This window comes from Seriola aureovittata, chromosome 13, assembly GCF_021018895.1.
Source record: "Seriola aureovittata isolate HTS-2021-v1 ecotype China chromosome 13, ASM2101889v1, whole genome shotgun sequence".
NCBI classification, from domain to species: Eukaryota; Metazoa; Chordata; class Actinopteri; order Carangiformes; family Carangidae; genus Seriola; species Seriola aureovittata.
The window spans coordinates 8,979,333-9,051,421 of NC_079376.1; the positions used below are offsets into that span (position 1 = coordinate 8,979,333).

General features: G+C 42.0%; 3 protein-coding genes across 6 annotated transcripts in view; 2 read left to right on the plus strand and 1 right to left on the minus strand.

Annotated features, from left to right (window-relative positions):
* Nucleotides 1-14,906: 14,906 nt before the first annotated feature.
* On the minus strand, nt 14,907-31,373 carry LOC130180691 (SLIT and NTRK-like protein 3). 2 transcript variants are annotated; one of them, XM_056394367.1, is made up of 7 exons: nt 31,011-31,373; nt 27,689-27,969; nt 27,247-27,498; nt 26,880-26,995; nt 25,676-26,605; nt 24,069-24,288; nt 14,907-17,577 (listed from the first exon to the last, which is right to left on the minus strand). In XM_056394367.1, the coding sequence occupies exons 2-7, from the start codon at nt 27,902-27,904 to the stop codon at nt 16,441-16,443; spliced, it is 2,871 nt and encodes a 956-aa protein (XP_056250342.1). In that variant the 5' UTR covers nt 27,905-27,969; nt 31,011-31,373; the 3' UTR covers nt 14,907-16,440. The 2 variants fall into 2 exon arrangements, with proteins under 2 accessions (XP_056250342.1, XP_056250343.1); XM_056394368.1 differs by having other exon boundaries at nt 30,881-31,020.
* A 5,031-nt stretch (nt 31,374-36,404) lies between these two features.
* Nucleotides 36,405-58,583, plus strand: LOC130180484 (nardilysin-like). Its single transcript, XM_056394032.1, has 32 exons — nt 36,405-36,452; nt 37,130-37,358; nt 37,925-38,180; nt 38,478-38,559; nt 39,735-39,888; nt 40,582-40,655; nt 40,844-40,939; nt 41,122-41,244; nt 42,625-42,682; nt 43,458-43,531; nt 43,944-44,013; nt 44,943-45,020; nt 46,139-46,259; nt 48,714-48,772; nt 49,168-49,222; nt 49,319-49,423; nt 49,915-50,038; nt 50,384-50,470; nt 51,529-51,648; nt 51,785-51,836; nt 52,156-52,306; nt 53,139-53,266; nt 53,484-53,646; nt 53,866-53,897; nt 54,162-54,300; nt 54,441-54,488; nt 54,598-54,650; nt 55,757-55,840; nt 56,079-56,169; nt 56,388-56,504; nt 57,460-57,549; nt 57,718-58,583. Exons 2-32 carry the CDS (start codon nt 37,165-37,167, stop codon nt 57,940-57,942), a joined length of 3,303 nt encoding a protein of 1,100 aa, XP_056250007.1. The 5' UTR covers nt 36,405-36,452; nt 37,130-37,164; the 3' UTR covers nt 57,943-58,583.
* Nucleotides 58,584-65,517: 6,934 nt separating this feature from the next.
* The window catches only part of LOC130179713 (protein FAM163A-like), a 12,704-nt gene continuing 6,132 nt past the window's right edge, over nt 65,518-72,089 (plus strand). The window contains exons 1-3 of one of the 3 annotated variants that reach the window (XM_056392698.1): nt 65,518-66,112; nt 66,834-66,886; nt 69,633-69,806. The gene's annotated coding sequence lies outside the window, so the exon portion shown is untranslated. Of the gene's footprint in view, nt 66,113-66,833; nt 66,892-69,632; nt 69,807-72,089 lie in introns of all 3 variants that reach the window. The other 2 variants (XM_056392697.1, XM_056392696.1) reach the window with 2 other exon arrangements.

Genomic DNA, 72,089 nt, shown 5'->3' on the forward strand with positions numbered 1-72,089 from the left:
AGGTGAGATTTATTTGGTATCATGGCCCATGAGTTACAGTCAAGGGGTTATGGGTTCACTGAAAAAAAAAACAGCATAATTTGTCTTTGGCTTCAAAAGGGTAAAAGTGGATGCCTGTCTTTTCAAGTATCAAGTATTCATGCTACACTAAAAAGTTTTATAATGAGTCAAGTTACATAAAAATTAGCTCATATTCTGTGAATTTCATTTATTTCTTCCAAATATTTATGATATTTATTAATTTTTACTGCACACTGTAATGAGAATCTGCCTAATGTAAGCTGCAAGGAACCCATGCCTTCAATAAAACATGAACTCCTCGTATTCTGAAAGGTATGATAGTATAATATTTACAGTTATTACAATGGTGCTTGCTCTCTTTAGCAATGCAGAGTGTAGTCAGGGGACAGACTTCTCTTTGCCTTTTGGGAACCACGCCGACTTGTAAGATGTAATGCAAACAGACACTTTGGCTGTAATACAAACAGACGCTTTTTTTTTTCAGCAGGTGTTTTTCCCACAGCTCATAGTGTTCTCTCTTACCAGGCTCTTCTAACTGCTGACACTGACCGAGAGAATATGAAAAAAAAAAAAAAAAAAAAACTAGAGGGTTAATGAGGTTCAGGTGCCGCTCTTCGTGTCTTTCCACTTCCCAGCCACAGCTCCAACCCGCCCCCGCCTTGCTGCCTGCTGCATCCACCTCGACGCCGACCAAAGTTCACACTGCCCTGCAACAGCAGAGAGCGGGGAGTTTGTGCAGTGAAAGTGAAAAAAGAGACTTCAGCATTTATCTAGTATCTCTGCTACAGAGGTTAGTGTAATATTTTAAGGGTAGACATGTGGCCTCTAAAGCTCGCCGTTATTGCCTCTGGCCTTTGTCCTTTGGCCATGTTTTTGTTCATTGCATCACCACTGGCAGTCAAATTTAGCACATTGCAGTACAGTCTAACATTAGATGTATCAGTTCACTGGGTATGTTTAACAACATTGTTTGCTTTTAGGTTACAATCTAGCACAACACCATCAGGCTAGCAGCTCTGTAGGGCTGTGGGTTGTTGGTCCTTAGCTTTTATCCTCAGGGGATCATGAACATGTTTTTATCATTTTGTGAAAATCCAACCAATAGTTGTTGAGATATTAGCATGGACCAAAATGGTGGACTGACATTGCAGTCATTAAAGCCACACTTCTAGCATGGCTAAAAATATCAGTCTCAGATATAATCATATTGAAATTGAAAACTAGCCAGGAACTTGGAGAGCCATATCACTCCAGTTATTCACTTGAATTATCAATTTTATCATGCAATAGTAACCTTAGGATTTGGATTTGGATTCAAGGTTTTACGGTTTTCAAAATTTATAATTATTTTATTGTGGACCTCCTAGATATGGATTAAGCACCAAAATCCAATCGTTTGTTCTTTACCCAAGGCCTGTCTGTCCTCCAAATTTAATGTAAATCCTTTCATAATTTTTTAAGATATCCGGCTTTGGTGGAGGAAACAAAAAGATGATTCTATTAAAGAAGCAGCAAAGATGATGCAGATGATGCAAGAAACACATTCAGACAGGTTGGTGCTTTCAGCTCTTTGCGCCAACCTAGCCTTGAGCTAGTGCCACTGCAGTTCTTCCTGTTTTAACAGCATGTTAACATTGTTTTTAAAATGTTGTACATTTGACAGGTAGTGATTTGTTAAGTTGTCAGGCAGGGTATAAAACAGATTAGCTTGCGGTATTAGTCAAATGAAGCAGCACTGCTACTATTCGTTGTGCCAAGTGAGTGTGCATTTTGTGCAGTGATCTACTAAAGTTATATGGAGACTGACGGTTTGCTAAGCAGATTGGTTGTTGTTTATTATCGACCAGAACATAATAAACCAAGTTAGGGAGCGGGTGGTGGCGGTTGTTGCTTGCCAAGCACTTGGGCCATTGTTGCGTTTACAAGACAAAAGGTTACAGAACGACCTCTGAGCAGTGCTATGTCTTCAGGGCAGATTGGAGGCTACAGTGAGTCTCTATCGGGAAGTGACTAGATGGGCCGGGGCTAGCTGGTTAGCTAGCTAACTTCAGTAGAAGAAAAGACATGATAGAGACATTGGCGTTGCTGTCGACCGCTGGAGACAGCTGTTGGTGAGTAAAAGAATGAAATTTAAAACTTAGAAATAGCTCCTTTAAGTGATCAGCACAGTGAGTACACTTCCTTCTGGGGTAACTTGAATATCTGCACCAAATTTCACAGCAAAACATCCAATATTAATTGAGATATTTCACTTCAACTAACTGTCGGTGCTGCAGGAAAAAGTTAAGGGATCACTAAAGTCAATTAAATGTTATTTTTAGGCAACCACGGCTGTTAAATTTCACAGCAATCCATCCAGTGGCTGAGATGGTTCAGTCAGGGCCGGAGTGGCGAACAGGCCCTAAGACTAACAGACCAACCTTTCTCCTTTCTGAAGACGCGCCGATACTACAGCTGGAAATGTTCATGTGTCATTAATTAGGGCTTTTTACAAAAGCAATACTGATGATTTAAAGCAAAAAGATTATTTCTTTTCAACTTAGCAACCCCAAAGTTATGTGAAGTGAATGAAGAAGGGGCCAGTAAGGTGAACAAATCACAGCTCATTATTTTTTATTCTTCTACATTGCCTGTGCCTCGCTAACACCCGAATTAAACTACTGTACTGTGCAGAAGATTTATGGTTTTCCCAAAGTTTTAAAATAATAAAGTTGTTTAATGTCTTTTTGTTCATATCAACATAATTGTGGTTCCTATACACCCTTATTAATTATTAGCATGATATGTTCTCCCGTGGGAAACATGTTGTAAAGCTTGAACCATTATGAAAACCTGGCTTGGACCTTTGCTTTGTACACGTTTTATACATGAACCAAACCAGGAAAACTGCTGTAAATTCTCCCACATACTATGTGAGTCCTCAGAAGAGGTGGCTGCCTGTTTGAGTGACACGGTAAATACCTACAAGGACATTAACACATTACAGCGATAGTGAATGTCAGAGGTCAAGAATTTATACAGCCTTGCCACAACAGAGGCCACAGTAAAATGAATATGTTGCTTGAAGTGAAATGTCACATTATTTCTTCTACACTTACTGGCACAGGCAGCATTTCTGTGCATGAAGACGTGCAACAAACAGTGGAGCGAGAGGTGATATTAAATGCAAAGATGCTTTCTGGAAACTGAGGCTAGGCCTGAGCAAAGCACCAGAAGTTGTGCTGCTAAGTGGATTAGCACGGTAAATTATAGAAAATGAAAGCCCAGTCCACTGTGGACAGACCGAGCTCACCCCGAAGATCGAGTGTAAACAGGTACTCAGTGTCCAATTCAGCTTTTTTTTTCCGATACAGAGTTTGATCTTAAGCAAAAGAGAGTGGGAGAACGACTTGAAATGTTTGAGAAGTGAGGTAACTAGAGTGAGGCAGATGGAAAGAGGGAGAAGAAGAGAGTGCACGGTTCAGTGTTTCTATGAGGCTGAAATGAGAGAAGGAGAAAGAACTCGGAGGCAGTCAGGTGTAATAAAGCAATAATCGAGTGAAGAGAAACGCAGGTTTGACAGGTAAGACTGTGAGATCAGGGAAGCAGAGCAAAAGAAGCTTCTGAACTTACCTCTCACACGACAACTGGTAAAAGTGTGTGTGTGTGTGTGTGTGTGTGTGTGGTGTGTGTGTGTGTGTGTGTGCGTGTGCTGTTTTGTAACTGGCCCATTATTTGAATAACAGACGGCACAGATTTGGTTTACATGCAGAGCTGTGGACGTGCTAATGCTGCATTTACATTGCAACATTTAAAAAGCCCTTCTGGGTTGGAATGAGTTGAACAGAGCAGCACATTCTGCTCTGCTGAGTCTGCTCAGCTGTGCAGTTTTCCGGCAGTTTGCTGCTTATTTATTTGATTCAACAATTGGGTATCCACAGCCTCCTAACCACTTGCGAAGATGCAGGGTAATCTTACTTATAATTGCAAATTCCCTGTCATGAGAAGTTTTGTCAAGCTAGGAAAATGCAGAATAGAGACCGGTGCAGCATTTGGTAGGGATCTGGTCGGCTTAATATATTTTGAAATGATTTACTGCAGCATCTTCAACTGCTGCAGCCAACATCAGCAGTGTCCCGGTCTCCCATCGTCTCTCGTCATTGTGGGAATGAGTGAAATTCATTTTGCCATCAACTGTCCACATGTGGCTGAAGAATGCGAGAGCAGTTTCTATACAGGCAGAAACAGCGGGGAGGACAGGCACAAGAAGACTGTCCTGCAGAGTGACGAAATGAAAGACGGAAATAAAGATGAGGGCGATCACAATAGACTCCAAAAAAGCATTTTCAAACAGGTTTTACACTTTCTAAAAATACCTATGATGTCACTCTAATTCCTCTTTTCTCATCAAAAAAACTGGTAGAATTACATAATCTATCATGCCCCCTGAAGTGCTCTGTAGTGCTGAAACAATTAGTCAATAAATGTTAGTTGAAAGGAATATAAATTGCTAATGATTGTGAAAATCAATTAATTATTTAACTAATTTATTGTGCAAATATGTGAGATGCTTGCTGCTTTCAGCTTCTTTTCTTATCTGTGTTTTATATCATTGTAAATTGAAAACAATATGTAACATGTTGGGATTTTTGACACTTTGTTAGATAGAACATGTAACCTGAAGAAATTACTTTGCACTTTGGAAAATTGTGACACTATTTTTCGACATTTTATGGACTAAACCTGTGGTTCTGAAAACTGTGGGGTATGGGGCATGAAGAGTAGAAAGTAGGTTGGATGAATCTGTTTCAGCAGCTGAGAAATAAACAGAGTGTTTCCACGACAGCAAAGCTATCAGTATTGGGGTTAGCAAGTGTCATTCAGACGGGAGGACAACATGTAAAGCACAAGATGGACAGACTTCAGACTGGTAAGACAAGAAAAACAGGAGGCTCACTGAGCAAAGACAAATCTTGTTCACAGGTTCACTGTCAGCTTAACGGGACGAGGAGAGACCTTTGAGGCAGCAGACAATAAACTTCACTCTAAAGACAACACAAAGAGACATTACACCTCAGTTATCACCACCAGACCCTCAAACATGTTCTTGTTCATGTTCAGTCCTGGTTGATTTGGCGTTGCCCGTAGTTACCGTGGTATACTCAAAGTGCAGTTTGATACAACAGTTGGAGCAGCTACTTCTTTACAAATACAGGTGTTATGTGTTTACGGTGGAGCCAGACAAACTCGAGCTAAACTCAAGGACAAACACATTGCGTTTCCTGTAGCGTCTTCACAATAAAAGCCACCTCACGTTTCGGCAGTTGCACGTTTTAAATGTGAAGCAGCAGCGGCAGTGGGATGTTTGATTTAGATTAGCAGGAATTTAATATAACTCTGACACAGTGTAAAGAAAGTGAACAGTAAAGAGAGTGAGTGTTATTGATGAGATAAAATTGCACTGGATTACGTGCTGTGTTATTTTCCTGTGAACCTCTTATGCTCAGGTAGGCAATCTGAATGCAGCGCAGTTATCACCATATAGAGAGCTAATTACTGAATGTAAATACATTGAATAGCTAGTGCAGGAAAATGCCAAGCATAAATAGCATCGACATGGGGTTTCATTTAATGAAAATCTTCAGAATTATAACTTAAACTTGTTATTTATATATTATATATTTGATTTTTACTGTATATTTGATACTAATTTCCACAATATGAATGGTTGATAAATTTTAAACCACTACACTGGGTTGAGGGCCAATTTTTCTTTTCAGCTTCCAAAGACAGGCATGACAGAATACATTTAACATTCAGTAGACTAAACAATGACTGCATTGATGGAAAAATAATCAACAGAATAATCAATACTGAAAATAATTGTTTTGTTGCAGCACTATGCCCGATCATTAGGAAACCGACAGAGAAAAATGTTCAATATCAAGATTTCAATATTCAGGTTCAGGCTTTAAATCAAATAATCAAATTGAATCAGTCACATATTTGCAAAGGAATTGGTAGGATAGAGTTTGTAGCCTGAGGAGGAAATCTGCCCAGGCAGCAGCAGCAGTGAGTCGCATAGCACCCAGCTCATGAACTGTGAACACTCCCAGTTTCTGGGTTGTGTTTGCTATTGTGGCCCCCGATCTCATTGTACCACCATTGTTAATGATAATGTCAGCAGTGATGGTTGTGTTAGGTGTGTGTCTGTGTGTACGCTTTACAGTGTGTTTGCAGAGCGTGCTAGCTCTTGTGTACATTATGTCGGTGTGTATCAGAACAGAGTGTATCAGAGCACTGTGTGTGTGTGTGTGTGTGTGTGTGTGTGTGTGTGTGCATGTGCGTGCGTATGTGTGTGTGTGTGTGTGACCAGAGGTGACCCAGTGGTGTCCCTGCTGGTCCAGAGCAGGGATAACACCCTCTGGAGGCGATGCTCATTAATCATCCCATTCAAACGCACAGAACGCAATCCATCCTCCCATCCTCTCCTCCTCCTGCTCCTCCTTCCCTCTCCTCCTCTTCCTCCTCCGCTCAGCGGCACCAACGCATCGTAATGGGGTCACTGCTCCCATTTAACAGAGACAGACAGAGGAGAGAGAAAGAAAAAAAGGGGAAGGGATGAAGTGGTGGTGGTGGTGGGTGAAGTGAGATTAAATAAGAAGTAACGAAGGGGGAAGGACAGCGAGGGAGGCAGAAATAATAAAAAGAGGGAGAGGAAGATGGGGGGAAGAGGGGAAGGAAATAATTACAGAGGGAGGTGTTTGAAAGTAGGAGCGATTAAGAGGAAAGGGAGGGGTAATAGTGAGGGAGAGTAAGTAAAGAGGATGGACGGGGGGTTAAAATAATGTGCTGAAAAACAGTAAAAGTCTTTCCCCCTGATTAATGTCGCACAAGAGAGAAGCAAAACATTGTGTTCTTTGGAAATGTGGAGAAGAATCTTTGGAATATGCCGCTGTGGGGACCCAACACTAATTATGTGACTCTACATATGTGTGTGTGTGTGTTTGGAAATGTGTGTGTGTGTGTGTGATTCATTCTAGCGCTGGAGGACAAGCATGTGTACATAACCAGCACACACAGAGATGCACAAACGCTGGTGGAGACGCACATAGGCACACACAAACATGCGCTAGCTAGCGAGCAATGCCAGGGGACCTTGGTAGAAGTAGGTTCCTCCTCCTGCTGCATTATTCTCTTTGGAATGTTGTTTTTATTTCCTGGTTCGAAACTGCGGTGCATCGCCCCCGGTTATGCACCATCACACTCACACACTGGAGCGTTTCACTCATCCTCGTCCCATAACCACTTTTGAGAAAACAGCCTCTGACAGATGCCCCAAACAAAAAGAGAAACTGGAGGCCGAAAAAACATCTGAGCCTGACAAAAAAACCCAAAAAACGGTGCTTTCTCTCTGCGTGCCCTCAAAATAACAAGTTCACTCTGTTTCCTGGTGGACAGCGGCCCCTGGGGATGCTGCCCTCCCTCGGCACTTGAAACAAAAGTTCGACATTTTGGGGAACAAATGACAACATGGATACCACTCTCATATCTGTATGATATATACAACCAAGAGATTAAGAGAAAGTTAGGCAAAGATACTGCAGGAGGTGAAAGGCAGAGGTGCATGCTTGTATTCTAAAAACAGGAGGTAAGCTATTGTAGCCTGGCCCACTGACATGGCTCTGTAATCACCAAGCAGTCTGAGCTGCAGGAGTGGCTGTGACACATATGCTTATGGAGGCATTTAAGGTACTTTAAAAATAAAAAACCCGTCCTTAAGACTTGATTGTCGGTGAAAAATAGCACACACTCACAGAGTCATAACCCAAACTGCAATCTGAACGCACAGATATGACAGATATTTGCATCAGTGTGACTGACACCGGGATATTATCTCTGATGTCAGCCACAAATAAATCCATGAATCTGTTAAGAAATCTAAAAAAAAAAAAAAAAGAAAAAAGGCAAAACTTATAACTCGATGCAGAATCATCACGTTTTTTTTTTTAAGTTCTCTTCAGCATCAAAGTAATCCAGTGGTAGCTGTCTGTACATCCATGGGTACACTGAAAACAGAAACTGCTAACAGCTATTTCACCAGACTTTCAACGAGGCCTGTTTGCCCACATGTAAACAAATCCAGGCTTTAAAAAAAATAATTTCAAATGCAATCAGAGTTTGAAAACCTCTGGTCAAATCTGCACAAAAACCATACAAAATATTATTAAAAACCACAAATTGCACTTCTGTGGGAGCTATGTGCCGGACTGTTTCTTGATTCTAACCAGTGAGCAGCCAAGATTTCAAGAAAGCTACTGTGTCGGACCAAGAAAAAGTCTGTCAAGTGTCATTTTTACACTTGTGTTTTTGTAGAGATGAAACAAATGAGATGCAACATGTTAATTATTGAGTGTTGGAGGTGTACGTAGACCTATTTTGTTAATGTTGGACAGTTTCCCCGTTTCCAGTCTTTGTGCTAAGCTAAACTAACAAGCTACAGTCTGTAGTCTTACATTTAACAAACAATATACGTGAGTGGCATCAATCTTCTCAGCTAATAAATGTATTTAACCAAATGTTTAACTTGTCCTTTGAACAGCAGCAAAAGATCACGGCTGTTTCTTGTAGTTGCTGTGAATCCGCCCAACTCCGAGCGCAGAGGTCTGGGCATTTGGTGTCGACTCAGAAAGCTCTGTCTGCCAGAGAGGAGGAAGCTAATTTATATAAGAATGGGATGGAGATTAAGACCTCTGTGGGTATTATGGATTTAGGGAATTAAGCATAATGGATTTCATGTTGGGCTTTCTTTTACGAGTACCCCATTGGAGAGAGGTACGCAGTCTTGAGAGTAGATCTGATTCATTCCACGGCTGCAGAACTGGCACGTGCACGTACCGACCCGCTCTCATTCAGCACAAAACACACATGCACACAGCTTTTCCTTACACCCGCATTCATATAAGCAGCGGCTCCCTGGGATGAGCCATGCCTCCTAAACTGTCTGAACTGAAATGCCTTTTGTCATCCCCAAGTGTATATTTATGAAGATTACACTTCTATTTCACACTGCCTTAGTTTTTGAAACAGGGATGGGTGGGAATCATCAAAACCGCAAACAAATCAAACGCACAATACAGCAAGTGTCGTGTTATGTGAGAAAAAGTAAAACCGCCAGGAATAAAATCAGGCAAAAAAATTTTTTTTTTGTAAACAGCCTTAAAATGGTCTCCCCTACACACATTTTGATGATGACTGTTAAAAGTACAAATGCAGTGTGGATGCAATAGCACCTGTACAATTTCATGCTATCCAGTGCAACATCATCACACAAACCAGGGCTTTAGAAATTACCATGGAAATGAATTAACTGCATACTGCGGGTTCAGGTTGAGGACAGTTGTAAAATATAAATATTACTATTAAACATAAAATGTTACTATTAATTATGACTATAAAATTGCATTAAAATTGCAATGATACAGCGTGCACAGGCATACTGATGATTTTGTCCCTGTTTCGCTTCATCACACACACACACACTCTCTCTCTTCTCTGTAGAGTACAAGAGATAAGGGAGAACATGTTCTGGATATTCTGTTCTTTCTGAATTTATCTGTTTGGATATTGCTTGTAACCTCGCTTTTTTTTTTTTTAATTTTTCCACCAGATACTCGTCAAGTCAAGGCTAACTCATGAGTTAGTTCTGATTTATTAAACAATTGATCAACAGTTTCTTGTTCTGGTTGTTTTAAAGTGTGTTTCCAAGGATTAAAGCAGTATTAATTGTATATAATATATTATACATTTATTTTGGCCACCTGGGGGCACCGGAACAGACTGTTCAACCTTATGATGTGGATAAGGATATTTCTGTATTTAAACATCCAGCAGACATAAAGCAATATGAAGTATTTCTGGCCACCTGATGAATGCAAGTCCAATATTCAGTCTATGTTTTGCTCTGTTCTCATCTCTGTAAACTCCTGAAGAAAATGTCTGGCTCTTTAGATGCTAAATGTTTCACTTTGTTCACCAGCTAGTTGCTAACTGCGTCTCTCTGCTGTTTGGTGCTGGGCTGGTAGCGTACAGCGGGTTTTTTAAGCTGGTAACATCACTGATAAGATCTGCGAGAGGGAATCAAAACATTAAAGCTGCGGGCCATGAAACTAAATCTAGAACATGCTAAACACTGTACATGCTGAATGCAACTTCAGAGTTGTGTGATAATTCTGCCCCCCCCCCCCAAATTCATATTACACATAGTAATTTGATTCATTGTCAATATAAAAATATTGATTAGTGCAGCTTTAAAGATGCTCGGTGCGAGCTGCAAGTGAATCGACTGCAAATATTGACATCAACAAGATGACGTCAATATTTGCAGTCAATTCACTTGTTCCGGCTTTATGATTGATAGGTTGATTGAGAGGCACCAGACTAGATTATATCCATATTGCAATGCTGTACTGAATGCATCTCTGTGTCCGTGTTCGCATATACAAGAGAGAGAGAAAGACACTTTTGGATATTAAATTACTGAGCCTACTGGTCTGAGATGTGCATATAGCAAGACCATCCCAGAATCTTGCATGTTATCTCCCTCTCTCTCTGCCTACATTTCCTGTCTGTCTCCTGGATGCTATTAAAATACAGCAAAAGGCCCCACAAAGAAATTTGTCTTCAGCTGGTCTGCAGCCTAAATGAACCAAGGCGGGTCGAGTTGACGTTTAAATTGAAGTCACTCCTTTGACAAAAACATTACAAGCTTGACTTAAGTTTATATTTTCATGTTTATTCATTGCACGAGTGATTACCGAACGATTAAGCACTCGTGTTGCACCACCTGTATAACCTCAACAGTAGTGTCATCAGAGTTTCGCTACACCAAAAACTTTTCTGTAACTCATCAGGAAATCAAAATGTGTGAACTCTGCGTCATGGCTGGGTGAATTTAGATATTTGATGCAATAACTCTGGTGATGAAAAAGTAAAGATAGGGCCCAGCATTCCCCTTTTGTGCACAGCACCTATAAATCACTGTTACGCCCCTGCATCCAGACACATAAACACAATCACACTCCCAGTTCCAGCGCGGCACTTGGAAGGAGAGAAGATATTCTGGGTTATCTCTGTGAACGGGTTCCTTCCCCTGGCTCCCACTCCACTCGCCTTCCCCGCCAGATAAACATGTTGTTCCAAACACTGGTTCAACACACGGCGACGGGCGGAGATTAAGGCCGACTTAAGTTTATCATAAATGAAGTGCAAAGTCGACAGTTGTGTGGCCCACTGCCTCTCAATACTGAAACCACCAGCTGGGGTATTTAGGAGGTGATGGGAGCTGTGCAATAGCAGCCACCAGGCATTCCAGTGCTGAGGTAGGCTTTAATCCTCTGCTCTGGGCTGGCTCCTGACAGGGGAGGAAACAAGTGGAAACAGCAGGGAGACACGTTCACAAATCAGAATTTATGGAGCGATCAACACTGTCTTATGTTTCAGTGAGACACTGATCCCCGGGCTTTAAATTTTTTTGTTGTAGCTCTCAATCCAGCGAATAATCAGTATATAGTGAACATTGAAAAAGTGGAAAATTGGATTTAAAAAATCAATGATGGCAATATCTGAGTGAAATCAGATTTCAAAATACTATTTGTAGCATTAATCTCTTTTGTTTTCCTTTTTTTTTTATTGCTTTTAGGGATGCACAATCAGCAGGTCATCTACATTTCCCCCGCAAATTTTCTCCTCACTGTCCATTAGTGGAAGCATTTTCTGAATCTTGCAAGAAACCTGAGGTGAACAGTGTCTTCACTCAGCAGGAAACTCGACACCTTTCAGATGTGTAGGGACTTAAAACGCAAGTGAAAATCTGTTGAAAGTGATCTACTTCTTTCAAAGGGTTGTTTTTTTTTTTTATGTGCAAATCTGAAAATCCATATTCTCCTTACTCTGTCTGTTTCTGATATTTCACACACACACACACACACACAAAAAAAAACACACTTTGAAAAACTGCAGCACAAGGGCTGTAAAAACTCGTGATGTTGTCAACGTCAGCTGGGCCCGGTCCCTGCCATCTTAGTGTCTCCACGCCAGCTTACTGAAACGACAGAATGACACAGTAACAGACACATATCAGCTTACTATAATAACACCTAGCCAACATGCCGAGTAATCCGCCATTTTAGCTTCACCACACTGTAAATAAGTATTGTCATGTTACACTAGGAGGCACGGAAATCTTCATCTTCTGACCGTAACTGTTTGGCAGACACGTAAATTGAGCTCAGAGTCTTTGCAGAGATCATGTGGGTGGCGTTGAGCGCCGGAGAGCAGACACAAAGCAAAGGCGGCCAGAAATGTGTGGATTCGCCACGGCAAATACAGTATCCGTGTCTGTTCCACACATCTAATGTGAGTACTTTTTTCTTCCCTCTGTCTTGCTGCCTACTGTAACTCTCCACTCGCGCACAAATTAACAAGTCCTCCAGCTGCCTTAAGCCTGGAAACACCCGCTCGCTGATCTTTCTCCCCTTCTTTTCATCTCCTCCCATCCTCCCTCAAATCTCCCTCTGTCCTCTTTAGTCCCTCTTTCCCTCCCTACCTTCTCATCATCATCTTCCTTCCAGCGTCCTCCTTACCCTCCCCTCTCTCTCTCTCTCTATGCCTCTTTCTCTCTATGCCTCTCGCTCTCTCTGTAGGTATTTCCCTTGCTGATCTTGTCCATTGAGAGCCAGTGATTGTCTGTGGGTGAGAGCAGAGGAGAAGAGTGGAGCCGATTACTGCAATGCAGAGCAACCAAACAACATCACGGTGCCGCAGCAGACGCTGTGTGTGTTTGCATGTGCACCTGTATGTACAGTTTGTGTACATATTTAAGTGGACTTTGTTTACTTGTGCGTTTTCTATTTGCATGCAGGCGAGTACGCACACATTTGCGGCATTGATAGTATGATGTAAATGTTTATGTGTGTGTGCGCATCTGTGAGCGATGACCAGCTCAACCACAACTATTTGTCATGCTCAAACACCAAAGCTTCTGCAGCTATGCACCATGACTTTTAAATAGATCTCTTTTCACTGACATCAAGCCATGCCCAACTGTGCATTTTTAATACCCCGCATGTTTATGCAGAGAAGAATATGGTTTCATGCCTTCACACACACACACACACACACACACACACACACACACACACACACACACACACACACACACACACACACACACACACACACACACACACACGCTCACTCAGAATCGCAGCTCGGGCTAAATCTATTATGCAAAATGACAGTGTTTTAATCAGGCTAATTGTCCAGCTCCTCACCATGTCTCTGACATCTCTACTTAACCGATGCCACAGCAGCACTGTTTTTTTTTCTTCTTTTTTTTTAAAGGAATAAATGACATGGCAGTGGAGGAAGAGCGAGAGGCAATCTAAGCCACAGAGGCCCACAGGCGTTTGAAGTCTAAAGACTCTTTCATCCTCGACTCTGGGAAATGAATGATTTTTTTCACACAGTGACAGGACAGCTCTGACAGGACCCAAACACATGAACCATGGCAAAGCTGTCAGATAGTCAAACACACATACACAGGACACATACGCATGCATACAGGGAAACACAAGTGCGAAACACACACACACACACACACAGCTGGAGCAGGTCCAGAGCACCAAAGTGTTGCAAAAATCAGGCACTCTGCGTTCATGGGCGAGGGAGTGAGAAGTGAGCGTCAAAAGTGAGACAGAGGGAGAAAGAATAGGACGGAGAGAATGATGCTATAATTAGTCGTTTGTTGCTTTAACTGGCATTTAGTTTTAACTGGGCTTCTTTGTCTGTAGACACAATGGGGCTGATGTGGCATGAGTGAACTACACAGCTTAGAGGATTAAGGCTGGACCGAGGCTGTGGCGCCGCACTCGCGCTCTCCGTCACACGCAACAAACAGACACTCGACTAGCTGCACAAACACCCAGCTTCATGCACTTTCTTAAACACACACACACAAGCACGCACACACCTACAAACAAAGGCACACCCCTCTGAATACTCTCACACACACACACACACACACACGGTCCTGCATGTGCGCGCACACAAACACACACACAAACGGTCCTGCGTGTGCGCACACACACACGCACACACACACACACAAACGCACCCACAGGGGGATTATCTGTGCAACAGAGTTCTGAACACTGAGAGTGAGGAGGCGTCTGAAGAACTGCACTCATCACCGAAGGATGGAAAGAGCACAGCAGAAAGAAACAAACACACACACACACACACACACACACACACACACAGATACACTTCAGTGCGAGCTACCTGTGTGTTGAGCAGCATATAGAACAGCAGCTCTACGTGTCCGTCCTGTGAGGCTGAGCTGACAGCCAGAGCAATGAGAGGGAAAGAGAGGGATGGGGAAATAGGGGGAGAGAGGAAAGAACAAAAGAGGAAGGTGAGGAGGAATGAGGAGCCGAGGAAAAGAGAGATCACAGCGGACGGAGAGATGAAAGCAGAGGAGAGACGGAAAGAGAGAAGATGGAGAAAATCATTAAGACAGAAATGGAGCTGGAAAAAGATGGAGCAATTCACGACCTTGGCCCCCGAGGGGCCAACAGCCTTACATGTCCTCATTTCACAAATAGAATGTATTGATTTTAAACCATTAATGTGGCAGATTTCACACTATTAGCTTCTATCTCCAGCCTTTAGTGTGTGAGGAACCCGGCAGGCGCTCAGCTTTGCTCAACTCTCATCTGATCTCTCCAACATGCTGCGTGGACAGGCTTACAGGCTTAGCATACCTCGAGCTGTTTCCTTCATGCACCATTAAGGCAACGGAGACAGAGGGAGAGTGAGTGTGCATTTATGGGGCATGTGTGTATGTGTGTGTGTGTGTGTGTGTGCGTCACATAGTAGCTGCCATCGCAAAGTTTTTTTTACGTAGCACCCTTTATTGTATTTCGTGGGTCGGCGGTAAGAAGGCTGAACCAGATGCAGAATCATCCTATACATTAATATAACATGATCCCTTACAGGAGAGCTTCAACACGCAAAAACTAAGAATAAATATATTCACAACTGCCTCTACTATTGGTAGGAGATGAAAGCATAAAAAGGTACCTCCATAAAAGATAATAATCGATAGTTGATAGAAGTGTCTGTCTTTTTTCTTTTTTTTTTGACGAAAAAGAAAAAAAAACTAAAAAACAAAAAACAAAAATGCCTTCACGTCCTGGATTTTTGTCCTTTTTTGCCATTCAATTTTCCTCTGAGAAATACTTAAAAATCAATACAATAACCTCAGTGCCTTTGTCCAATGAAAGAAAACGTGGAGCAGAGGTCCTCGTGGCCCCATTAAGTCTAGCTGATTAAGAAATCCAAAATGCATCCAATCCATTGCCACAGTGTCCTTCTGTGTTATGTCGGCCTTCCTTTGTTTTGTCTTGCATTCAAAAAAATAATAACTTCTCTATCCTTTCCATCACAAAACCACTTTATACTTTCACACAGCACACCGCAACCACCGATTCATAAGTCCCTCATCTAGCCCTGTAAAAATTCAACCGGATAAGCAAATTAAGTTAACTGGATGAGATGAAAATGAACTGAACTGCATACAAACAACTCCGATATTGACTGGGTATATTATTATTATTTTTGGCTCATCCAGGGAATGCAATTATTCGGCGGCTTTGATTGGTTTTAGTCTCAGTCGTCCATCAGCGTCCCATCCGTTGGTAGTCAAACCTCTTTGTTTAGATAAATAGATCTGTATTCATAGAAAAATAAGCATTGACCACGCTGCTGGCTGTTCATTGCTAAGGCACTTGGCTGTTTTCAGTCATTTCTCTCCCTCTCGCTTTGTCTCCGTCGCTTCTCCATCTTTGCGTGTCCACCCAGCTCGCTCCGCACCTTCCGCCTGTCACAGTTTATGACTCTGTGTTGGATGTTGCAAAGAGCTGGTGTGTTTCACCTCCACGCAGGTCTTTTGAGAGTGATAATATGAACATTAACGCCCACCGCCACGCTGTCTCCCGCTCATTGTGGCGCTGAGTAGGAAAAAAAAAAAGGGCCTCGGTTCGTTACGATTGTGAGGTGTAATGGAGGGGGGGGGGGGAATTTACTGTAGTAGCTGCAGCTGAAGTTTTGCCTCCAGGCAGAGATCTGGGATCAGCTAATCCTTGCCAAACCTATATGCCAGGAGTGGGGAAAATACAAAAACTGACCTCAGCTCCTTATCCAGGAATAAACATAGTGTGTAGTGTAGTCCCACTCCCCCACAGGCTCCTCTCAAAGCCACGCCAGCCTCTGTACAGGAGTCATTGTTACTGGATGATTCATCACCAGAGAGGGAGATGATGAGGAGACGAGAGAAGAGGGGAAGCAGGAGGAGGAGGGCGAGGAGGAGGAGGAGTGTTAGAACTGGTATGAGCGGTCCAGCACCTCCATGTAGTCTGGTGTGGTCCTCAGTCTGGCTCTCTGCTCCCCTGCTCCCTGCTCGCTCTGACTGCCGTTGCTACCACCTGCTGTGGAGCTGACGGTGGTGACCACGGGCGTTTGGTCAGGTCTGGAGTCCTGTTTGGAGTCCTGGGGGTGGGGGTAGCGGGGCGGCGGCCTCGCATACCTGTCTGGCAGGTCTCTGAACTCTGGGGCGGGGAGTCTGAAGAGGCAGTCCACCAGTTCGACTTTAGGGGTGGGGCCCTGGCTGTCGATCACTGTGGGGCACAGGATGCCGTTCCCGTGAAGGCCGGCGAGCGGTCCCATCGCCCCTGTGACGGTGTTGATGGGTGAGGAGGACACCTCCAGAGTCCACTCCCTCTCCTTCTCTGCTGCAGAGCAGTATGCTCCCTCGACGTCTTTGGAAGCTGCAAACGTCTGCTGCTGCCGTGGTCGCTGCTTCACCGCGGTATCCTGCTCCTCTTTGTAGATGGGGTTGCTACACATGTGCGAGGCTGCGGCGGGGTCGGGACCTTTTGACGCAGCCTCTGGGGGTAAGATGGTGTCATAAACATGGTTGTGTTCCGGTGGAGGTAGAGGCGGCGTCTCTGGGATGCCGTGGTGATGGTGGTGGTGGTGGTGTGTCTGCTCGGTGAAGATTCCACACTCCATCTGGATGCCGGCCAAGTCTACCTCTCCCTGGCGACGGAACGGCAGCTTGTCCCTCCTCCTCAGGGCGTAGGCGATTAGTGCCGCTGCCGCGAAGAATGCTGAGACAAACAACACCAGCAGGCTGAGCACTAACACCGACAGAGGGATTGAATCCTTCCCTGGAGGGATCAGGGGCCCCAGCCCAGGGCCGGGGTAGCCAACTGATACACCTCTGTCGGCAGCTGTGGAGGTGGCCGCCTGCTCCTCCTGTTCCTGGTCCTCCTGGGGCTCCAGTTCAGGGCAGAGCAGCTCCATGGAGAGGGAGCGCAGGTCTACGCCTTTGGTCTTTTCCGGAGTATGGCAGACCACCTCTCCCACCACCACCACCGCGCTGAGCCCCTCCAGCCAACGCTTCAATGGAGCTGCCTCGCAGTTGCACTCCCATGGGTTCTGCTGCAGGTCCACCTGGAGAAATACATAACACCACAGCGCATTGTCATTGTGTAATAGTAGACTAATTACTCATCTGCCATGCAATGCAAATTCATGAAACACAACGACAACAAAAAAAAAGATCCTTTTGCTGACATTCTTGTGATATATATTAGTAACTTGGTAAATGTCTGTTGTCTTGAGGAATAAGCCAATAGCTTACACTCTAATAGGATGACAACAAGAAAAATGATGTTTTCTCTGCTACCTTCGCCTCTCACCAGCAAAAATATATATATAGAAAATGAGTTTTTCGGCATTTGCATAATAGAATACAGCTCTCCTTGAAGGCCAGTGTCTCTAAATTATTTTTTTTTTTTGAAATATGCACGGGTTGGATAGCACTGATTAATGTAAATAATGTCATTATGGGGTCATCATAACATTGAAGTGCTTACATTTACTGAACGGCTGCGCAAAGGCATGATATATTCTAAATAACAGAAAACGATCTGAGCAGGGACCAATTCAACTTGTTCCACCCACACGGGCTCTCTTAAAAAGCTGTTCACACATGTACTACAGCAGGTTATGGGAATATTTCAGTTTACAATAAAGACCACTCAGAGTTTACATAAGTGGTTATTCACAAAACTCACAGCAGGTTTTTTCTGTGAGTATGAGCATGTGAGAATATCACAGCACTTTGTTGTCAACAATAGACGGGATGTGATGCAACTCTCCCTTGTGCTATAATCCAATACGTATGTGCGTAAATCCATTTTTCTCATTGCCAGCTATTGATTGAAAACAAACTCAAATATTCGCTTTGCCACACTTTGAAATGGCTAAAGCAGATTATGCACAAAGGGAATCACTTACATCACGTCGTTCTGTCTGCAGAACTGATCTATTCCATATCTTTAGCAATGACTTTGGCAATGAGGGCTGATATCCTCTCTGTCACACTTCCAAGGAGCTTGCACAAATGTTGTCATGCTAATTTGGTTAGACCATCTCCCTGGCTTGCAGAAATAGATGGATGCTTTTTGAGATGATTCAGCATTGCTGTTATGGGAGCCATGGTACGGCTAGTTTCCCATGCCTCACGCCAAACAACAGGATGCTCCTTCACTTTATTGAACTTAGCCCACTGTGGGCAATTGTGTGGCTTTGATAATGACATAAGTGCAACTGGAGGCTGAGTAGAAACAACAGTCATCCGCAGTTTTAACTCACTTCCACTATATTAAAGGTCCACTGGAAAAGTGCTGCTTTGCAAGTTTCTGTACTATTGTCTAAATCTGTGATGTAGCATGACTGAACATAAAAAAAATAAATAAAAAAAAAACAAGCTGACATTTTAAATAAACACTGTTCATAACTTCCACAACTACAGTCTTACATCTGGTTGAAACTCTTGAAGCATTTTATTCCCAGGCTTGCTTTACTGTTTGCCTTCCTGTTTACTTTCATGCAGATCCCAAGAGGTCTACCCCCTTCTCTTTTGCAAGCATCTGTCCAACATGTCCAACACAGTTTCCAATTTACACGCCTGGTCACCTAGTGTGTGATTTGCTGTCAGCTTGTCAGTCAAAGCTGTGTTGCGAAGGGAAATTATAGACCCTCAATTCGCCCGACAGGTGGTAGTTGCAGTAGAAATGCAAGTGCGCAACACCAGTATATATTTGTCATAATGAGGCTTTTAGTAAACTCATTCTACTTACAAATTCAAATACAGTATGTTAATGTCAACAGCAGGCAAAACCAGCCACCACTGTTATTTAAATGTTATAGATCTGAATGCAACACTGTTTTGAGCCTGCATATTCAGAAAGAAAAACATTCAAAAAAACCCTATTTTGTCAGGAAATATATGTAGCCTGACTTAAATAATGACTTCAATTTTGGATGAAACTGCCACCCTTTAGCCACAGAAGAGTGAATTTACTCTTGTGGGTTTTTATCGTTATGACAGAGATCAAAGATCAAGCAATAATTGTCCAAAATTTACTTGGGAGCTATAAAGAAAAAATCTCATCAAGGGAGAAATTCAGGATGTTCTCAGTGAGCCATGTGTCTTATAATTGATCACTTTGCCCAAACAGCAATATCCTGTCAGTCATTAGGATTCCTCCAGTTAGTTCACAGAAATATAGTCAATATAAGCAGGTTTTTGGAAGTTCTGGTGCAGGGATTTTTGCTGTAGTCTCTGGTGATGAGATGCCCCTGAGTGACAGCTTGCCTAGCCTTCTCCATACTGATGAATGTGTTTCATTGTCTTTTGAATAATACACACAGGGCAGAAATGAAAAGAGTGCATTTGAAGAAGAATCTGCAGTATGTGCAAAATTTTGGATCCCTGAAAAATGTGTAGGGAAACTGATCTTCATGGCAACAGTATATGTGAGATGTTATACATACAATGGCAGAGAAATGTGTCAAAGCAAATTCACTCATGGATACTCTTATACTGTTATATTTCACCAGTCTGTGATGTGAATTCCTGGAGGTTTTTTTTCATTGAAGTGTTGTAATTTACTTTCATAGTGTACTCATGCTCCTTTTGGCTGCCTCAATGACTTCTACCTCGGATAGTGATTTCCCATATTTCCTGGAGTGACTTCAACAACCCCTTGAGAAGGGGCATGAACTTGTTCTATCCAGCGGTTTGTGTTTCATGTAGGTGGAGCGAGAGCGGTAGTAATAGCAAAGAGTAAAGAGCAAGAGTTTCTGGTCCACTGAGGCTACTGTCGGTGGAGAAATTGGCGTCTCTGCCTCTGTGTGATCGCTGAACATCAGCGCAACATGGTGAGTCTAGAAATAAGCCCTTGATCTTTTATTCTGAGGGAAAACAAACACAGATTTTTAATGCTGCTGTATTAGATATCTGGATTTTCCATGTTCAAAAAGTGCCCCACACTGCAATGGAAGTATGTAGACATGACAACCAGTATTTTTTGCAATGTTACCTGCAGAGGAATACAACACTACACAACAAAATGCACCCAGAAATGGAGGTTTTGTATTGAACTTTTAGACAGTTTGGCCATTTTTGTAAATCACACATGAATCTACTTTTCACAACTGCTACAGATATAAAGGACTGATCAATAATCCAATATTACAGTCCATTACCTCTCTGTATATGACTGCAAAATGACAGTATTCTCATATCCAAGTTTTGTGGTTCACGCTTTTCATGTTGAATACTAATATTTTATATTGACCAAAATCTGATACAGCATGACATTAAGTACTTGGAATAAATATTTTGTCCCTGTGAAAACACATAAACTTATAACATACTGATATTGAAATAATACTGCAAAAATAAGTCTAAAGGTAATTATGTCATACCATATCATCAACTCCTATAGCTAACTGAATAGAAACTATTATTAACTATTAGCTAATTAAATTCCTCCTCTCTTTCAGTAGTGAGAAAATCCTGCCATTACCTTTAGCAAGAGCAGTGCAGTGGCAGGAGTTAAACAGGCTTTGGCATTTAATGCTAAATCACAAATGCTGAAGACAGTCCATTTTCTATCGTAAAATAAGAGATTCATTTATATGTTTGCCAGAGGAACGGTCCCACTCCACACCAACTAAAAGCTGAGCATTACAGTTTTTTATTGAGATATTTGTTTAAAACACCTGGTCCTGTTTTTACATTGCTGTGAAATATCAAGTGAAATATTGTTTTATATTACAAGAAAATGTAACTCATTTTCACAGCAACACGTCCTCTAAATTAAGAAGAAGATGATATCTATAAGGATCTAAAACAGGAAAAATAACAATCAGACCAACACAAGTAAATGTTCAACTTAACATCCTAGTTACTGGCTAGCTGCTATAGCCACCTAGCACCACAAACCACAATGTTGCTTTCCCTAAATGTTAGCTTAGAATCACGCTCTAGCTTAAAATCCTTTGCTAGTCTGATAACAGAAGAACAAGTTTTAAAATTCAGTATATAATCAGGGAGTAAGTTCAGTAAATGAGGAAAGATTGGTTTGTTCAGTTTTGACAAAGTTTCATGTCACCAATTTGTTCATTTTTTACAAGCTAAGTGACTGTTCAATTCCGTACACCACTAGACCTATTCAAGCACTGTTTTCAGTCGCCAAGCCAGATACTACTGGCTACTAGACACATCATGATTGTTTCTTCAATATCTTTCAATACGCTTTTAATTAGGACTTAACGTAGCCTACTGTGCATCGTGCCTGAGCTAAAAACAGTCCTCTACTAAACGCTAATGTCTCTGTCAGTGACAATGACAATTCACTGTAGTTGCCACCTATAAAACATGTTGTTTTAAACACTTTTTTTTTTGCTTGGATTAAACAAATAAGATATAATATTAATAAATGAGCTTCAGAGGTGCTGTAACTACCTTTTGACAGAGCCAAGCTAGCCGTTTCCCTTTGTTACCAGTCTTTATGCTAAGCTAAGCTAACTGACTGCTGACTCTTAACTCCATATAGTATAGTGTACAGATATTAAAGGGGTATTGGTCTTCTTATCTAACTCTCTGGAAGTGAATAAGTGTTTTTTTCCAAACATTTGAACTGTCTTTTGAAATATATATTCGTACATGTATTGAACACCCAGATTGAATCAAACTGTAAGGGTCAAAAGTCAAGTAAAAACTGACAATTAGGCGTAGCTATGTTGGGCATTAAGTGTAATGGTTTCCTTTTAAACCAGTCCCTGGTGAATACTGATTTTTTTCATCAATCTTTTCTGTGAGTGCATTGTTTTTCTATCTGACATCATTCAAGGTGAAACGCTCCTGTGGGCAAATTTCTTCACTGCATTTGGCAATGATATGCGAGTGCTGCCCGACTGTACAACATTTTTTTATGTATTCCTGAACTGTACATATTTCTGGCATCCACTCAGATGCTGATTCACCTAACTTACTTTTGCTATTAATTCTCAAGTTAAGTATAGACACTGTAGCTATTTTAATTTTCTCTTTAATGAGTTACCAATGGTAATCTTTATTTTTAATAACAAAGACATCAAGGAAGTAATTTTCTAATATATCAGTGCATGTAATGGGTGTGACTGTATAATCCTGTCCTTGATGGTAACACTGACTCTAAGCTATACATGCTGCTGCTTTATGATTATCAAAATGGAGTGCTTTTTACAGCAGCTGCGAGCTTCATCCTGCTTCCATCTGTGTTACCCTTTGATTTTACTGTGCAAGCTCTGGCTCCAAAAACACATGCCAGCACCCAGAAATCCCACTAACCAAGCTTCAAACAGGCCAGCAGTAAGTCAACAGGTGATGTCATTGTCACATTATTTTCTGCAGTCCATGGGCAGCACTAATGTGTCTTTGTCAGAGTAATAACAACCCGGTAAATGAATGAATTCAATTACTGTGCCACAGATTTTGAGCACTACAATGGTGACACCGCTGGGCTTTATGAATATGGCCCACAGTGTACTTCCATTTGGTGAATGCTTTAATGCACTTGGACATCAGAGGCGGCACAAATAATACAATACACTTCTACATGGCTCCTCCAGCTCCATAAACCACTGTCGTCCTTCCCTTGAGTAAACATTTAGAAACAGCATGCGAACGGCAAGCCTCACCCACACTCCCTAGGATCAGGAATTTTCCATGGAGCAAAGTAAAACGGAAATTCACAATGGCATTCAGGGTAATCCACACCCACCTTACCTGATTCTACTTTGGCTCTCTGAGAAAAGCATGGTACACTAAATTTGCTGAAGTGAGAGGAGGCAGGATGAAAAAATTGTAATACCTAGGGTTTGGTCCTTATCTGTGCATTGTGTACATCGGCCAGCCCCATAATGCCGCAGCCAAATGTGTTAGGTAAGGCCAAACACAAACAGCGCATTTTAACACATACTGTAGTTTATGCAGTCTATTTACTAAGAGTTGCGTTAATTATAAGCATACTCAAAAACTTGAGGGGTGCAGCTTTCTCCAGTTTAGCTGCTGATTTATTAAGACCACTTATGCAAATCAAGGCAATTGCAATTTTCCAATTAGAATACCTGAGGCACAGCCACAGTCCCACATGCCACAGCAGAGCTCTCAAAACAACAGACGATGCAGATGATGGAGAAAACTGCAGCTGTGCCAGAGACCAGGAGATCAAGGGCTGCCCAAAGTTTTAAATGCGGGTTTGGCTCGATCCAAGATTTCAGCTTGTTTTGTTTATTCCATCAAGCTGTGATAATATAATGTGTCTTGACAATGACATTTGAAATAAATGTACTCTGTATAATTATGCTCATTTTCGTTTAGTAAATCAACAGGGGTTATCCACTTCAATAATCTCCATTTTCACTCTGCCACTGTCACTCAACAAAATGCATGTTATTTGACCTAAATTTGCAAAAAGCCTTGTGCCAGGTATCTGAGTCATTTACGCACGCACAGTTTAGGAGATCTGTCATTTTTTCAAGCATCCACCTGCGCTGAAACCACCTCGATCCCTCAGTAAACACAGCTTTAGGTTTGCACCAACCTGTACCAGTCCGGTGAGATGCTCCAGCACGCCCTCCATAGGAAGCTGCAGAAGGTGGTTGTTTCTCAGATTGAGGCGAGCCAAATTTACTCCTGAAAACACACCGAGGGGGAGGCTCTGCAGCAGGTTGGCGTTGAGGAACAAGAGCTGCAGGGATGGCATGGAGTCGAATGTCCCAGGATCTACCTCACGGATCTCGTTGTATTCAAAATAAAGGAACCTAAAATAAAGGAACGGACAGCGTTACAGCGTTTCTATGTCTAGAGACCTCAGACAGACAGATGGAAATAGGAGGATAATTGGGATGTGGTTATGTTAAAAGGAACTATCACTGCATCTCCAAGTACTTAGTGCAATCTGACAGTAAGGAGACATGAAATATAGCAGGAAGGTCCGTCTTTGTCTCACCATGGTACAAAAACATAATTCCTATTCTTGATTAGCACAGCATGAATCTTTAAATCAATTTATTTTGTAAGTATTCTGTAGGTACTTTACTTCTCCTGCACCTCAGCATGATAATTACATCAATGAATATTTATTAAAAAAAAAAAAAAATAACTGTCATAACTAAAATTTGATTTAATCTGCACTTTCCCTGTTCACAGCTGATTAGCTGATCAGCATCAAATGATATTGTGTAATTTCATACTGATGACTACTTACACTTGCCATGGCATGCCTGATCATCATGTTAAATTTAAAGGAACTTTGATTTTTTTCCCCCCCCAATAATAGAAATCAGCAGAGACTTTTCCTTGCATGCTAGTCGTCCAATCTACTTCTATTGCTGAATTAAGTCATAGATCTGGTTTAAATGCTCACCCCAGAGTCACTAACAAAGGCTAACGAGAGGTTAAGAGGAAAACTTTTTGAATGTCCTGAGAGGATCTTTATTATTGATTAATACTCAAATTAACAGGTCTCTAGATTTCTTCAACCCTACCTTGAAAACTAAAGGGTGCTCTCAATATGAAGGTATTATGCCACAAACCTTCTTTATATAGCTTAACATCAAAGCTGACCTGTTGTCTTAATCAAACTCCACAGTGTTTAATTTGCTGAATAAATACAATCGCTGACTGAAGATATTTGCTGTATGCATTATTTGCAGAGGAATTATCTTTGTAAGCTTAATCTGACAATGATACATATGCATCATTCTGACGACTCGTTTTTTATAATAAGCCCTTCTCCAAGAAGCAAATTCCTGGCATCATCCAGACGTCTCACTGCCTTATCAACACCTCTGTATGCGAATACAAAAAAAAAACATTAATTTTCACGTTGTCACTCATGCCAGACTCACACCTCAGCTGAAGCATGCCATCAGGCAGCGTGACTAACAAATGACAATCCTGGAAGAGAATGGGCACCTTTCATTTCAATCAAACTCCGCCACAATGGTTGTCAGAGTGTTCTGCTCTTTGCTATGCCAATATTACAGTGAAATTAATTTCCACATACTTATAAACAAATGTCTAAATACCTAAGCTGACATGTGGTTTCAGTTTGTGGATTTGTTTGAAGTGCAGTGACAACAAAGTGCTTGAAATGCTGCGTGTGATCCAAAAGCATCCAAAACAAGAAAAAAAAAAAGATCCTACCTTAGATTCTGCAACCCCAGGAACACATGGGGGCTGAGCCTCTCGAGGTTGTTCCCATTGAGGTACAGGCTTCTCAGGCTTGTCAGGCTGGAGAAGGCCCCCTCCTGGAGGTAGGAGATGCGGTTGTTCCCCAGGTGAAGAAGGTCAAGACTCGAAAAATTCCAGAAGTCTGTGCGGTAGATCCGCTGGATTAAATTTCCACTCAGGTAGAGCTTGCGGCCGTTAAGGGGCCGAGGTGTGAGCTGGGACACGTTGAGGAAGCCGTTCTCCTTGCAGTTGACTGTCAGGCCGAGGTCTGTGATGTGCAGGTTGCAGGTGCAGCCCAGGGGACAGATGATGGGGATGGGGGGCCGTGTTTGGTAGCCAGCCACGGGGGGATTCTGGTTGGGCATCAGGCTGCGAGACGTGGGGGATGTTCTGGAGGGTCGAGGCCTTTTAGCCGGTCTCGGGTGCCTCTCTCTGTCTTTACGCTCTGCTGAGGAAGAGGAAGACGAAGTCGAGGAGGTATGAGTGTTCTGGCGGGAGCCGTGCACCATAGAGGAGGGTTTAGTTGGCCTGACTCGCCCGGGATGGGAGTTGGGTTTAGAGTTAGGGGGCAAATGTTGGGGCTGCGATCCTGCTGATGGACCACCGGCCTCTCCTTGTAGCTCTTTATCCGGCAGGTCAGCACACAGCTCCTTCCGGGGGATTTCCCTCAGGTCCTTGCCGTGAAGGTGGAATGGATATTCACAGGTAACGTCTCCGACTACAGCTGTGTAAGGGATCTGACCCAGCCACTGCTGTAACTGCACTGCCTCGCAGCCACAGTTCCAGGGATTCTCCTCCAGCTGTAGCTCCATCAGGGAGCGACCAACGTACTCCAGGGTCCCAGCATATGCCAGGCTCTTCAGACGGTTTCCCCGCAGGTCCAGATGAGTCAGAGACACAGATCTGGTGCAGGAAGAGGAGGAGGAGGGGGATAGTTAGCTGGGTTAGATGAAAGGACAATGTGATAGTGAGAGAAAACATAGGTTCACACATTCCATTTCTGTGAAATCTGCTTTTTATCTGATGATTAATCCTCTCTTATGATACGAAATAATATGCCACAGAAACATTAATTCAACGACAGTGCACACCGGCTAATTGTGTCTGACACTGATATTTCTACAGATCAGTCCCGGCATGATTCAAAAGCTTTGCAGTAAAATAATCGAAATGCAACCTGAACAGATGAGCAGGCAAGACAGGGATCAGGTTGTCATTGAGGATGAGAACCCGGAGCTTGTAGAGGAACCTCAGAGCACCGCTGTCTATTCGTTTGATCACATTGTAGTCGGCCTGCAGGTAGGAAAGAGAAAATGTGATGAACATATAATTGCTGCAGTTGAAAAATAGACTGAGCTGAAAGCTGTGGCACTCTCCATTTGAAAATGCACAAAGAGCTTCAGATAATTCTTCCACTCAGACCAGCTGCAAACCACTATGACCATTTCTGTCGCAGCTACCAATTGTAATGTTTTGCAACTTTGTCATTAATCCTGTCAATCATGGATAATCGACATGGATTATAGATTGTCTCGGGCGGTTACCTGGAGGTACTCCAGAGCCTCTAAGCCGGCGAAGGTGTCATTTCGGAAGACCTCCAGCTTGTTCTCGTGGAGGTACAGGCGTCTCAGTTTGGCCAGCCCATGGAAAGCTCCCACTCGGATGTCCTGGAGTGCATTGTTGCCAAGGTTTATCGACACTGCGTTGCCAAGGTGCTGAAACCCGTTGCTATAGAGACGCCTCAGCGAGTTCCTCTGAAGGTTGAGTTTGAAAGGGCGGACCCATGACTGTGACACCTGGGTGATTAATTAGGGGTCTGATTAGTTATTATCTTATTAATTACATGAATTTAACAGTTAAAAACACCCATAAGCCGCATTAGAGACAGGATATTAGACGTGGAGATACGGCGAGTTAATGCGCTAAATGACAGCGCAATAAAGTGCCGTGCAGTTCTACATGCATCTCATTGAGCAAGAGTGATACCTGGCTGACATTAGTGAAGCCCCGCCCATCGCAGTGCACGTGCAGCACGCCTTCTTTGACCTCGCACGTGCAAGGCTCAAAGCACGGCTCGTCCACTTCCTCCTCAGAGTTGTCCACTAGAGGGGTGTGTGTGGAGGTGGGGGTAGGGGTGGGGGTGTGTGACGCCCAGGACAGACACACACACCCCAGGGCCACTGCCAGAGTGACCCACTGCATCCTCCTGCTTCTCCCTCTCAGCTCAGCAGCCTGGGGCTACAGCCCGACATCGGCCCTTCACCGCACTGCACGGCAAAGGCCCAGGCACAAGCATGGATACATTCAGACACACACACACACACACACACACACACACACACACGGTTAACAGAGGGCAAACAGCCAGGGAGGCAACAGCAAAAGTCAGTTCAGGATGAATCAGATTGATGATACATCACAAGCATACGAAAGCAGTCAGAAAATAAAAGTCAAATCAGACTGACTGGAGTGCCATGGGCAAAGAATTACATTACATTGGAATAATGATGTATAGGCCAAATGGAGGCCACAGTATTGCAGTGATATCATCTAAAACTATGGTAAACATACAGAAGCTTTTGGATTTACAGGCATCACAAAGGCAAGAGATATTGATTAAAAAACAACAAGCAAGAACAATATGTCAGCTTTCAACAATGATGTTTTTGAATTAAAAATTTAAATACTGACATTGAAAATGCAAAACAAAGGCAAACACGTGAGCTAGTTCACCTGTGAATCACGTTTTTATCAATTTCAGAGTGGCTTTTTGGACAAGTGAGATGGTGTGTGTGTGTGTGTGTGTGTGTGTGTGTGTGTGTGTGTGTGCTTTTTTGCTTTTTTTTGGGTGGGGGGGGCTTGTGATGAATATATTCATCTGTATTCTCAAATGCCCGGTGAAGCTGAAATGTCACGCATGTGTTGTTTTAATGTATGCAATATGAATATGGGTAAATGCAAATCAGACTCATAATGCTTCTGGTCTAATGAACTGCTCCATTTAATAAGATGAATGGCAATCAGAGAACAGAAGGATGAGGCACAAAATACCCCATATTATCAATCAGTAGAGTATGTTAGGTTATCAACAGCCATCAAGTCCTGTCATAATCATTATTGTGATAATGACAGTGGAGTGAAAGCATCGCTGCAAATCAAAAACTCTTCAAAATTTTCAAAAGGGCTGATGTGAAGGCAGTGCAGCGATGAGCAGGAACATGAACTGACGGTGATAGTGATGGGGTGATGATGATGATGACCATGAGAGTGGCACTGCAATAACAACAGAATGGAGTTGCAGTAGTCCAGGAAACAAAAAAAAAAGAAAGAAGAAAAACAGCTGAGATGTGAGTCTTGCATGGGGATATTTCCTCTCAAGACTTAATGAGATCTAAATTGGATAAAGCATCTCGATCTGCTCATACAGTGTTGAACACTGCCATGCGAAATGCAATAATGATCATGATGGTATGGTAGCTGTAATCATACAGCAATAATCTAGCATCAGCGAGTTAGACAAGGAGGCAGCAGTGAAAACATCACCGCCCGGGAAAGGAAGAGCAATCACAGAGATGATTATGACGGGAGGAGAGATGAAGGGAGAGGTAGAAACGAGAGGAGGAGGAGGAGGACAGAGGGGAGCAAGGCGAAAAGGAATGGAGTAAAGGAGAGACAGACAGAGAAAGGAAGAGTAATGGGCATAGAGTAGGTACAAAGGGAGAGGAAACGGGTGAGGTGGGAGAGAGGAGTGGGATTGCATAAGCAGTGAGAAGTCAGTCAAGGCTGCCACTCAGGATGAGAGCTCACAGTGAAACCGCTGAAATCTGATATTGATTACATCAAAGCCCTCCTCTCGCCCTGCACACAATGTACGCCTGCCTCACAGAGAAACAGCGCTGGAGCCAACTTACGTGTGTGTGTGTGTGTGTGTGTGTGTGTGTGTGTGTGTGTGTGTGTGTTTTGAAAACAATGTGAGAAAGGTCAAACCATATCCAAAAAGTACGCTTTTATAGCCTGCCAAGTACAGAAACAGGTAGCTAGACACGTGTAGATGAGTGTGTGTGATTTCGTAACAAACCAGTGTTAACACTGCAATACTTGTTGGACAATCCCACAGTACTTACAAAGGCACGAGCAGAAGGAAAAATATGTTATTTCCCTGAGAGATGGGGGGGGAGACTCACCCATTTATCAAAGTGTTTTGAACCATGTATGCTTCGCACATGGAATACAGGACAATCTATGCCAACGTGCTCAATAGTGTTTGACAAACTGGAATACAATACGAAACACAACCCATTCAGGGTCCCAGTAGGTCTTCGTTTTCCATCCAAGTAATGCATTGTTTATCGCTGGGCCCCGAGCCCCCCTGTATGGAGCAGATCAATACTGAGTCCAGATAGACCACTGGGATCCCTCCTGTTAGATTCTGCTTTGGTGGACGGCCATCTCCCCCTTAACAAGAAGGAACACAGTCAACACTCAAGCCCTCTTTCTCCAATCAGCCAAGTGGACTAGTCAGCAGTCGGCATAGCTCTGCATCATTACGTTAACAAGAGAGGAAAGGACTTATGTGTTGAGTGGTGACAGCACAGCAGAATTTAAAACTCTATCCATCCATCTATCCATCTATCTATCTATCTGTCATTGTCTTCATGTCCATCTGAAAACAGGCCTGACACAGGTGTGGCTTCCCTCCCTGTCTTTCTTGAGTCTCTCTGACACTGAGTTTTTTTTTTCTTCCTCTCTCCTCTAGACCTGCACACTGACGCAAGCGGACCAGAGATGACGGTCACTGCTTTTTCTTCACCATATTATTCATGTCACATAATTCCTGTGTCTACCTCTCTGTCCTTTCTGTCCGTCAGAATACACACACACACACACATACACACACACAAACACACACACACACACACACACACACACACAGAGCCTCACCAAGCCTCACACTGGCTTTTTACATGGGCCCCTGCTCCCCAGCACAGACCCGCACTATCAGGCAAGCAGCAGCATCACTGATCAAATGTATGGGGCTATCAGCCTGGATAGCCCACAGCCCTCCAAGAAAATCAATTAGCGCCAAACATTACAGCTCACAAATTGCAATAGTTAGCAGAATTAAAGCATGACCAATTAAACAGCCTAGTCATTAACAGAACCTATTAAGACATTTACCAGGCTATGTATGAAAATCCTTGGCAGAGTAACGCAATCCAATTGCATTCCCCATTGTCTGTCTCTCCCCACCAGCCTCTCTGATCCACACAGCGACGCTTAGCAGAGCAGGGATGCGGGTAATACTCACTCAGTCCGCCGCCAAAGAATTAGGGAACGACCGAGAAAACACTTTAGTGGCTGACTGTCGACATGTCGTTCACATTCAGCCGCACTCTTCTCCCTCTCTCTCTCTCTCTCCCTCTCTCTCCGCTCCTGTAGCGGCTGAGGCGGATGGGGAGGGAGGGAGGGGGGAGGACCAGAGCAAGAGGGGGACGTGATAAGACTGCAATGAGGTGGAGGATAAAAACCAGGAGAGAGAGAGAGAGAGAGAGAAAGAGTGAAAAAACCGATTGGCTTTAGGATGCAGGTCCGCTTCTCCACAGTGCAGCCCGTGGGAGCTGCGGCACTGGACCCCTGGACAGGCGTCCAACGCGCGGAGTTGTAGCCTGCGTAATGATGGAGAAGCCTCTCTTCATCTCAAACACAACTGGGTAATTCATAGAAGAGAAAGGGGGGGACGGAGGAGCCGGAATTAATCATGCAATAGGCGGCGCGCAACTGCTAGTTTGTATATGAGGCATAAAAGCGCGCAGGGTGGGTTCCTCCTCATCAAAGCAGCCAGTTCAGTTGCTCATCATAAACAGATTACAGAAGACACAACAGAGTCACAGACAATGGGCCCCATAAACTTTCTCCTCACGTTGCCCGCGTGTGCAGTCTGGTAAAAATGCCCCGACTGTTCAGCTATACCGACAATAATTTATAATCTCATTAGTTTATTCATCTCTCCTCTTGCCCTTAAGCACCCACGGATTTCGTGAAACCGGTGTGTGTTACCATGGCGACTCGTGCCAGCTGGCTTCGTCGCGCACACACACGCGCGCGCGAGAGAGAGACAGCACGCACGCAGCATCAGTCGGGAAAACTGTGGTGACTTTCATGAGAAGGGGGGAAAGCGGAGATTACAGGGAGGCTTGGAAGTCTGCACGGCCCGCATCACAACACCTGTCTCACCAAATGGAGGTGGTGGGCGCAACAGATGCCGCGGAGACTGAGATCAATGACGCCCCCCCACCAACAATGAATTTAGCTTCCCACATCGGCTAATCACAGCCTGCTAGGTGGCTGCTGCTCCATCAATACTTCCCTTTAAGTGACAGGTATGGGCCCTTTGTGAAGCCCGGCCTCCCCCAGTGGACCAATGGCGGGGTCTCCATCAAGGACACCAGTGGTGCCATGGTGTTGGTTAGAAAACAAGCATTCAAAAGCGTTCAAATATCAGTCAGCCGGTTTCATGGCTATAGGAAAAGATTTAATAACAACATGTCTTCCACATTACTGAGCTGAAAGTTCAATTTTCAGTTCAATTTCACATTGATTTCAGCGTACATTAAGGTGAATCACCTTGAGGAAATGGAGAGGTGCATCACTCCCTCACACACACACTCTCTCCTTCCTCTCCCTACAGCAGTGGAGGGGAAAGCTCTCCCTGGAGATTCCTATCAGAAACAGGAACAGAGACGGTTCCAGTAATATCAGGAAGATGTAGATGATGGTTATAGATTTCAGGGCTCTCAGGTGCATTAGGCTGTATTACAGCCTCCCCACAAGGCTACTTAATGCTCACTTGCAATGGAAACAGGCTGGCAGACGCAGGGCATGTATGCACAGTCATATGATCATATGCATTTGCGGAGATTGCTTACACACAGGCATCCACACAATTAAGTCACCCATGACATGCAGGGCCGCAGCTGACACATATAAATAAACTTCAACGATGCATAAGGTTTTGGTGCTGAGATATCATTTCCAGCTTGAGGATGCCGAATTTGTGGCAAGGGGGGAAATGTGATCCCAGACCTGAGGCTATATCATCTACCTCACAGTGCAACAATGGCCATGACAGAAAATCTGGGAGAAAAACACCCGCTTTCCTCACCACGGTGCTGTCGTTGAACCGTGGAGCCTCCCTAAATTAAGAAAACAAACAGAGAGGAACTGAGAGAAGATGGTTATCAGGCACCATCAGATACCTGCGTGTCTGTTCTCTAGGGGCAGGAGCCGCTCTGAGCACATAAAGCACTTTTTTGGAGCGTTGAAGGGGCCTCTAAAGTAGGGGATCTATTTATACTGGCCTAGTGCTGTCTGTGGAGCTGTCCAGTGCAGAAATGGATGAGGATTCATGCTGTTTCATTTCAGCCACTTCTCCTTTCTTCCTCCTCCGCTTTCTCCTTCTCCAAAGCCTTTTCCTTTCTCCCATCTGAATTATTTCTGTCAGATCATACTTTAGATTCCTTCTCTTTCACGCCCCTTTCTTTCTTCCTTCCTGCCCTTCACTTCTCTCCCTCTCTCTCTCTCTTTCTTCCTTCTTTATTTCCTTACTTTGATTCTCCTGTGGGCTCATGTCAATTCAGATTGGTTTACATGCCATTCTGTCTTTGATTTCTTCCCTTTTGTTTTCCTCTCCTTCCTGCTCACTCTTTCCTCTCCTCCACTGTAGACATACTGCAGGAAGTGGTCATCCCATTTTTGCAGCTCCCCCCAATTATACTTTTCTTCACAAGATCTCTACTGGGACGAGCTTGCATGCATGAATGAACACACACTCCAGACTTAAGGACAAGCAGACACACTGACAAGAGTAAGAACGTGGTTTACTCCCCTCCCCTGCCAATCCACGGGTCAGAAAATCTCCTTAAAAGTACATGTTGTTCACATACTGTTGCTCTGTCTCTTAACACGTGTTTTTGGTTTCTTTGGGGTCCACACTGCCTCCAGTATTTAGTTACTCAGTGGGAAGAGGCAATCAGAGAGGCAGGCAAGGGCACCTAGTGCACTGTGGGAAGGAGCAGAAAGAGAGGAGGGAAGGAGCAAAAGGGGAGGAAAAAGAACAGGCTGGTTGTGGGAAACACAGAGAAAGAGAGACAATGAGCAGTAGGAATTTGGGGGTTTGTGAGGGCTGGCTGAGACATGTGGTGAAGGGAGAGGAGGGGAAGGAGAGGGAAGAGAAGCAAACAGATAGAGGGGATAGATATGGGCGAAGAGTGGGGGAGGATGGCCAGGAGGGCAGGTGGTTCTGTCATTAGCTCCAGATTAAAGCAGAGGGCAACTCCAGAGGACTCACCTCTGATTCACACAGTAGCACTGCAGGCAAGGACAAGCCTCCAGGGAGAGAGAGACAGACACACACACACACATATATAGACAGGAGCACATGTGCTGAAAACACAGTAGTGATTCACAGGATTACCCACAGGCTCATGAACACACATATAAACACACACACACATACATACATATAGGCATATAACACCCCCTCCTCATTTAGCATAACTACACACAAGATACACCGTGACTCACGAGAACATGACTCCCACACACAAGCCACATACAGAGAGCCATGCGACACACTCACAGACATGGTCACACACATACACATCGTTGAACTAATTAATCAAATCTCCTGTTTTAATTACGATTCAGATCAGTTGCTATGGGAACCTTGCCCCCTTGGAATCTTAAGGTAAAGACTCTCATTGCTGCTGCTGTTGCTGCTGCTGCTGCCTCCAATGACTCTACAGGAAGCTGACCGAGGGGGACAAATTCATAATACCTACAATGATTCAGCTGGCTGCATTCTACATTGCGTTTTCTCCATCACAGACACATTTTTCTGGGGAGGCCCGAGGTACCCGATCTGAGCTTCAATTTGGGCTCAGTCATAGAGAGGGGCACAAAAGTGGAAAAAATGGGGGAATTATGACGGATCCCGTCGCAGCTGCGCTAATACAATATACCTTACCATGAAAAGGCCATATGTGTTGGCATTAAAGGGGAGCTTCATGGTTTGCAGGGGCCTATCCAATCGATCACTAACACGAGCTTGCCATTTGTGCTCTGAAAGTTTTCCCGTGGCGAGTCACGTAAAAACACTTTCACACAGTTCTAATAGGCTGCTTATCCTCGCTATTACCACAGCCCAGCAATTTCAGCCAAGCAATGGCTCTGTGCTTGCTACAGTATGCCTGGTGCCAGAAGTTTTGCTCTGAAAACATAATTCATGGTGTTTTCACAAGGGCTCCATTAGAGATCAATAGGATATGTTTGGGAGTACCAGCTCAGTACTTTCACTTTCTGTCTGACTGCTTTAAAGCAAGTTGGGGGAATCAATATGCCAACATTTCTGTTAATTTCAATCAGACAGGGGAAATATTTAAACAGTGACTAATATCTGAACTCTATTTTGAGCATTGTGTAGGTTTTAGTGCTCACACAGTTTCATCTCACATACTGACAGACGTACTTATCTCGAAAGATGAGGATGAAGAAGCTCAGACTGTAGTGGGACCACAGCACCTTCGTCTATCCCGAGTGTATGAATATCAGCTCAGGTGAAGGCTGGACTTGATGAATTAAAGGAGGAGAGGATGCCAAGTTAAGCCATTAGAATACAGGAACTCGGGGCGTGTGTCTGGCTCGGCGGTTGTCATGGTTGCGGTGTTTATCACCTCTTTCTGCCGACAGAGGCCCAGGGGCAAATCAGATTGGCTTTAGACAGAGAGACACAGAGAGAGAGAGAGAGAGCGAGAGAGTGAGTTGGTGAGTGAGGGGGAGGACATATTGGCACAGTGGAGGGGTGAAATGCCAACACTCTGCAGAGGGGAGGCTGAGGAAGGGCACTGGACAAATGTCAATGTGGCTTATTCATGATAAGATTTTTGTTTTTAACTATTAGAGGTTTGAGTTAGTGTATATTACTGATGCCAGTAATCCAGTAAATCCTTACTTCAAATCTTTTTCATCTACTCACATGTCGTCCCCCCCCCCATTTTTGCTCTGCCTTTTTACGTTTTACTCCAACTCTACTCACACATGTCGAAGGGAAAGCCCTTTAAATTCTATGAAAAATACATGCTGGTAGCCCTTTAATAGGAGCTTAACAAGCATGCAAATCTTGGGCCATCCTCAAAAATCAGGTGTAAAATTAACCCTACGTCCCTCGTGGCCTATGCCTGCCACCTAGCGGCACCTAAACCAATCATCCCAGTTTGCAGCCGTGTACAGGTGCATTTAAAGATGTACGATTGCAGTTTTCATGGAGCACAGAAGCTGTCGTGTGGCTACAGCTGACAAGATAGTTCATATCCAGTTAAACTCTAAGGAGATTTAAAGTAAATTAAAAAAAACGACCAATTATGACATTTACCGGTTATGACATGTGGTCGGTTGAACACTCTGAAGCTAGCAGTCATAATCATAAACAGATGGCGAACAGCTGCCGGTCACATCCAGGTGGCCAGTTGTCGCTGCCTCTGTCTCATCCCTGCAGCTTGTTACAATGAAACCATTCGTGACTGCACCGGGCACACGTGTTATAGCCAGAAACCACGCCCCTTCGCCTCACGAGCCAACCGGAGGTCGCCATAAGCAAGGGCCGGTTCTTGTCAGCCAATCACGGCGCTTCTTGTTGGGGAGGACACTCGCGTTCACATATGCTGAGGCCCATCTGCTGTGAGCCGGGAGGAAGGTACGGATACATTGTTGTCGCACCGGTTTCATGAACTAATCCTAAAAGTTTGTTTTTTAAATTTCGGTTTGGCTTTGCCTTGAAACAAATTTATACCTGAGCGAATCAAAGCTTATTTTAAAGAATATTTGTAATATATTGACATTAAATCCTACTACTAGCTTGTAGCACCCACTTATATTTACTTTTTCTCTGTGTATAAAGGGTACAGTAGCCATTTCCTCTCAGGTGTTTCTTTGTGGTTCTTTGTGGTTCTTGGTGGTTCTGTCACTGTGCCTGTGCAGCTGAGAGGCTCAGGTTTTAGTTGGGGTGGTCGACCTGGGTCGTATTTTAGCTGACATCCAGTTGAATAGGGCGAAACCACCAGACAGTCTGTGTGAATAGCTGTATTGTGGGCGCTGGCTTGTGTGTGTGTGTGAGAGTGTGTGTGAGTGTGAGTATGAGTATGACAGCTCAGGTTCAAACCTATAGGCCTCTGCCATAGAGAGAGAGTCTTGGTTAATGTGTGTTGTTTTGGTCCCACTGGTTTCTGGGCTTTTATTCTCTCCACACTCGTCTGTCAGAGAGGGTCTTCATCATAGCTCTGTTCAGGCTGACACGGTGTGTTGCCGTACTGAAGAGTAAATTACCGGTGACAGCGAGCTGTCCTGTTGTTTATGGTCGCGCCTTACTGTCAGCCCGCAGTGCCAAATTCTCATCATCTCTGCCGAGGATGCCGCAGACAAACAAATCCAGAAACGCCCTGGCGCCTGACTCTACGGGCTCGGTCCATGTTGGAGCCTCAGCAGAAGAGCCAGAGCCGGTGTCTTGTGGGGTGAGCCTGACTGCGGGGGACACAGGAGGAGGAGAGGACAATATTGGAGACAGCGAGATCATCAAGTCCCCCAGTGACCCCAAACAGTACAGGTAAAGGACTCCTCTACCGTAGACTTTAAAAAAAAAGAACATCCAAGCTAATTCTTTCATACTAGATACAGAGTATTTCAATAAAGCATTGTACTGTAGTCCTGTTACATGATTTATTTCCTCTATTCAGTGTATTCTCAGTGATTGTTAATAATATGATTTCATGTGCAATGATATTCATCAGGGGATAATATTTTTTGTATTCATGAATGTGAAAGTGCTGAGAAAATGACCCAGATCCACTAACCCAGATCCAAAAATGATATCGAGCCTCTCTTCCAGCAGGATCAGTGCAGTATTATTGTAGTTTGATGGGACGATTTCATGCTATAAGCACACACCAGTGCCTTGGGCCTCTGTGGGGCACACACACAGAAAATTTGCTGTGAAAAAGCACAGAGAGCAAGAGAGTCTCAAAGGGTCGAAGATGCAGTCTACAAAGAGACATTTGATTTAACAGCCTGTTCGAAATAAGAACAAAACAAAGAGAGCCATAAAACATGATGGCACAACAGTGTTTCTCAAAGCTGTCTGCGCTGTTTCACCTTTGACTTTACTCACTTCAGGTACATCGTGTTGGAGAATGGACTGCGAGCTCTGCTCATTTCAGACTACAGCGGACCAGCAGCATCAGAAGACGAGGACTCTGATGGAGAAGATGAGAGTGAAGAAGAAGAAGGAGAAGAGGAGGAGGAGGAGGAGGATGAATCTGGAGACGAAACGGAGGACGAATCTGAGGACGACGACGATGAGAGGGGCAGTGATGATGATGAAGATGATGACAAGGAGGGGAAGAAGAAGAAAGGAAATGCAGAGAAACAGGTACCAGTTGAAAGCATATGGCGTTACCTCAAAACAAAGAGCACAAGAGTGCCTATGTTCATTGTAATTGGGGAGCGTGTTATCCAGTACAACAGTGTGGCTCATTCATGTGTGTTTAAACAACAATAGATCTCTTTGGCATACTTCAGTCAGGTTTTGGCTACAAAGGAAATACATGTTGTTATGATCAATTCATTTGTTGGCTTTGTTCTTTTTTTACGGGGTTTGTTGACAATATTTATGCTTTTTAAGTGTGTTGCCAGACTCTAAAATGACTCGATATCCCATGTGTTTCAGTCTGCAGCTGCGCTTTGTGTTGGAGCGGGCAGCTTCAGTGACCCAAGTGACCTCCCCGGTCTCGCCCACTTTCTGGAGCACAGTGAGTAATTAATCTGAGAGATTCAAGTCATTTCTTTGGTATTTCTCATCCTTTGTTTGATTCAATGGTTCATTCATCCTCTGATGCCTTGTCTCCTTCATCCTATCACTCATCACGATTATGTATGCATACCAGATGCAGTTTATTGCCCTCTTTGCCTGTTTTGTCTAGTTTTACGTCACTTAATAATAACTGACATTTCCCAGAATACCCTCCTCCTAGGGCCAGATTAACCCAGGCTGCAGGGCAAAAATTAGCTTTTGGGCTTCTTTTGACCCACTTTTCCTTCTGCTCCTCTGTGTATTGTGTATCTAACCAATCACCTCCAAATACCCATTTAGTTCACACAGAAGACTACACAGCTAGCAGTACATGCAAAGGATTTGCTTTATGCCTTTTTTGGTAATTTAAAAACCTGTTGTTGTTTTTTTTGTGAATCTGCACCTTGTGTGCACAGTATCACCTGAAAATCATTTTCTTACAACCAGATTTTGACTCAGGGTCCCTGTATGAGAGAGAGCATTGGGATAGGTTACTAATGGCCCTCATCATTTCAGTTAATATTGGGCTTTAGAGTCACAGATTCCGAAATTTGGAGAACAAACAAATAATTAATTGACTACCACCAAATTACACACATAAAACCTGGGGCTTTTAGGGTCCCTCAGTTGGTAGTCCATTCCTGCCTCTACGATTGAGAATAGGAAGGAACTTGTTGCAGTAAGTGTGGGCACGATGGCAAGATATTTTTCGGTCAAAAGAAAAGGCCAGACTTAGCCACGTCCCTCTGAATTGCATTCCATTCTATTGATGCTGCTGTCAGTGGCGAAAATCTGTCTCCTCCATTGATGTGACTGTTGAACATTGTCCCTAAATGGCCAGTCTGTAAAGAAGCCCTTTTTCATTCTTACCGACCGTCATCAAAACTGTCGCAGAATGCTCGCAGCAATATCTAGAGCTATGTGTGCAGCTATATCTGAAAAAGAAAAGCTATCAAATTCTGTTGTGGCTCAGCTAGAAATATAACACAACACTGTGTTTGGCCAGCTCTGCACATAAATAAGAAAATCGCAAATGCAAGGCACATCACCAAGAAGCTTTGGTGGATTTTTCTTTTAAATTCCTTACATGTTTGATTTATAGCCTAGCCTCTCCTCTCCTCTCCTGTGTCCCAGTGGTGTTCATGGGCAGCGAGAAGTACCCCTCAGAAAACGGCTTTGATGCTTTCCTGAAGAAGCATGGCGGGAGTGACAATGCCTCCACCGACTGCGAGAGGACCATCTTCCAGTTTGACGTCCAGAGGAAAAGCTTCAAAGAGGCTCTTGACAGGTGAGGAAGCATCAGAGGTTTTCTTGTTTTTTGGAGCGGTCGCTCTGAAGAAGTGGACTTATAGAGAACCATCAGAGGATTTACAGATGAATAAGAAAAGGAGAAATAATAAAAAAATAAATAAACGTTATAAAAAAAAATTAAAAAAAGCATGTAAAACAGTTATTACATACCAACCACAAGATGATCGCTCTTTGGACACCCAGTGACACATAGAGCCAGGTCCTGGGATTGTTTTACACACAGAGAAAACTCACTGTCACATCCTTAAATGTTACTCTGTCGGACATGGGTAGTTTGTAAGTTTGAACTTACAAACCACTGGTACAACCGATGTCACATCATATTCTGGGAATTTCAGCCATATTGCCACTACAAATGTTTTTATATTGTACTTTATTTCATGATGTATTTTGATATATGTTACCAAACACATGGCCTCCATAGTATTTAGATAAGAGTACAATTTTTGATGGGATTTCTGTCCCTGTCGAAATATTGTTCCTATGTGGGCATCATTTTTGCTATTAAAATAAAGTATGTGATTGGTCTCTAATGTGTTTGGGACGAACATTACAGGCTGTATCAGTGTGTGTTGGTCTACATCTGTTTGTTCCTGTCTCACCTGTGTCCTGTCCCTCTGGCTGGTATGTAGCCCCTGATTACAGCCTCTCTGTCCCGTCACCCTCTTAGGTGGGCTCAGTTCTTCATCTGCCCCCTGATGATCCGTGACGCCATTGATAGGGAGGTGGAGGCCGTTGACAGCGGTGAGTCCCGGGGCCTTTGCGCATTACTCCTCCGTACTGAGAGGTTAAGTTTCAGCTGTGTGTGCTTGCCGTTAAACTTTTCACCCTCCGCGTCGGTGTGCTCTCCTCACGCAGCTCTCTTGCACACCATCGATCGCTTTCTTTCTCTTGTCTTCTTGAGTTTTTCTGTCTCTCCGTCTGTCTGTCAGAGTACCAGCTGGCTAAGCCATCGGACTCCCACAGGAAGGAGATGCTGTTTGGCAGCCTGGCCAAACCTGGACACCCTATGGGCAAGTTCTGCTGGGGTGAGTTGGCAAACACAACCGCTGGGACACATAATACACGCAAGGGCCTCCTTGGGGTACATTCAGCAATAACAAACAGGAGGACTGAGACCATCGCCAAGTTTCCTTTCTTGCTGATATCCCTACATTTGTAAACTGTTTTTTTCTACGTTGAATTGATTGCTTACTTGTGACGACACCAGGGAATGCCCAGACACTGAAGCAGGAGCCAAAGAAGAAGAAGATCAATGTGTATAAGCGGCTGCGTGCCTTCTGGAAGAAACACTACTCTGCCCACTACATGACTCTGGCTGTGCAGTCAAAAGGTTAGGAAAATCAGTACCTATCATTACATATCAAGACCTAGTCAGTTGGTAGAAATGTACTCGATTTCTTTAATGTCAAGCAGCAAATTAATTTTGCAATTGAAAAAGCAATCTGTAGATTAATCAACAATTAAAACAATCATCAGTTGCAACTCTAATAATGATTCAGTTCATCCATGTTCAGCCAAGTGTAGATAATCATTCCCCGAAATTGCTGTATTTCTCCAAACAAAGTCAGATAGTTTTTTGTTTTGTTTTTTTTCAGAGAAGATATCTCGCAGCTAATTAACTACTGCGTACGAGTAAAATGATGAGTGCTGCGAAAAATCATCCTATAAAACAACTCAATCAGATTCTTTCAAACACATCTTTACCTAAAAAAATCAACTATTAAAATCAATAAATCTTTAATCAATAAAACAACAAATGATATATAACCAGCATTTACGTGGGAAATTGATGAGTCATTGAAACGCTCACAAAAACATGAGATGTTACCTTGACGTTGTCCAGGACACTGGGACATCATTGTTCAGTGTGGTTACAGGTACTTAAAGCAGGGCAGGAGTGGGTCATGTGTCCACAATGTGATCCTTTTTTCTTTTTTTAGGCACTGATCCCATTATTGTTAACTATGTATTGATAGTATTGTTTCTGTGAGTATTGAAACCCCCCACTGTAAGAGAACACTCCGTAAACAGGGAGGTTTCTATCTGTGATTTAAAATTGTGAACAATAATGTTGAAAAACACGCCTGGATCTTTTTCTGTGACTTCTTTTCGTTAAACTACTTTATAGAGTTATAGAATGTAAATATGTTGAATTACAGAATATATATATATATATATATATATATATATATATATATATATATATATATATATATATATATAGTATACAGTGCATGCTTATTGCTTATTAAAAATAAATGCGGAAAAACAAATGACGTCAGAATTCTAAATCCAAATGCCAAATGTGTGTAAACAAAAATGCAAAAGTACAAAGAAGACGGGGGCCTCCATCCATTCCTGCATTAACTGACAGGTTATACAGATCATACAATGGCTGCTTTGCAGTTATGATGATTTTAGATGCCGTTTCATGGTTTGTTTACATTAGTTAGAAAAACAGAATGTGCTGACATGTCATCAATATTTTAGCATCATTATAAAACATGTGCATATATATCTGTAATCTATAGGGTAGAACAGGTTATCGATTGGGCCTTTTTAGGGCCAAATGCAGTCAAAGCATGTAGCTATCACTGCAGCTGCTTTTTATAAAAAAAATTAAAAAAAAAAACCTCTGCAGTTTTCAGTCCGAATTATTGAGACACACTTAAACTCTAATTTCTCCTCCTTCACTCGGTGTGTCCTTCAGAGAAGCTGGACACTCTGGAGAAGTGGGTGAGAGAGATCTTCAGCAAGGTGCCTAACAAGTGAGTATTGAAGGAGAGGCTCTCAGTCACTGCGATGAGCTGCTGGTGTGATATAGATTGAGTCTGAATATCCTTTGAGACTTTGCTCAAATGTAAATGTCAAGCTTTCCTCCGTCTCCTTCTCGGCTCTTTTTTTTACCTCTCTTCATCTCAGATGTTGTTTTTCAACAACATACACCTGAAAGGGATCATTCCTCCCTACAGTCAAGCTGAATTAGTATTTTCCTACAGAGCTCCTCTTCTGTTTGCTTTCTGAGTCATTGCAGTGGGATTTTTTTTTTTCTTAGAGAATCAACATGCATATCACTATCATGTGGAAACCACATAACCACCAGTGTTTGAGGCTTTCATTTCAATTAAAGGATTACATGCTCCTGTATGAGTTGATGAAATTCCTCCATATGTGAGCTCATGAAATCTTCTCAAACAACTTCAGCTCCTGTAGGTGAACTAAACTCCTTTTCATCAAGCTAATAACATATTAAAGGTGACATTTTGAAGTCGCATCTGGCAGAAACATGGTGCTATTTTTGTGATGTGCAAATACTTGTTGAAAACCGTCATCTTCAAACTTGTTCACGAAACTTTTTCTTATCATTTGTTAAACATATCCAGCGCCATTACAGTATGACAAATGTTTTGTCTCTTGTTTTCCTTAAAACATTAGAAATGAGCTTTTAACGAAAGCATTATGGTGGGTATAAGGCATGTGTAGTGTGACATACTGACTATGTTTAATTGATGTTAATTCATAATTCTGGTTATGTGTCTACAGTGAGCTGCCCAAGCCAGATTTCTCTGATTTGCTGGATCCCTTTGAGACACCAGCCTTCAACAAGCTCTACAGAGGTACTGATCCATCTCACTGCGTATATCTGAACACATGGTGCACTCTGGTACTCTGAGCAGCAGTGGTTCCCAACCTCAAAATAAATCTGAATTGGTCAGGAGATGATCTAAAACAAAAAGAGGTTTATCTTTTCAGGCTTTCTTCAAATCTCTGTTTTTTCTTATCAATTACTGGGTGATTTTACCTTTTCAGGCCCCCAATAAAAGAATCTGTGGAGGGAAAAATTACTCTTTAGCTCAGACGACCTGTGAACATATGCAAACAGATAAGATTCTGCAAGGTCGCGTAGCTTTGTTTTAATGGATCACAAGTCAAAAAGGTTTGGGACCAGCGCTGTAGAGGAAATATAAACCCGCAGTTGGTTATCTCTCTATCATGGTGTTTTCTTTCACTGTGTTTGTGTGTATGCAGTCATTCCTGTTCGGAAAGTTCATGCTTTGAATATCACCTGGGCTCTTCCCCCTCAGGAAAAACACTACAGGTGAGGTACATTCAATAAATCGACCTGTTCTATCGTTGCATAATGCTGGAGCTGTAATCCATTTATTTGTATCTTCCAGACTTGATTACTGCCTTTCTCTCTGGTTTTCCTTGTTGAGCTGCTAGTCAACTAAGACTCCAACTTGTTCTGAATGCTGCAGCTAGAATTGATCATTGATGAACTGATTACCAGTGGGAGCTAGAGTTGATTTTAAGATTCTTCTTTTAACTTACAAGCCCTCGCATGGACTTGCACAACCTTACTTATCTGAACTAATTATACCATGTACTCCAATACACCCTCTTTTCTCCCTTGATGCTTGTCTCCTCATTACTTTAGCTCACAAAAATCAGTTGGCTTCAGAGCATTGGCTCACCATGCCGGGCCCTCCATTACTTTTTAAAGAAGCACGTTCAGTTGAAATCTTTAAATCAAGACCTAACCTAAAACCAACCTTAATTCACTTCATAACAGCCTACTCTACAACTTAGAACATCCATCACCTTTTCAAACACACTGTTTTTGATGTGGTTGTTTAATTTGTATTATTTAATTGTTTTATTTGCTTGCTGTATGTTTTGTCCCATGTATCCTCTTTAATTGTGAAGTTCATTGGGAACTGCTGCATGGTGATTCTGCACTTTGAATAAATTGATAGATGTACAGTACATGGTGCAGGGTACATAAATGCAGAGTTAGACAAGGACTGTAACAGACCATGCTTTCCCCTCACTTGAGAGAAATTGCATCAAATGTGTTTGTTTCTCCTTTTTTTCCCATGTCGCTGTCTCCTATCTGCAAAGCTGTGCCTCTTCATATAAACATAGAATTAGACCAGCCAAAAGATACCATGCTTTTGCCCTGATTGTAGAGAGATTGCATCAATGTTTTTTGTTTCTCCTTTTCATGTTCTTCCCTCCTCTTTTCAGAGTGAAGCCTCTCCACTACATCTCTTGGCTGATTGGCCACGAAGGCACAGGAAGCATCCTCTCAGTGCTCAGGAGGAAGTGAGTGTTATTGCCTCTGTCTGTTTGTTTTTCTGATTCGAGGGCACTCCAAAAACCCAGTTAAAAGGTATTCAATTTGCTGGGTATACATGAGCTTTTTCATGCTCCGAGCGAGCCACGAGTGTTTGAGGCCAATCTTAAAACTATACACTTTGCTGGCCCACTTGATGATGTGATTCATACATTCTCATCGCTGGATGTGGTTGTACAAGAGCGTTTCAGCCTCTTGTTGCTAAGTGGCAAAGTGATTCGCCAAAGTCTGTGCAGTCCCACAATACCACGAGCTCATCCAAAAGTCCCCTTGCCATCAGTACCTCTTGGCGTTTGATAGAATATTCCTATTTAGTGTTTGTGCTGTTTTCCCTTGTTGATAAATGACAACAGTGAAATTTGAGTGTGCTTGGTCTCAGTTCCCAGTCGAAACAAACCTGCCGAGGCAGTGGAGTGGTTGTTTTTTATTGAGTTCAGACAATCACGTCGAGGGCTGAGAGGCTGGTTTTGAAAATGTGGCCATTGTTGTCCCCCTCACAGAAAGTGGGGAATGGTCTGTCTGTCTGTGTCCATCACCCACACTGTTTGAGATGCTGATCAGATGCCTTAACGTTTAAAGGGCCCTACAAGTGTTTTTGCAGGTTTTAGTGCATTTACTGTACAGCAGACCAATAAAAATGTGTTCTCTACATCACTGCAGTTCATCAAAGAACATCATACGTTTTTTGTTTTTTTTTTTCATTTATTTTTCCCACCACTGATGAGAACCTTCAGAGATCTAAAACTTGCTTTGTGTGATCCATCACAATGTTGTTTTCTACTTGGTATTGCACTGCTGACCTTTTTTAATGAGTGCATCATCACACAACTCAAACATGTCTTTATACAGATACATGCAGGCATAATGGTCAAATGCATGATATAATTTCTTCATTCAGGGATTTTGAAAAACAAGACCACAAAAGTGTTTGTTAAATTGTCTGCAAGCAAGACACAAGAGTTACATACTTTTTACTCACTGCCCTTATTGTGCATTCTTTTTAAAGTCAGTGAATTAACTGATATGTTTTTGTGTGTGTGTGTGTGTGTGTGTGTGTGTGTGTGTGTGTGTGTGTGTGTGTGTGTAGATGCTGGGCCCTGGCTTTGTTTGGAGGAAACAGTGAAACTGGTTTTGACCAAAATACCACGTACTCTATCTTCTCCATCTCCATCACCCTCACTGACGAAGGTTTCCAAAACTTCTACGAGGTAAAGGAAACTCTCTGTTACAATTGTCTGTTCTTCTTTTTGTTATTCTGCCTTCAGTGAATCCCTGACACTCAGGGCTGAGCAGATGATATCAGGCAAAATCAAGCATTCATCACCAGTTCATCATTTATGATCCAGATCTATTGTTGTCAGATAATACAGAATCAGTGTTTCTCTTGTTTTTGTTGGTATGTAAGTTAGATGTACTCTGCATGCACCCAGCTGGCCCATTTGTCTTATTTTCATTAATACAACAATTTCAAGGAAGCAATCTATGTTATCAGTTGCTATGACAACTGTTGAGTTAAACAGAGAGGCAGTTGGCAATTATTCAGCAGGAGCACTGTTTTCTAATCTTAAGCACTTTAAAGGAAAAATGTTTCAGTCAACAAACATGTATTGAAAACTACTGTATAAATACTGCAGCAGCCTTGAGGACATTGTTTACTGTGATGAAGAGCACTTCATCCTCCACTCTTTGATTCAGAGAGGATGGACCTGGAGTTGTTTAGATCAGAGGTTGCTAGTTTTCTGAATCATAGTGCCAAAATGCAAATGCAGTCAAGTGTAGTAGTATTTTGTTAGCTGGAGGTGGGTGGCACACCTGAGGCTCACTTGGTGACAGTGTGAAGTCAGGAAGATGCTTCCGCGCATTGTACTGGTGGTTGTGTGAAGGACAGCTAACAATTAGCTTCCGTTCAGTGTTGGCATGATTGACTGCACAAACATATGCTGTTTTTAAATGTGCTTTTTAAACAAATTGTCTTGACTTGATTTGATTTGATTATTTGTGAACAGTCGACTAAATGATTAAATATTGCTAACCTCTATATTCTGCACCAGAAACACTAGTTTGTTAAAGGAGCTATAAGTTTTGCTATTTTTAAAAAGTCAACGTTAGCATTAACAGCTATTTACTTGCTAGTTTTGCCAAGAGGATCAGCCTACAAAGAGCTCCTTTTAAAATAACTGATATTTTGTTAATGTACAACGCTGGTTAACTGTTGCATACAAAATTTTACAATCTGCAGCACCCCTCTCCTCGAGCTAATGCTCAGATGTTGTGAACAAGCAAGGTGGGAAGGATAACATCTCGTAAAAACCAGCGCGGTTTACAGTATTTTTAGTCTAGTAAGTGAAAATAAGGTTGTATGTAGGCTCTCTCAGAATAAACTGGCATATAACCACTCATAAGGAGCTACCTGCAAGGTAAGAAGGTTGCTGGTGCTAGTTAGCAATATGATATTGTTTACCCGCAGATGCTGTGATCCCAATTAAATTGTGCTCAGTTTTGACTGTCCTCGGATCATTTTCCTACTTATAGTCTAGTCAGCTAGTCTATTCACTAAACTCAATCTTGTCGATCTTGACACCAAAGTTGCAGTTTGCTGTTGGCTTATCAGTTTCATTCTGTTCCCATTAGGCGGCAAGCCACCAGCATATTAAACTGGTGTAAGCAACAACAAAAAAAAACACTTGTTCAGTCAGCTGGGTTTACTTTGTTCGGAATACATTGTGCAGGACATTCAACACATCATACAAATCAATCCATCATAGAATTAAACATGTTTAAATATACATTATAAGTATAAAAGATGAGACCTGGAGGGAGAACTGGACTTTGTCTTGACTGGACACTATTTGCATGGGGAACAGACTTGGACACAAGACAGAGACCACTAACCTTTCTGGAGTCTCCTGGTTGCCTGGAAACTGGTGCTGGCAAAGAAAAAGCATAGTTTCCAAAATGTCAAACTATTCCTTTTTAAAGTGCTAAGGGTTTGCAGTTCAAAAGTTGAATAACCTTAACCTACTAAAATACACAAAATACTACAAAATAATTATGAAGAAAACCATTAGCAGGAAACAAAATGTACTTTTAAGTGCCTAAGGTTCACTATTCAAGAGCTGAACAGCCTCAGGGAATATACTTCCTTTTTAAATTGCCCAGATTTAAAACGCAGTTTCCTCTACTTTGTTGCGTGCACCCTTTGCATCCATAGAAATGAGGAAAGTCATACTTCTCCTGCGTCCTCCTCTTACAAACACATTGGTCAGGACTGAGAATCCTTTTGTTTGCCATTAATAATTATTACTCTTAGGCGGAGCTGACATTTTCATTTACATGTTTGAATCTCTAAAAGGGGGCAGAATAAATACACGCATTACTTTCTGTTTAGTATTTAAATGTAGTCGCCTTTTTGCAAATAATTGTCATCACTTGTTAATGACTGTAATTATATAACCGTAGTCGGCATGATTGGCAGCCTCTTTCTTGCATCAGTGTGACTTATAGTTTATCAACATTAACACTGCATTTCACTTAAGCCCCATCATTAATGGTGACTAAGAGGGGATTTTACAGTAATTTTAGCAACAAATGAACGTGATCATTTTGTAACGCTGAAACACTTCAAGTTACGACGTCTCATTCTTGTCTGTGGGCTGTTACAGGTGACTCACCTGGTGTTCCAGTACCTGAAGATGCTGCAGACGCTTGGACCACAGCAAAGGTACTGTCTCTTTCTCTCTCTCACACACACACACACACACACGCACTCACGCACGCACGCAAACACACACATCACGCACAGAGTCATACAAAACAACACCACAGAGATGTACAAAAACTGCCTTTTATGCTTAAATACAACTTTATTCTGTCTGGCTTTCAGGTACATTGTAAGGTATGAGATAGTAAATACTGCGTTATATTGCATACTGTGACAGGTTAATGTGTATGGCTGGCTGTTTGTTCATTTATATATTAATGCCATTTATTAGTTTTAGTTTTGTTATGATCCCTAATCTGTTATGAGGAGTGCTGATGTTGTGACATTTGAGATTTTTGCCTGGGATGAATAAAGATAATAATTCTGTCTATGTATTTGTTTGTTGGTGCTTTCAGAATATACGAAGAGATTCAGAAGATTGAAGCGAATGAGTTTCACTATCAGGAACAGGTAAGAATCCAAACATCCATATGCTGCCGTGTTGGGTGCTTAACAGCAATTTAATATTGTGTTATGTCCGCTGAGAGTGATTTTCCTTTTTGTCAGATTGACCCTATCGAGTATGTGGAGGACATTTGTGAGAACATGCAGCTGTTCCCCAAAGAGGATTTCCTAACAGGAGATCAGCTGATGTTTGAGTTCAACCCAGAAGTAAGTAGTTCAGTAGTTTGGGGAGTGAACCATTTCAGGGTTGTTTTTTTTTTTTTTTTTTTTCCTGAAATCCTATATTTCCTTATTTTAGAAAAGGATGTTAATGAAACAGGTCATTCAGACTTGGGACAATAAAGACATTTTTCCTGTCTGATATGTAAATGATTTTGCAGCACACACCTTTTTTATATGACAGAAATATATTTGCTGGAGCTGTTGGTGCTGTCTTTGATTGTTGGATATTATTTTGCATCAAAAGTTACAGTCTAATTGTGGCTTTGCATATTTTCTGTGATGGCAGCAACGTCTTTTAAGTTCTTCTGCTTCTTATTGTGATTGACAGCTGAAATAGTTCGCACACAAACAAGCAATCTAGAAATGGAGGGGAAAAAAACATTTTACTCTCCTCTTTTGCTGAAGACTTTTTTTTCTCTTTTTTTTGTGTGTGTGTGTGTGTGTGTGTGTGTGTGTGTGTGTGTGCGTGTGTGTAGGTGATCGGTGCAGCTCTGTCCCTCCTCACCCCTGAGAAAGCCAACCTGATGCTGTTGTCACCAGAACACGAGGGCCAGTGTCCCCTCAGGGAGAAGTGGTTTGGCACGCAATACAGCGTGGAGGGTGTGTGGGTTTGTTTTTTTTTTTTGTCTCTCTGTATGTGTGTGTACGTGCTTGTTTACTATCAGCGCAACAGCTCCTTCCCACAATGTTGGGATTCAGTGAATACATTGTCTTTTTTCTCCCTGTGCAGTGATATAATGCAGAGAGCCTGCAGTAGAAATGCCAGCATTTATCTCTGTCTTGTAGATTGTGAACAATGGTGTCAGAACAGCATTTAAATTAGACAATGTACAAAACCACTGTTTCACTTTTGTTGCAATAAAGACTTAAGATCACTCATCTCAAAGCACAAATCGAAACTGCAAATATATCCTGTATTTTAATAGATGTTTTTACTTCTCACAGACATCGAGCAGGAGTGGATGGAGCGGTGGACAGGATACCTGGACCTGAACAATGACCTCCACCTTCCCGCTGAGAACAAGTTCATCGGTGGGTGAATACATTTCTTTGTGCAGTACGGGCAAAAATGTGTCTTTCTTGAGCCAAAAATGCTGCAAGTATCCGAAAAGTGTCCAACAAAATGATCATGAACAAGATGCAGTTTTGTACTTTTGCTCTCCATTCATCTGTCCAACCAGTAATTAGATTTATTGACCAGACTTTGAGGATGAGTGCATTTTTGTGAATATATTCTGTCCTTTTTAACGTTCATTTTGGGGACATTCATCTAGTGGAGGTATTATAATTCAAGGTCTAATTTGTGAACTCATCTTCTATATCCTAAGCCTCATTTGAACAGGATTTGTTTCTCTAGAAAGGTCAGGTGATTTCTTTGTTGCCTATAATCATTGGTAAATAATACTAATTTTAGTGCTCCGCTACAGAGTTCTGGTACGCTCACTCAAGTCCACACCTCCAGATTTTTTATTTTTCATTTTCAAACTTCCTGACTCAAGTGACATCACATGAGGCAATTTGTTCAATGGTAGGTTTTTTTCACATATGTAATAGTACTCCCCAAGACTACAAACATAAATTAACAGGTTTGCCCTTCCCCTTTAATAAGTGTAGTGGCGATGAAGGTCACATGGTTTTCCAAAGAACCAGCTACAAGCTGTATTATACCAGTTGTTAATAGTGGCTGCCCAGATGGACATTTGTTATCATATTACTCCTGTCTGAATTGGATTTTTCCAATTCAGACAGGAGTAATGGATTTTTTTTTCTAACATGGCAAACAAAACAGCTCTGGTACAGTTCTGACTGAACGTTAAGGGCTGATACATTTTGACATTGTGTTGTGTTTACACATTTCGTAAGGCCACAGCACTACACGGCCAATTCTGATAAAATGAGATGATGCGTCTTCACTTATCAGCCCAAGGGTTCCTGAATCATTTATTGGGGGGAACGACATCTTTCTCTGTGTTGACAAGTTGCTGCATGTTTATCCCCAAACTATATATATAGAGTTGTTGAAACTCACACATTATTTATGAGAACCGAGTGGAATAATGCTGATGTATTGTTTATGTGCATTTGTTCAGCCACTGACTTCACCCTGAAGCCCTCTGACTGCCCAGACACAGAGTTCCCTGTCCGGATAGCCAACAGCGACAGGGGCTGCCTGTGGTACAAGAAGGACAACAAATTCAAAATCCCGAAAGGTGAGATGTGTGTGAGTGAGCAGGTGTGTGTGCGCTTGTGTTGTGTGCATCATTTAGCATGCAAGATGTTTCCGTAAAGACATTTAATATCATTAGAGAGGTGCTGACACCCGGTTGTCCTTCTCTCTTGCTGCAGCCTACATCAGATTCCACTTAATCTCTCCTGTAATCCAGCAATCTGCTAAAAAGTAAGTTCATGCTCAGATATAACCTTGTGAAAATAGTATTTGTTTTTTTCGCTGTAACACTCATTAACATCTGCTACGTTTCTGCCACCCCTCACTTTGTTCCCTCCCTCTTTCTGCCTTAAATTTCATTCCCTTGTTTCTTTTCTCTCTGTCACCTCCAACTCATCTTTCTCACCTCCTTTCCTCTGTCTTTCCTTTCTTCACTTCATGTCACTTTCTTCCTTCTCACCTTTCTCCTTTCTCTTACTTTTCCTTCCTAATTACCTCCCCATCTTTTCCTTCTCTCCATTCTCACGCCCTGTCCTTCCTCCCCTCCCAGTGTGGTCTTGTTTGACCTGCTGGTCAACATCCTAGGCCACAACCTGGCAGAGCCGGCCTATGAGGCTGAAGTGGCCCAGCTGGAGTATAAACTGGTGGCCGGTGAACACGGCCTGGTCATCAAGGTCAAAGGATTTAACCACAAACTGTCTGTGAGTGAAAGTATCAGGAGAAACCGCAGATGCACAAACATGTATATACAAGATATTTTAGGTATAGTTGTCTAAGATAACTGTTTGATACCACTTACTAATAAAGGATACTTTACAAGGTGAAAAACATTTTTAACAGTGTTAATAAATCACTTATTATAACTTTATCGATCATAACAATAGAGATAGAGAGACATAATTTGCCTCTAATAAGGAATACTGTACATTTTTGGGTGGACAATATTTATCATCTAGTATTTGTCAAAGCCTGGCAACCCAACAGTTCGTCTTATTATTGGCTTCATGGTGATCAATAAAGCATTAAAGGAGGGTTTTGACATTTTGGGAAGCACACTTATTGACTTGTCTTGCTGAAAGTTAGATAAGAAGATCGATACCACTCTTCATGTGTGCACATTAAAAATGTGTCGGGAGCCACTGGATGGTTATCTTAGCTTAGCATAAAGACTGGAAACAAGGGGAAACGGCTAACATGGTTCTGTCCAAAGGTAACAAAATCTGCCAACCAAGAGTGTACAAGTGTGTTTTAAAATGTCAAACTATTCCTGTATTAATCGTTATAAAATCATTTCAAGTCTCTCAGAAGTTCTACCCACTAGTTAATTTATATTTTTATATAAATCTGTTGCTACTTCATTTTTAAACCACTTTTAAAAAAGTGATCACTGTTAAAACTGCTCAGTTAGACATAATGTCATGTGTGCATAGCCACATATATATTCTGGACACAAATGCACACACAAATATGGTTTCATTATTCATATTCATGATAATGACGGTCAGTCTGTCTTTCTGTCATTTCTGTGTGTAGCTGCTGTTCCACCTGATCATTGACCGCCTGGCTGATTTCTCTGCCTCCCCTGACGTCTTCAGCATGTTCTCAGAGCAGCTCAAAAAAACTTACTTCAACATCCTCATTAAACCTGAGAAACTGGGCAAGTGAGTTGTCTATCTCCTATCTTTTTTTTCTTTTTCTCTGGCACTTCTATCTTACTTTCTGATTCATCACCAAGTCTACGATGCCTTCTAGTGGTGGAATGTGTAGGAACCTTAAACAGATGAGCCTCCTCCTCTTGCCGTCCTCTTTTCTTTCTTTTTTTCCCTCCCTCCCTCTCTCACTCCTCCCCCTCCCTGTCCTCCTCCACCTCTTTCTCAGGGACGTTCGTTTGTTGATCTTAGAGCATTCTCGCTGGTCCATGGTAGAGAAGTATCAGGCTCTGACGGCCGGTCTGACCAGCGATGAGCTGATGGAGTTCAGCCGCAGCTTCAGGGCCGAGCTGTGCGCTGAGGGACTGGTGCAGGGAAACTTCAGCAGCACTGTAAGTGGACGGCAGTCAGTACACACACAAGTAGATTGATTGACAATAGTATTAGAACTTACTTCAACTGATTTTCAATGTACTTGACATTGTTCTGTGTGTTTTGCTGATTCCTCACTCTCTCTCTCTCTCTCTCTCTCTCTCTCTCTCTCTCTCTCTCTCTCTCTCTCTCTCTTATCTCTACCTGTTCATTATCCTTTTATTGTGTTTCCTCCACAGGAGTCGGTGCAGTTCCTGCAGTATGTCACAGAGTAAGTCAGCTCTTACACTGAATGCACTCCCTAATGAGAACACTAATGCAATACAATCAAATAGATTTGTTTGCTGACATACACAGTAATTTGCATTAGCTTTGGTTGTTCAATACACGATTCCCCTTTCACCCTTTTCTCTTATGCCTTGTCCTTTATTTGCTCCTTTCAAACTTTCGTCCTACTTTCCTTTCTTCCTCTCCTCCTTACTTCCTTATCTATTTCACCCCCCCCCCCCCCATCCTCCTATCTCTCCTCTGGCAGTAAGTTGCAGTTCTCCAAGTTGCCAGCAGAGGTGCCAGTGATGTTCAGAGTGGTGGAGCTTCCTCTGAAGCACCATATCTGTAAAGTCAAATCACTCAATAAGGGAGATGCCAACTCTGAGGTCACTGTTTACTACCAGGTACACACATGCGCATATCTGCAGTCCATCAGACCTTTTATATTTCTGACATGATAACTTTAATACATACCAATTTTGGCATCTTGTTTTTGTGCTCACTATTTACCTCCCATTTTACTCTCCCCCTACTTTTTATCTAGTCTGGCCCCAAAGCCTTACGCGAGCACACGCTGATGGAGCTGTTAGTGGTGAGTTCTGATGTATTTCATTTCCTCTTTTCCACCCATTTCTTCATCCGTTCTGTCGGTCCATCAGGTCATCCCGCAGTGCATCTTTGACCGAGTTATTTATTTTCAGATGCACATGGAGGAACCCTGCTTCGACTTCCTCAGGACCAAAGAGACTTTGGGGTGAGTTTCTCTACTTGTGTCCATTCAAATTTTTAGCTTTTATTTAAAAGCATTTCTGGCACCTAGGAAATTTAGAGTGTGGTAACATTAATTTCCCCTATTTAGCATTTATATGCACGATACAAACATTTAATAAATGGTTTATAACATACTATAAATGCAGCATTGATGCTGGATTTAAGTGTTTATTATGTACAGTTGTCAAACATTATAATGTCTCCTGTGAAGATATATTTTATATTATTACAACTGTGTTTTACCACACCCATTCAACATCTAATCATACACCAGCCTCCACTTATGAATGTGGATAGTTATATAGTTTGTTGACAAATGCATTAATAAATCATTTAATAAATGTTTATGTGCTGTATAAATTCTAAATAGGGGAAATTAAAGTGTTACCAAATCAGGTGGTTTCTATTAAACTCTCACTTACAAATTCTAAAACTCTTTAACTTTTTAAACTTGCTTTTACCGAGATACTTTCACACAGTATCAATTGGAATTTGTTTATTGTTGATTTTATTTGACATGTAACAGAAAAGTTACATTTTAAATGTTCATATTTTTTGGGTCTCTATTCAGCTTTGAAGCACATTGTTTGCATCTTTTTGTAATGTGCTAAATGATTGAATACAATTTAAATTATTGCCTACCTCAATATATTCAGGACCAATATATTTAAGATGCATAATATTAAGGTGCATAATTTATAAAGCACCAGTAACTTTTTTTTTTTTGTGTGTGTGTGTGACTTTTTTGACTTTTTTTGCATTTTTATTAAGTTTTCCAAAAGAACAAGCGTGTGTAGATCTTGTTAAGAGACTGGTGGAATTTATTGTGCATGTCTAAAATGTGTGAGAAAGCCTAAAGCTTTTCACATTTACCCACACTTAAGACTGTCTATATGATTAAATTCCAACTCCTTGCTTTCTAAACTGGTTATATTATAGATTGCAAAGTAGAGAAAGTCAGGACAGGTGGGACACTAACTCTTGGAAAATGTAATGTACTTTCTCATCTAGTTATTTTGATCTGTCTCGGTATATCTTCTTCTCAACTTCTCTAATCCTAGCTGTCTTTTTTAATATCTTCTGCTGCAGGTACCATGTCTACCCCACCTGTAGGAACACCTCAGGTGTACTGGGTTTCTCTGTCACTGTGGAAACACAGGCCACCAAGTTCAAGTAAGTCTAGAACACAATCGTAACCTTTCATTTGCCCAAAAGCAAGATGCGATTTATCTTGACCGCCTTTCCAAAACCACGGTATAATCTATCTTACTGTTCGCCCAAACCCAAGCTACAATTTATCTTTGTGGCCCTGGAAAGAGAAGCGAGTGGAACTGATGAATGACTAAAGGAATCAAATACACCCCATAGCCTATAATATATCTCTTTCCCCTCATGAACTTTTTTCTCTCAGTACCGAGCTGGTGGAGTTTAAGATTGAAGAGTTCTTGGCTTCATTCGGGGAGAAGCTCAATGCTCTGACCGAGGAGGCCTTTAATACTCAGGTGTGTGTCTTTGTGTGTGTATTACATTGTGTGTTTGTGAGCTCCCTATGGTTATGGAAAAGTAGAAAAGTTACAGAAAATGATACACATCCAAAAACTTTTTAAAATGTCAAAAGTTGTTTTTCAAGTTATATTTTCTAACCATGTAAAACCGGGTTGTATAAGTAGAGGAACAGTGTGTATAAACCTTGTGCACCATGTGTGTGTGTTATGTATAGGTGACTGCTTTAGTGAAGCTGAAGGAGTGTGAGGACACTCACCTCGGGGAGGAGGTTGACAGGAATTGGGCTGAGGTGGTTACACAGCAGTATGTGTTTAACAGGCTCAACAGAGAGGTGAGGACACACACACACACACACACACACACCTTCAGGCAAATAGACAAACAAATGCAATCATCCTCTTTATGTGTATGTGTATTGACTTCATTCATGGCCCTTCTACTAAAATTACAATAAACTTTTACATGGCAGTAATATATGTGGGGATATTATATTGCTGTTAAAATATTCCTGCATCTCTGACAACTTAATGCACTATTCATTGACCATATGTGCCTTGGTCTTTGCAGTTTGCCCCAATCTTTGATCATATATATATGTATATTCAGCTTATTTGGAAAAGAAAACACACAAAACAAACCTCAACCCTGGTTCCAAGTACTGTCTATTTCTGAATTCCACCTTCCTGAAAACACTTTATGCCAAATCACTAAACTATTTTAAAGCTGCATTAATTGGTTTAGTCCTCTAGGGGCAAGAAGAACATGAGAACAAACTGACAGACACACATGGCCCCTGACATATCACCTTTATGAAGAGTGTGTGGCTAATATGTTGGCAAACAATTGCCATTTTACAAATGTAGCAGAAGCATGGCAGCATCTGTATCCCGCTGAAGTTATATGTGTCTAACCACCTGTCAAATGTAAGTCCAATATTCACTCTCCTTTTGGTTGTTCACTCAGCACCAACTCCTGAGAACTCCTGGAAATATCTGGCTGTTTGGTGCTGGGCAGTCTCTTTACAGTTCTTTAATGATCTGGTTTAATGACAGCAGTGAGACTGAACCGAACACTAAATGAGCTGTAAAAAAAAACTAAAAGAGGCTTAAAATGGGGTGATAATTCTGTGGTTTTGTCACTAGCGACCACTCCTTTCATGTAGCACGTAATCATTTGATTCAGTGTTTAAAAATATTGATAAATAGAGGTTAAAACTGTCTGTGAATGTCTCGTGTCCTTCAGCCCCACCACTGGGTTTCTTACCATCAGTGTTTCCGTGTGTTTAGATCGAGGCTCTGAAGCAGATGACCAGGGCTGAGCTGGTCTCCTGGTTCCATGAACACCGAGGACAGAGCAGCCGTAAACTCAGCATGCATGTAAGCAATGCTTTTATGCATACTGTGTATATATATATATATATGTGTGTGTGTGTGTGCTTGCGTATGTGTGTTAGTGCCTGCTGGACAGAGAAAAAGAAGGGTATTTTGCTTTTTCTTTTACTTTTGTGCTTGTATTAAAACACAAAATGTATCTGTCTCCTCAAGGTGGTGGGATTTGGTGCTGAAGAGAATGATGAAGAGGGTGGGGCTAAAAAACAAGAAGGAGAAGAAAGTAAAGAGGAAGATTTAAGTGGCTCTACCTACGGCGAAGTGTCTAAGCTCACCTTCCTTCCTGCCTCAACCAAGATGTCAGGCGCCATTGCCATTATGGACATCCCTGCTTTCACTCAAGGCCTGCCCCTCTTCCCTTACCACAAGATACTCGAATAAACTCAGGCTCAGACTATATGAGACGGACTGGCTGAGCTTTGCCTCTTACTCAGACACGTTTGGGGACACTGCCTCATTAGAGATGCAGGCACTTAATATGCGGAGGTGAAGGAAGGTTGAAACAGTTTCGGCTCCTCTCTGGTCCTGGATTCTGTCTCTGGGGCCCAGCTGTAGATTTTACTTACACTGTGTGCATAAGCAAAAAGCCTGGAAGTGATGACAGAGTTTTCTTTTAGCTAAGTGATAATCTATTCTGTTTTCTCACACTCAATTATTTTATATCCTCAGACACCAGGAGTGTGGGAGCGCTCCATTTCTTTTCTCCATCCCACACTAACTCAAAATCTTTGAATCAAATTCTCATTTATTTGGTTCTCTGAGATCTGCTGCTCTTACAACACTGATTCTTTGTGTTTTCCACTGTTTGTGTTGGAGCCCAGACTGAGTTTAATACAATTTAAACAAAAAAACAAATCAACTGTGAAAACTGCGGAAATGACGAGTCTTGTGAAATCCAGATGTATGTGTTTGATTGATTGTGTGCTGGATTTCAAGCTCTGCCGTGCACATTTGTTGTTAGCTGCCCTGGATGCTACCATGGTATGAAACTGCAAAAAAATAAATCAGAGTGAATGAATGAATTGAGCCTACAGAAAACACACTTGTATCTATGAAGTTGTTTTTACAGTAAAATGTGAAGCTCGGCTCCTACTAAAGCTGGAAGGAATTTACATTTCCACTATATTGTGGCATTTTGAATATTTTTCTCCTCTGTAAATGCCAACTGAACTGACACACCTGCAATTTTCTTGACATACAAATTAAGCTAAACAACACATACACCACAGATGACCAATATTGCTAGAATCCACTGTCTTTTAGGTCTTTTTGAAGTCAGAAGTGTTTGCATGCTGATGACTCAATATGGCGTCAGGTGTTTAATTTACGAAGCTTTGATGTATGTTAAAATTGTACATTACTCAGACTCTCTACCGACTCCCAAAGGAAAAGGTTCTTGCAGACGATATTGTGTGGGCTTGTGGCTGGTGACACTCTGCACTGTTGAATGTAATTAAAAACTAATCCAGAGCCCAGCGCAGCAGAGCGTGTTAACAGAATTGACTAATATGCCCACAGGAAGGTCTCATACCATTGCAAAGTCTTCACCTGCAGTTGCCTCACACACTGCATAACGATATTGGTGTTACCTGAACTATGGATGCCGAACAAGCTTGTCCACATACAAAGTTTGAGCTTTGTGTGTACTGCAGGTACACTGTACTGTATGTGCTTGTTCAGCATCTCATTCCAAAACCATGACAATTAAAATACTGCTGCAACAACCTCTGCTCTTTTGGGAATGCCACCCACAAGATTTCAGAACCTGGCTGCAGGGATTTGCTCTCGTACGGTGATAAGAGCATTAGTGAGGTTGGCCTGAGGTGAGTTTGTAGCTCAGCAGGACAGTCAAGTTTGTCTTTTTTACTGTCCATGTCTTTATGGAGTTAATTTTGTGCACAGGGCTATTTTTAATTGGTTTAATCAGTTAAGGAAAGGGCTTTGTAACTGCTGCCACAAAGCTCTAACTACACTATTGTCTAACATCATTATAAGCAGCAGCAACCTTTAGTAACCATTCTGGCCACTTGGGGGCAGTATATACAAGTGCAGATTAAAACACAACTCCTGACATTATCACCACCTGGCGAACTTGTTAGCAAAGTTACCTAATTACACATGCAGCAGTTACAGAAGGTGTCCTTCATTAGAAACCGTGTCCACTTGGCGAATGTAAGCCCAACACTCACTCTTTTAGCTTTGTTTTGGTCTCCTCCAATACCCAAGATGACAATATGGCTTGTTAGCGAAATGATACACAATATTCACGAGCAAACATTAGTCATTAACTTGTCTCTCGATTTTTTGAGCTTTTACTTTGAACACTGGAGAAAGGTGAGAGTGAATCAAAAGTTAAGAGCTTAAATATAACGATACCAAAATTATTTATTTTGGATAATATTACATCAAAGAGGCTATTTGTAAGTTTTGCTATTGCTACATAGCCAGCGTGAGCATTAGCAACCGTTTACTTACCAGTCTAGAAGAAACATTGTGAGTTCATTATCAAACATCATTTTAACCAAGAGCTGTCTCCAGCGGTGGAAAGCAACGTGAATGTTAACTCTTGTCTCTATCACGTAATTTCTTTGACTAAACTTAGCATGCTAACCAGCTAGCCCCTGACCTCTCTACTTCCCCCGCATGAAACCACGTTTGGCAGCAGAGTAAACTTACAAAAAGCTCTTTAAATGGTATTCACTTATTTGAACAGATGTAACCTTTTACACAAGAAGTTTTAAGTTCCTTTGGATTCTCAGGCAATTTGTAGAGTTACAAGTAGCGTCTTTTTCCTATGATTTCCAAGCGGGTGTATGGCTGTTGATTTGCGATACAATGATATCCCTGGAAAGTGTAAGTCATTAAATAATTTATCATGTCTTTGTGTATCATACCAGTCTTATGTTTTAAAATAGCCCACCTTAATTTCCTCCATCAGCTGCGCATTGCAGCTGCTGCTGTAACTGTTAATGGTGCTGATAAGCAGCCAAACTACATCTAACTTATATTTGTTTTTTACAACCCTTCCAAATAAATGTTTAACAGCCCAATTCAACAAAATGTAACCCCCCACCCCCCCTAACTGGCAAGGCTACACTGCATCTTGCGTTAGTTCCTAAATTGCAGTAGAGTAGCAGAGATCAGCCTAACTGGTTCAGTTTAGGGTCAGGTATGGGTTAAGGTTAAACATCACAGAAGAGGAGACTGGTTGGGGTTAGGTTTAGATTAAAATTAAGGGGAAGCATAATGGCTATCAACAGGAAAACTGTCTTTTGACACAACACCAGTCTGGCAAACTAAAGAGGGGAACTGTGGAGTTGGGTGATTATTCTCTGTACTGTAGTTCATCACTACAAGCAACCCATTTTTATGGCCACTTTAATAGACCTTGTTCACAGCAGACATTTTGACATGACAAAGCACGTAAAGCACAGGTGTAATTGATAACATTAAGGCTGTTTTTCATTTAGGCCAGTCAGTCCCGGGGTTCTGATATTGTACATGCAGGTTCACTGCCTGGGACACACAATGAAAGAATGGCATTTTTTATAATTCCAGCTGTGCTTTTCCTGCTTTAAGTCAAACTGTGCTGTGAAAAAGGAGTCTTGCTCTCAGCCAAACCTACACAGAAGTATGTATTTAGGTTTGTCCATATACTTTTAGCCATTTATTGTCATGTCACAGCTGGAAACTCACACTGAAAGAAATCATAATGTATATAATTCAGACCTTTTTGGTTTTATTGAGATATAAATCATTATTTTTTCTGAAACACCGCTTTACTACTGTTGGAAAGTAGCAATAGAGAACTGGACTCACAATGTGCTTTTCTGCATTAACATAGTACAGAATTAATGGGAACATAAAAGGCAGCCAAGCTATTGAGAAGTAAAACGCCACCTGTGGGAGAGATGGTGTTATCAGACTCTATTTTTAATGATACAATGTGGGATTTACTGGACAAGTTCTGGGTAGAAACATATAGTACTGTACAGTCCCAGTCTTGGTGATGATAAACACATGTAATTAGCTTTCAGTTTATTGTGATCTGAGCTGTGCCTCCCTGGTTGATCAGCTCCCTTAATCTCTTCTGTGGGGAGTACAGGATATTAAACATAGGCCACTTGTCCTACATTACACCAAATATAAAATACTGTAGTTTTTGAAGGACAAAATTGACTCTGCGAATACGAGCTACTAGCAATGAATAGAAGCCCCTTTTAGCTTCAGAAAGCCTTCGCCCTGCTTGTACTTAAACATCTCCTGAACTGGATGCATCCTTAAAGAAGAAAAAACCTGTATATCTTTAAAGGTTGAAGAACTTCTATTTTCACACTTTACACTCCAGGATCTCACATAAAAGTTTAGTGAGGTCTCACTGTGGTGAGCTCAGAGGCCATGGAAGGCACTTGACTTGTTTTGGACTTCATGAAAACACTTTCAAAGAGTATTTGGCCTTTTGAAGAGAGGTGACTGTCGGAGCTCTTTGAACCTGGTGCAATGCTACCAGACATTCAGCCTAATATCTTCACTGTGTTACCTACGAGTTGGAGCTTTCAGTTTTCATGTGATATTTCCATTAGTTTCTTTCCCCTAATGTAGAAGCAGGTGCTGGATATAAGAAAGGCTTTATTGAGATATAAATCAGTTTTTGTTTTTACTAGTATAACAAGATTTACTGTAGCTATATACTCCTTGTCATCATACCTCACTATAGTGCAGCAGACCATTTTTGCCTGTCACTGGCAATAAAAGACTTCATAGCTCATGTTGAGCTTGCACTGACTCTACCTTCTCTTTTCATAAAAGGTTCAATTTCAGATTTCTAGTAAAGAGGTCTCCTTAAGAATAATTTGTTACTTACAGTTGACATTTTATTGACCTTACAGAAACAGGTCTGGGACTCTACACCCATGCTGGCAGCTCTCTGAGGCTGTACTTGGAGACAGTGGTGTTTTGCTACATGCTACAGTTTAGCAGGTACATGCTTTAACATGTTCATTAGATTGGCCTGTTAGAATGCTAAAAAAAGACAGAGGCTGATGGGAATGCCACTAGTTTTGCCAAGTATTTAGTATTAAACCAAAGTATTATAGATTTGACCTGATGGTGACGCTGTATTGAAAGTGAGGGATAACATCGTCCATCCTCAGGGGAACATGAATGTTCAATATGCCATAGCTGTCGAGACATTTCACTCAGCCACAAATCATCCCTTTATCTCCAAATGCTATATAGGAAGAGAAACTTTCCAGCAACTTATTTTAAAAACAAACCATGAAATTGTGGGAAACCATGTACAGTGCTCATCCATACATCCTCTGCTCTTATCTCTGCTTTTGAGGAAAAATGAGAATTTGCCTTCCCCCACTGTCTGCCTGTGCAACAAAATCAGCAGTGTCTCAGCACTTCTTTGGATCAGGAAGTCATAATTCAGCCTTTAGGGTATGTAACTGTGTCACAAGTAGTATTGCCAGTAAATGAACTCAGCCTGCACTGTCAACAGTAACTGGTAGTCCCGCTAAGAAAGGCTTTGTGACTTTGTCCCAGGGAGTTGTGCTCACGCTGTGTTCTACTGTCAGAAGCCGTTCTGTCTCATTCGCTCACGCTCTCCATCTCTTAGACTGAGTACATACGCAAAAGAGGAAGCGTATCACAAATGCATGCAGACAAGCTTGCCTATGAATCAGAGAAGATTAGATTTGTTCAGCTCGCGCGCACACTCACACACACACACACACACACACACACACACACACACACACACACACACACACACACACACACACACACACACTTATGCTCCCGACTTCACCCTTTGTAAACTTTCCACGGCTACTACTCTGTGTCATTCCTGTTGTCATTCTAATTTCATCTGAGGAACCCTGCCAAGGCAATAATGAACTCAAGTCATGAGGCAGGGGCCCATGCTGAGTGGTTGTGGGTCGGCGTGTGCGTGCGTGTGTGTGCATGTGTGTGGCAAGGAGAAAATGAGAGGGAAGGTAAATGGAGGAAATTACAGTGTTAAAGAGACGGGCTGGCCAGATTTACGCGGGTTGTTTGTGTGCTTTGTGTGTATGTGTGTTTCTGTGAGCCGTGTATAACACTGTGCTGGTTTTAAATTAATCAGTGCAGTGGGGTGTATCATCTAAGCCGCTGTAATGTGTCGACTCCTTTATTCAATTTGAGCAGTAATCTTAGAACTCCCCGCTGGCCTGCCTTCATCAGCCCCCTACTACAAAGCTAGCTTAACTTAGCCACAGACACACACATAGGCAGAGAAATGCTAAAGAGATGAGATCAAGATTATACTTGAACAAGTGGAGCCGGACTAAATGTCCTCATCATGTGGGTATCATGGTCAAGATGCAGCAGATTGAGATCGTTGGCTTCAAATGAATACTCCTTTAGTTACATGAGGTAAAGAGATGACTGCCCTTGTGTTTGGCCTTTTCTCACAGTGAACTTCAGCACCATGGACAGCAGCTCGCAGTCACCAAACCTGTTTTCCTCTGAGACTTCACAGCGTTTGTCCTGTTTGAATGGAGGGTTTGCACCTTTGTGTGAGGTCAGTGACCCCTAAGTTATCTCAGAGAGCCACACCTGCATGTGGTCCGGGGTAATCTTACATGAGATTTCAGTTTCTGGATTTAACAGCAGGAAAGCAGCATGAAACATCTCTTCAGTGTCATTATTCTAACTGTGTTTACTCTCTATTTTCTAGTGAAATCAATCTCTTTTCCTCAGACTACACATTTTTTGCCAATTTCAAGGTATTTTAAAACTAATGGCTTTATAAATGATTAGTAAATCATTTACTTATGCTTTATGGATCATATACCATTAATAAGATCAAGTTTTCATTTGCAGGGTGGCCATCAAGAAAGATTAATAGGTCATCAATAATAGTTCAGGATCTTTTTTGCTTTTTAAGCCGTCAAGTGAACAGTTATAAGTCTTATAATAAATAAAGTCACAACTTTTATCAGCAAAAGTTATTAATTCATCTACAATTTTAAATTTTAATCATTCATTGATAAAGAGCTTTTAAAATGGCTTATAAAATAGTCTGCACTTGTAAATATGGATAAAATAACCTGAAGCCTTTTTTACAGAAGGTACGAAGATGGAGCAGGTGACCTGCTGGAGGAGGAGAAACGGCAGTCAGAGATTATTCACAACCTGAGAACACAAAATTTTCTCTATTGTAAATGATTTAAAACTAATCTATAAGGAAACAATAAATAAATTACTTATTAATAAAACCTTTGTTACCACTTGTAAAATAACTTATTAGAAAGTTGTACAGAACTAATATGTCAGTGGACTCTTTGAGACTGCAGTGATCATGCTGCCTTGAAGGACATTTAGGACAAAACATTTCAGTGCCTCTGCTGGAGTAGCATATACATGAACATTTAGTCAGTGGTGGAACTATAAGCACGTGCATTTCTGGTGCTGCTGTTGTTTTATGCTGCTCATGTCCACTTTTTGTCAGTAACTGAACTTTGACTTTTTTTCCTGAGGTAGTCCTCTCACAGTTGTGGAGTCACAAATGATGAATCACAACATCAGGCGACAGGCGGTTAGAGAGGAGGTCTGAAACTAGAAGGTTCACAGGTTTGACCAACAGGATGAGTTGAAAAGTCAAAGAGCCACTGAGCAAGGCAAAAGATCAGACTGTAGATACTGGGCTGATTGTTGATTGTTTGTGGCTTTATCTTCACTTTGTGTTTTTCATTAAACTAAGCTAAACTTTTTTCCATATAAAACTATTAGGTACTCAAATAGCCTTAAAATAACATGTTATTTTTTTTTATTTTACTTTGTTTTTATGTAGAATATTCACAGTAGGCTATATTATTTGCTTTATTACCTTACTTGTTTGGTTTTTACCTTAACCATGGCGGTTGTTTAATATCTCAAATGTGTGAAAATGTAGGTTATGAGATTTCTGCCATCATGTTTGAAACCTGATGAAACTCATGGCAGAGTGAACCGCTCAGCATCACTCGACCAGCTTTACGCTTTCATCTCAGCATGATGACGACCCCCTTCCCACCACCACCACCACCCAGTAAAGTGATATCACACGGTGTACAGCTGACTCTGCCGCTCCCCCCTGCTGCTCTACCCACCCCGCCCACCGGGACCGGCGGCAGCGGGTGCCAAACCGCCCCCCGGGACCCGCGCTGCGGACGCAGCCATGCCGAGCGATGACACTCAGCAGCCGGACTGCCGCCTCGTCTCATCCGTCTCTAGCGCTTCACAGAGGAGGAAGATGCCGTGAGCTTTCCCACAGGCCCTCAACGGCACCTGGTTGTGAGTGAACCGGGGGGAAAGAGGTGATAACCGACGGTGGATAATGACGCGATGGTTCCGGTTGTAGAGCGAGCAAAGAGGGGCACCTGGCGTCTTTAATGACCGGCTCTGGAGAGGAAATCACCGGACTTTATTGTGTGTGGAGCCGCGTACCATACTGGACCGACCGCAGTTATAAAAAAGAAACGGTCTCTCAAACAGGTTGCTCAGATTTCCTTCCATCTGAAAGGTAAGGCATGATGGATTTACAACCGTCCGTGCGCCACTTAACGGCTCTGCGCATCAATTTATCCGCTTAATTGAGTAAAAATGAGGCCAATCAGTGATGTAACATCTGGTAAATTGACCTCCAGACACTACTTCAGTTAAATATGGGCTGTGTTTGTTTCAGGAAAGTATTGATTTACGTTTTCATCCTTCAAAGAGGTCGCATATACTGTAGTTTGACATTAGGCTACTTGCAATGATGTGGATCCTGAATTAACAACAATAGCTTAGTGGACAGTGAGGTGGGTGAAAACGTTTTTACCCTTCATCCAATTCTCCTTATAATAATACAATATACAGTAGTCTGTTTGCATTAGATTAACATTTGATTTATAGACTTAAATGAACATTAATCTATATTTGATTTTGCATGATAATGACCACTTTCATACTGATTTCATGTGGTTTGTATCTTCAAATCTACAAAGCATGGGCCAGTATGAGCAGTGACAGTAAATGAGTGAAGCGGTGGGTGAATGCAGGAGTGATGAATGAATGGATTCATGATGTGAATGAAGACAGATCCATCTGACTGACTTTCTCGCCCCTTGCAAACAAACAGGCTCATTTACTGTAGCTGCAGTGCTGACCACATCACTGCTGGGGCCCGAGGCGTCTCTCCACATCATGGTTATTACTGATGTCATGTCTTTTTTCTTTTCTTTTTTTTTTTGCTTTCCCAGGGGGCTTTGCAGCACTGTTGAGTATGCTATCCCCCAGATGGTGACTTCTACAGGTAAGGTGTGTGATTGTGCATCCTTATGAACATTGCATACCCGTACACGCACACTTTTTTTTTGGAGATCCAGCTATAAACCATTTGCTACAAGGTTCTTAATGTGGTGTCTCTGATCTCTGCTCTGCACCTCAGGGATCTCGCTCTGGGCGAAATGTGCTCACTTGTGTTTCAGCTCTTTTCTTATATATATTTTTTTTCTTGCCATTTTCTGCACAGAATTTAACCCCTGCTCAGTCCACCAATCCAGTTCTTACACATTCAACCATAAGTGATCCAAAATAAATAACAGTGAGGTAATTAAGACTCCTTGTTAGCCACTCCAAAGACAGAAAAAGACCAGAGCGAGTGTTCGCATTGTCAGTCATATGGAAAAAAACGGATGACTGAATTCCGTTTAGACTATTTGAAAATGAAATCATCCACTTTTCCTCCCCCTCCCCTTGTTTTTCCACTCCTTTGCTGCCTTTGTTCCCTCCTGCTCTGGGTGTCTGTGTCCTAGATGTGGATGTGTTCCTCTCCTCACACGCTGAGATGAGTGCTTTCAGAGGCGGACGAGGCAGAAAAGTCCCGATTTTACTACCTGGCTAAATTGCCCTGTGATGGAAAAATATTGTTAAAGGAATGATACTTGAATAATTGAAGCCCCAGGGCTTTAAAATTGCAGGGACTCGCTGTGATTTCCAGCGCAAAGTCGGAGGCCACCTCAACGAAATATTCATATCATTATTTAAGAATGGATATATCAAAGAGCCACTAAGGTACTGCCACCCTCTCGCTCCATCTCTGCCCCCGACTCTCAGTGTAAGGTCTCTGCTGCTCTTCTATCTCCTGTTGTAAACTCGTCTCTCAGCTTCTCCATTTCCTATCTTTGAAAGGAATTTAAACTCATCCTCAAAATGACTTTATTTTAACAAGATCCTTAAAATGAAATGGTTTCAAAGCTTTCAAACCGATAACATATCACTTCTGTCACATAGTTTTATTCTATTTATATGTGATAAGTTGCAGGTTCTAGGTTCTCAAAATATGAAGTTTTGCTGCTTACCTCTGTTTTATATGATTGTAAACTGAATATCTTTTGCTTTTAAACAATTAGTCGGACAAAACGAGTTCCCCTGAAGACGTCACTTTGGTCTTTGGGAAACTTGTGACTTGAAACCTCAGACTTTTTTTTTTTTAGCTGGAGTCAGGAGATAGCTTAAAAACTTTGCTTTAGATGGTGGAAGCAGTGGGAAACGGCTCATTGGCCCTGTTCAAAGTTAAGAAAATCTGGGGTTTACAGAGAGCAGTGATTCATGCGGCTTCCTGACAATCCACAGAAACTCCAGGAAGTCACTGATCCCGGCCAAGAAATACTTTGGCACATAAACCCAGTGAAACCACAACCATGACGTTTTAAATTCACAATTTGTGTACATGGTAAAGAAACAAAATGTAATGTGTTAATTAGAGAGCTTTAGTGGTGGTGGTGGTAGGAAGATTTTCTTTGTGCTAAGCTAAGCTAATTGGCTGCTGGTTCCAGCATGAGAGTAGTGTCAATCTTCTCAACAGGAAGAAAGCAAATAAACATAGTTCCCAAAATGTCGAAATTATTCTTTTGACTTGCAGATGAATAGGGTTTTTCTAATGACATTTTCCTTTTGAAAGCTTCTCTAATTTCTTTGGTGGTGCAGTCATCACAGCATCACAAGGGACAGAAAGCTCCAAATTTCAAAAACACAAACCATCAGCACATCATCCCACTTGAAACTTCTGAGAGAAGCAGAGTTTTTATCTCTCCAGGTTTTGATCAGCGATAAAGGATAGGATGTTTGGTGATGCCTTTGTACTGATTGTGTGAGTGTGTGTGTGTGTGTGTGGTAGCTGACTTGCGAGGATCGTTTCATTTCCCACAGAGAAAACAAATTAAAATGTGACACCTCCCTCAGCTGCCTCTCTCCTGCTTTTTCACTGTGTCAAGAGACGACAAAACTGCTAAATATAGTTCTGCAAGTGGAGTGTGAAACCTCTCCACCTCTCTCTCAACATTTCCAACACTATGAAGGCCGTAACCAGATGATGTAGCTTGAACAAAGGTTTAATCATCTCACTAGTTGTGTTTATGAGCATCGTTTCGTGTGTTACAGAAAGAGGGGGGAGGGAAGAGCAAGAAAAGAAAATGTTGATTTGTGTATTAGCAGGGAGATATGACTGAAAACAATATCCTAATTAATATAGTTACAAATATATTCTGTCATATCATGGAAATGCATGCTAAATCACATCAAACAGTTAAAGTAATGTCAATGAAATGAACTGTATTCAACTGTTGTTCATTACAACAAAGTTTACCAAATTTTTACTAACAGTGTCCTACTCCTTTCTTGTCAGTTAGGTATGTTAGATAGCGCTAAATACCAGGATAGTTTCCGCTGCCAGAGGCTCGAATGAGAGCTGTAGCGTATTCAAAACACTTTGTTGTTTCAACTGGGAACAAAACACTGCTCTGTAGTTGTTTCATTTATCTAATATTAACCCAGAATGCAAAAGTGAAATGATTCCAGCTGCTGAAACCAGTTTTAGCAAAGTGTGCTCTTTAGTTTTTGCTTGCTGTTGCTGGCAAATGCAACAGATTCCCAAGCTCTGTGATTGGACATTTGCTAAAGAATTCCTACTCAGTAGAGAAAGTTGACTTTTCTGCTCATGTTTTTATGTGTACAAGCTTGCACCACTTAACTTTCTCTTTTTTTTCTTTTTATCAAAGAAACAGATATTTTCTAATGGACGAGGTCTTTTTGTTTGTGCTGATAATTCTACAAACGAGGGCTACTTCATTTCCATCTCAACCTTGGAAAACCTCCAGCTGCAAGTCACCTCACATTAGCTGTGCACAAAATGAAGTCCCGTCCACATCAGGAGCCAAAGAGGGGATGTTGCTGTAAGATGTTTATGAACCTTCAGCCAATTGGACATGACCCACAGCCCAGTTACTTTTTGTATTAGATCATTATTTAAGACTACAGACCTTCTCTAACCCTAATAATACAATAAGCTGATACCATCACCATGAAGTTTAATTTAAGTCGATAAATATCAATCGTGTGGTAGAGTTGCTGACTCTCTCTCTCACTCACACGCACACACACACACACACACAAACTGCCTCTCATTGCTTTTTGGCTACCTTCAGAATCCCTGCAAATCTCGGGGATACACATTTTCTTCAGGCCTCCTCTCGTACAGTGAGGAAGTGGAGCCTTTACTTACTGTCACTGAAGCCCATTTGACAGATACACACAGCATAACTGCAGCCTTCTGGTCACCTGGGACTCGTATACTTAATGACTTCGAGGAGATTTTTTTGTGTAGTGGAAATCGGATGCCTGTCGGATGCCCCCCCCCCCCCCCCCCCCCCCCCCCCCCCGTCACTTCTCCAAGTAAGCAACTGACAGGATTTCTGGCAGATCCTCTAACTCCTTGCAGGGCACAGTTAAATCTAAGGGTAGTGTGTGTGTGCGTGCGTGCGTGCGTGCGTGCGTGCGTGCGTGCGTGCCTTCCTGCCTGCCTGCCTGCCTGCGTGCGTGTTTGCTCGGGTTTGTGTTGTGCGTGTGTCTCCTGGTTGAATCAGACAGCTCTGAACCCACTGAGAGTCATACATGAACTGCTTTGGTTAAGATACTCTGACAGCGTTAGAGTTGAGTCTCCCAACCTCTGTCACTTGGCGTCTTTGTCTCTCCAGTCTGTTGGAAACTCTCTAATCTGAGGCTTTACCTCAACACTCCCTTTTCTAGCATAATTTGGTTGCATGTTAGTCAAAATCACTTATTTTTGGTTCTAGAAAGATTCCATTGCTTTGTCTGTGTTGATATACATCAGAGAAGAGGCCATCATTTCTTGCATAAATCTGCTACAGTAGCTTCAGCAAGTCGAACACAGGTCTTACATTGAATTGATACTGTAGACCAGGGAGGGGAATGATGTGGTGATGTGTGGTGTGGTGAAAGAGGAGGGATGAGTGTTTAAAGAGTGAATGGGGGACAAAGAGTGTAAAGAAGAGACAGGAGACATAAGGGGGAGTGAGGAGACGGAGATAGTGAGCTGGGGAGGGAGGAGATGGAGAAATGTGGAGCAAGAGAGACTTCACATCGCTTTTAACGACATTAACGTGGCCTGTGGTGTATATAATTTAGTACGATGACGCAATGAAAGATACTGCACCGAGTGAGCTCACGAGGGCGACTCACATCCTCATTTCAACACACTGACACACACACACACACACACACACACACACACATTTCTCATGTGATTGTGTTAAATTTGTCAGAAGTTCAATTGCTATCGATGTTAACTTATATGATTTATCATCCTAACCCCACCTTCTCGCAGTCACCTTGCGTTTCCATTCCGACGCTTAGACAGCAGAGAAAGAAACCTCTGGCCGGATTTGACTGTAGGCGAGCTGAGGAACATGTGGCTCCACAGCCAGGCAGCAGACCAAAAACCACCCAGCCCTAAACTAACATTTTTTTTAATCTTCTGGCGGAGGTTCTCCAGTTATGACAACACAACAAGTGCCAGAACATTTAAACCATTTCATTATACTCTAAGACGGAAAATTCACTGCAAATTACAGCCTTGGGAGGCTCGTAGCTTTTAGAAAATTACATTAATACACCAGTAATGAGAAAGAAACTTGAGTTTTTCTATCAATTTAATTTGGATAATTAAATGTTGTTCTTCCGCTGAGACATATCTGGATGTTTCAGTTAATCAGCTCACACAGTAGATAAATAAAGTCGACTGGTGTTGTAATTACTTTAATGGCAGTGCTAAAAACGAATCATTCTGCCGGAGCGTAAACGTATAAATTAGTTTAAATTAATGTCAAAATAGCACATATTACTTACTGATATAAAAGGTCATTCTGTCAGAGTGCATTAATATTTAGATTGTCTATTTATTTGATTTTAATGTGACATATTCTGTATCTTTTCCACACGACTCATTAACTGCTTCCTGACATTGAGACCTGTTTATAAGATGGTCTGTTTCAGTACATTTACTGTGTGTGGCGGAGATGATTGTGTGTGCATGCGTCTTGATTTATTGTCATTTACAACATTTTTGCTCCTGTGTGAATCAGATCTATTTGTTAAAGATTAACTAGCAGAGCAAACAATGTAGGAATTTAAAAATCCCAAAGCTTGACTACTGTCAG

Coding starts and splice junctions, on each gene's coding strand:
- LOC130180691 (XM_056394367.1), bottom strand. CDS start 27,904: ATGCAGTGGGTCACTCTGGCAGTGGCCCTGGGGTGTGTGTGTCTGTCC. Junction 26,996..27,246: donor AGGCTCTGGAGTACCTCCAG/GTAACCGCCCGA, acceptor TCCTACCTGCAG/GCCGACTACAATGTGATCAA. Junction 24,289..25,675: donor CTGGGGTTGCAGAATCTAAG/GTAGGATCTTTT, acceptor CCTTTATTTTAG/GTTCCTTTATTTTGAATACA.
- LOC130180484 (XM_056394032.1), top strand. CDS start 37,165: ATGCCGCAGACAAACAAATCCAGAAACGCCCTGGCGCCTGACTCTACG. Junction 46,260..48,713: donor GTTTCCAAAACTTCTACGAG/GTAAAGGAAACT, acceptor GGGCTGTTACAG/GTGACTCACCTGGTGTTCCA. Junction 54,301..54,440: donor AGGTCACTGTTTACTACCAG/GTACACACATGC, acceptor CTTTTTATCTAG/TCTGGCCCCAAAGCCTTACG.